Source organism: Anoplolepis gracilipes, chromosome 9 (assembly GCF_047496725.1).
Source record: "Anoplolepis gracilipes chromosome 9, ASM4749672v1, whole genome shotgun sequence".
In the NCBI taxonomy this organism is placed as follows: Eukaryota; Metazoa; Arthropoda; class Insecta; order Hymenoptera; family Formicidae; genus Anoplolepis; species Anoplolepis gracilipes.
The window spans coordinates 5711207-5783295 of record NC_132978.1 but is presented as its reverse complement, the minus strand read 5'-3'; the positions used below and the strand labels follow the sequence as shown (position 1 = coordinate 5783295).

Sequence of the window (72089 nt, the reverse complement as noted above, 5' to 3'; positions counted from 1 at the left end):
ATGCTTGGGTACTTCTGATGGGCTCATAGATAAAGATGGCCTGGTAGAAATAAAATGTCCTCTATCAGCTGAATATTTAACAGTGGAAGAGGCTATAAAGACGCTGCCTTAATTTAAAAAGCGTTTTTGATAAGAAAAATCCAGCTAAGATGAATCCAAAACATCGATTTTTCTATCAAGTTCAAGACCAGTTAAGTATAACGCAGCGAGAATATTGTATTTTCACTGTGTGGATGCCAAGAAGCTTAGAAATAGTACGTGTTAAAAAAAGACAATGTATTTTGGAATACTTAAATGGTGCCCTTTTTAACACATTTCTATTATGATTGCATGCTGCCCGAAATCTTGGATAGTCGACATAATAGACATGTCTATTAGAAATCCTAAATATATAATAGAAGCTCAAGAAGCAGCCAAAAAATTTAGTGGTCGAAAAAGTCGTCGATAATATAATATAGACGAAAATATTATCAAAAAAAGTCAATTGCGAATCCAATATTTTACCAATGGAAGCAACTAATATTACTGTTACTGTTCTGACAAATGCATGGAACAAGATGACGATTGCATCATTGTTAGTTATTCACAAAATAAAGAAGAACTAACTGAAGATGATATAGCGAGACATGAAAAATTTCTCGATAAACAAGTTTGTCGTAACCCGAGACACTTACCTGGAAAGGAAAAGTAAATACATAAAATTAAGAAATAAGAAATTAAAATCAAGCAAGCAAAGCAAAGTATTAAAAGAATTAAACAAGAAAATTAAATAAGAATTAAATAGAAAGATTAAGAAAGAAAAATAAGACGTGACCAAAAAGAAAGCAAGTCACGGTCAAGCTGAATAAGCATTACGACACCCGAGCACGGAACACGTCCCGCGCTCCGACCCGGAAAACCTCATCCTTCCACCCCCGAAATTAAAGCGATATATAAACCGATCGCGAGACCCATCGCGGTCGCTCGTAAGAAAGTAGCTAATAAGAGAGCCGCGCGTAAATAAGTTATCGACCTATCGACACGGTTCGTCTACACGATGACCGAATACGCGAGTTAACAGTAGTGTGAGAATAGTGTAACAGTACGACCGAAATATATTCTTTTACTAAACAAGTACGGAGTGCGTTTACTTGCTGCCTGAGTTCCAACTTTTTGGGCGGATATCCCGAAAAACCCTATCCTCACGGCACGGGCACAACAGGTTATTTCTTTTATAACCCAGTAAAATGGCTCGATATTTCACGATTTAGAAAAAATAATTGAACAAATGCTGCAATTTTGTAGAGAAGTGTGTTTTGGGATGCTTTTTGACATATCAAAAGTCTCCATGTGTGGAAGCTACGGAAAACTCACAGAGGTGATAAAAAAGTCCAAAAAACCGGTTTTTCGTAAATAATTCAAAAAGTATCAAGTTTACGAGCAAAAACATGAATATCAAAATTGTAGCTAATAAAATTCTGCACAATTTGGTTTTTTATAGAACTCCGTACGACCAATAGAAGCCGAGATAGAATTTTTTTAAATATGGATCATTTTGCGACGCGACGAAAACGCGCCTGCGCGTCGCAAAATAGGACCTAAATTGTAGGAAATTTTGTTATCTTCAATTTAGGTCCTGTGCATTTTTCTTCGTAAAGTTGCCAGAAATGAAGATATAGACAAAAAAAGGAATAAAAATGCAATTTTGGCCTAAATTTATCCGAAAACAGCACTTTTCCAATGCCGGTTTTTTTTAGTAAAAAACACATCTCGTGATGGACTTACGCAGCTGGACTATTTTCATATGTATATGAACTAATAAAAATAAGTTGAAACTAATTTTTATAAAATTGTTACGCATACGTTTTTGCACTATAACTGTAATTTTTAATCAAAATGTATATTGGCCTTTATTTTTAAACACCTATAACTCATAAACGATTTATCGTAGAAGGGTCTGCTACAGTTCATTTTAAAAATAATTTAATTGTCTTTAATTAATGTATATGTTATTATCGCCTACAGCCAACCGAGAGCTATTTTGCAAAATACCTTTCAAAATTCAAAGTTTGCAACTTTATTGCCTTTATCTCATACACTTATTACCAAAAGAATTCAAATATACATGAAAAGTTTCAAAATTTTATTCCCTATTACTTTCATAATACATGCTATATGCGTACGATCAATACTTTCTAAGTTATAATCGACTTTTTTACACGAAAATTGTAGTTTTAGCCACTAACAGCGCACTCAAAAAATTTTTAAATATTCGTATCTCCGCAAATATCCTCTTCTAAAAATGCGGAAGAGCGCTGATTGGCTGTTCGAATCACGTATCCTCTGTCCCGCACGCTGATTCCCGTACCATGTGATTTCACCATAATAGCGTTTTCGAGTGAGGTGGATTTTGATCGTTCCGGGAGCGATTAATGACGTCATTGACCAACAGCTTTCCATTCTTCTGAGGAATTGCAGAGACTGATCAATGACGTCATGAATCGCTCCCGGAGCGATCAAAACCCGTCTCACTCAAAAACGCTATAAAATGCTTTGTTTTCAAGAAAATTACGTTGATTGATTAAAATAATTAAGTCCCTGTATATTATGTGCACATACGTGTGTGTGTGCGCGCGCGCGCGCGCGCGTGTGTGTGTGTGTGCATGCGTGTATGTGTCTGTATAAGAAAACGTATATTAGCAAATATTAAATAATACTCACATGTCATACTTTGCTTTTATCGCAGGTGGTTTGTTTTCATCAATAGCATTTATATACCGATCATTATCATTTTTCTTTATTAGCTCATTAGCAGCAGGCAGGTTTTCCTCATTTTTTTATTTGTTGATTGACCTTCTTCTTTAATATCTCTTTTACTACTCATTTTTACTTATGTACTTATTTATATATCTAAATTGAAAAAATAATAAGTATAAATAATATGAATAATAAAAGGGATAAACCAGGATAAACACGTACACGTGCTGCGCAGAACATTTTGCGCAACACATATGTTACGTGATCATTTGTAGTTCTGGTTGTGGTCGAAATGCCGCTCTGAATGCTTCGATCATTCTATCTTTTATGTTCATGGAATGTAGAACAAAGATAGAATGATCAATGTTTAAAGCATTCAAAGCGGCATTCCGACCGCACCCTATATGTTACTTGCCTCTTTTTATTCTGGGCAGTCTATAGCCAATCAAAACTTTTCCCGCGTAGCAAAGCATTGTCGCGCCTCGCGCCTTTTCAGTTCTTCTGAATAACGACTGTGACTACCACAAAGTGACTGCCGCAGAGAATATTATTCTAGATTTTCTGAGAAAATTTTGAAGCGAGTTATATATACATATAACCATCGTGAGATTGCTGCAAGAATATTGTAGATTTTTGCGAGTTTCAAGGTGAGTTCTTCCGAATACTTTCAACCTTTCAACGTGACTGTCGCAAGGTTAGGTCATCGTTCTTCTTGTCGTGCGCCACCTTGCCGTGGTGAGGAGGCTTAACCCTGAAACCCCATGGAACACCCACACGGCTTCGGCCAAGTTGGGTGAACCTCCGGGGTAGAAAGGGAACTGAGAGCGCACAGTATCCTTTATAAGGGTATAAGAGGAGACCCAGCGACTCCCTTAGGGATGACGTTCACCCTTCGGGATGGTTTAAAGTGTCATCCCAATCGCTGGTAGAGGTTGGCAGCTCCGACTTCAATTGCCCGGTGACGAGGCACCGTTGGGGGAGGATTACTCCCCGCCCGCGATATGGCTGGATGCTCCCGGCCCCATGAGGGTGCTGCGTGTGTGGGTGCTCCCGCCGCGCAGCGTCCCTCCGGGGAGACGTAGGTGCCGGCTTCGGCCGGTGTCCCACAGTGGGGGAGTTTTCTCTGGACAAGCGGCTCAGGAGTGGTTTACCCTTGAGTGCGCGACGGGGAGCCGTGCGGGTCGATGGTGTCCCGGAACTTCCGGGCTCATCGGGCCGGGCGTGCTGTACGGGTTGGTTCCAGAACTTCCGGATCTACCCGGCTGGGCCGTTCCGGGCCGCTCGGACTTATTCCGAGGTTGGGGCTGGGATGGCAGAGGGGCAGACGCGGGTCGTGAACGGACACAGTTAATGTGTGAGCCGTTCCCACGAGTGGGAAAGGCCCGTGCTACCTCGCCCTTTCAGGCATACGCCACATTTTTACATCCACTGTCTATCGGAACCGTCCCGAGACGGGCGATGGAAAAATCCAGTAGCGCCTGCTGGTTCGTGTGTGCAGGATGGACAGTTTGGCCACGACGAATAAGCCCATCCTTCCTTCCTTAGGGTGACATAAACTCCGCCGGCTGGCATTCGCCACTATCCGACTCCTTCACCCCGCTATCTTATCCGTCGTGCCCACGGGGACCACGGGGAGGCCTGTCCATTTGCATCCCGACCTGGATGAACGCTTCTGACCCTGTCGGGCGAAGGGAATAGTGGGATAGGTGGGCGTAATAAGGTAAATGGAGTCCTACCTAATTTCCTCTAACGCGACGCGAACGCTGCTCGAGAGCGTGGTTGTCCCGAGAAGATTACGAGGTCACAACCCCATACCCGAAGGCTCCGACCTCTTCGGTTGAACAACAGACCTACCTAATATATAATCTACGATTTACGATTCGTATCCCTTCAGCCAGAGGGATTCTCGGCAAAAGTCGGTGAATACGGAAAGGGCCTCTGGGTTTGACGAAGAAGCGTGCCACATCCGGCTACTGCCATTCACCTTCCGGTACGACGCTTCGCAGTATCTCTCTCTGCGCGTCAAAGAGGGGACATTCCAGCAAGAAGTGCTGGACTAAATCAATTCCACCTCCGCAAATGCACACGTCACTTTCCACGAGACCTAACGACGCGAGTCTTTCCCTAAAATCTCCGTGTCCGGTGAGAACCTGTGTGCTTCAATGATTTATTTTTAGCGAACGCGCAGCTAGTCTATCACGCACGTCCCTAAAGAAGGCGAACGTGGTACGACCCTTGTTTGAAGAGTTCCATCGGGTCTGCCACATATTTATCGCCTCGTTTTTAATCCCTACAATCGCGGTTTTTCTTTCGGTTCCGGCGGGGATCTCAATATTACCGATCTTGGCGTCTTTTCCCGACCTAATATTATAACGCGCGGTGCCTTCGCGAAGAACTATATCTACAGGAGTCGCTCCTCCGACAACGCAAAATGACTCCCACGAGGCCGTGCGGTATGCGCCAGTCATTGAAATTAGGACTCGACGCTGCAAGGCTCTCAGAATTCTAATATCTCTCTCCGTACACAGGTCGGCCCACCCCGTAGCGGCATAAGCCACTGTCGGTGCGAACACGCCCCGGTAAATTGTGGAGAGTGTCCTAAAACGCAGGCCCCAATGGGCTCTCGCTACTCTACCTAACTTCTCGAACAGCGGCCCGACTTTGCTGTTTAAATATTCGCAGTGCGATCTGACCTTTAAATTTCTATCTAAATAGACGCCAAGATACCTAACCGTTCGCTTAAACCCTATTTTTGTTTCTCCGATTTTAATAATTGGCGGTCTATTCTCGAAGTCGACGGTTTTCTTATTTGTTTTTCGCTTCCTATCCGGTCGTGCTCCTCCCCGTCTACCTATCGGGTTTCTCGCGATCGCGTCGGATTTCAGAATGATGGCTTCAGTTTTACGCTCGGAAATCTGAAGTTTCGCGGACCTACACCATTCTGTTATTATGTTAACTACACGTTGGCCTTCTGTCTCGAGTTCCCTTCGCGAGTTTCCGTTTATGACGACCACAAGGTCGTCCGCGTACGCGGCGAATCTATCTGGAATTACGTCTTTCAGTACTCTCAATAGGCCATCAAACATGAGGTTCCAGCAGGCCGGACCTAGAACGGAACCCTGAGGGCACCCCCTCTCGGCCCGCTTGGACACTTCCGCGGAACTAAGAGAAATTTTTACACTTCGTTTGCTGAGATAACTCCGGAGTACTTCGAAGATATTACGCGGACAATCTCGTTTCTTAAGACTATCTAGCACAAGGGGCCATCAGACATTGTCAAAAGCCCCGGAAATGTCGAAGAGAAGCGCAACGGCGTACCTCCTTTCGGAGGCAGAGACCATCCGTCGCAACTCCACGACAGCTTCCTCCGTCGACCTTCCGGGCATGAACCCGAATTGTCGATCGGAGACCCTCCCCGGTGCCAGTGACGTGTCTAGCAGACGAGCTTTTATAAGCTTCTCGAAAAGTTTTCCTACTACGGAGAGGAGACAAATGGGTCTGTAGGATTTCGGGTCTCTCTCGTCCTTGTCTTCGCCTTTCAGCAGGATTCGGAGTGAACCCTCCTTCCAGACAGAAGGAAAGACGCCCCACTGGAGACACCCGTTAAAAAGCCTAATTAACTGACCGGGGATTATTTTACAGGCCGCCTTGAGTACGGCGACCTCGACTAGATCTAAACTCGATGCTTTATTGTTTTTAAAAGTTTTCTTCGCGCGAGCCATTTCCGCCTCCGTGAAGAGAGAGGCGTCGGCTGTATCGGGAGCGACCCTGCATGCGTTTCTAATTTCACGCTGTTCGAGCGTGTCTTCTATCTCCCGGTCATCTGGGATGTGCACATCCAGGAGGTAACTAGCGGTCTCCCCTAGTGACTTTGTGGAATATTCACCACACCGGAGTGTGCTTAGCACCCTCTCAACCTGGAGTTTGCTTGCCTGTTGCTTGTAAACGAAGCCCCAGGGCTCCCGGTTGCCGTGCGATGTGACGAACTTCCGCCAGCTAGCGAGTTTCGCCCGCTTCACCTCCCTACAGTACTGCCTTCGTGAAGAACGATACTCCAGCAGTACCCGGAGGTAAGTAGGGTCCTCTCGCCCTCCCTGAAGGGCACGACGCAACCTATATACCTGTTTCTTAACTATCGTTAGTTTTTTAGTCCACCACGGGTTGGACTTCCTAAATTTGCGCTTTCTGAGCATTGACGCAGCACAGGTCTCCGTGAGCACCACTGTGAGCGTTTCTGCCATTTTCTCTACTTCTATTGCGGAGCACAGATCGATAGCCTCCAGTTGCGATCTTGAAAGATCTGTCAGGGTGACAGAGAACCGTTCCCAGTCGGCCCGACTTGTGTCGAACCTCGTGTTCCTAGCGCCCTGATCGGCACCTGACTCTTTCGGCAATCTCAATCTTATGTCCACAGCCCTGTGGTCACTGGTGGTCCAGTCACACTTTACCTTCCAGTCACAGATGAACTTGTTCATGGAGGGCGACGTCAGAGTTACGTCGATGAATGACGAACCCTTTGTCGTCCAAAAGGTGGGCGGCTGTCCAGCATCGTTGACCACTGACAAGCCAAATGCCCTGATGAGGTTCTCGAATCTGGCACCTCTATCGTCTGTCTCTTGGAGACCCCAGAGTGACGATCGAGCATTGGCGTCTACTCCTATAATAAGTTTCTCCCCCCTCAGTGAACGAAGCACCGTTTCGAGGTGGCTGAGGTGCTTCTCAATCTCGTCGCTGTATTGGAAGTAGCACGAGACAACGTAAAAGGAGAAGCTGGGGGCCCGCACTTCCACGCAGACACAATGCGTAGTGCTAAGCTGCGAGACGAAAACCGTATCTAAATTGGGATTGCAGATTACCACTGCTGCCCACGGACGTTGTGAGCGCACTGCGGCAACCCTCATCCCTATGCCTAATCCTACGACTTTGTAACCCGAACCTTGTTTCCCGACGTGTGGTTCCTGCAATACTAACACGTCAAGTCGCTTTTCGATTACGAGTTGACGTACCTCACCCGTTACTACAGCCGAACGTCGCATGTTCAGCTGCAGCATCCTAACACCCGTGGACGCACTACCTAAACTAGAGCTTATCCTACCTAATTCCCGTGGCGCCGGGCCACTCGCTGTGTAGGGTGGGGTTGGGTCCGCGAATCTAACCGTTTTACGCACCGTTGTCGCAATATTCGCGGATCTAGTCGCGGGCTTCTCTATTTCGCGCGCTATTTGTTTGGCGCCTGTTCCCGATTCTCGCGCTAAATTATATGACGCCGACCTAATCGTAGTAATAAAACAACGCTCTAATGCGACGTACGCGGATCTAATCCCGGTTGCTTCGCGATTCACTAACGCGGTTCTAGCGGCAGGAAGGCCGCAATCTCGGGGCTGTGCGCCATCGCGTATTGTGTCACGGGCCCGCCCGCGCACAGCTCGGTGAGGCGCTCTCAAGGAGGCGGAGGCCGCCACCGAGCACGCGGTCGAGCAGACCCGCGACTCAACGACGGAGACACCCCGCGCTTCCCTACTCGCGGCCGCGCCAGACCGGAAGCGGTCGGCCAGGCGGGCACTCCTCCTCACCACGTCGAAAATTTTATTTTTAAACGCCATTCTGTTCCCACGAGTACGGTGGAAGGGGTGATCGAGCGACGTAGAGCCACTTTTACTCCGCCAAGCCTAGATACTCCGGGAGGACGGCAGGTATCCCGGGACGGACCGTTCGCGACCGCGACATTTTGCGTCTACGCGATCATGCAGACCCTAAGCACGGTTCCTAACACCTTAGTCTTTAGACGTTAACCCGATAGTACCTGAAAATAAAATTTCCTGAAAATAACGAAAGAATTAATAAACACGCTCACACACACACACACACTCACACGTGGGAGTCACTGGGATCGGGGTGGTCCCCGCCTCTGGCCCGGCGGGTGACTGAGTCACCCATCCAGTCCTTCGGGCGAGGGTCCCGACCGGCTCCCACTTTTCCCCACTGAGGGACGCTTCACGGCAGGAGCACCCACCGCTCCGCACCCTCATCCCGCGGGAGCACCCGCATGAAATTGGGAGGAAAAGAAAAAAAAAGAAAAAAAAAAAAAAAAAAAAAAGGGGGGGGGGGACGGTCTTCGACCGTCTAAACAACGCACGAAGTGCGCTTGCCACATAGGAGCCATTCGTTCAGCAAGCTGACACCGGCTCGTGACAATGCTGTCTGGGAACGTTGGCTTCACCTTTCGGTTACTAGAGCCCCCTCACCACGTCAAGGTGTGCCCACGAGGGGGCGTGAACGGAAACAGCCCAGCAACGTCGAGTCGGTCCAGCTGCCAGGGCCGCTTGGACTTATTCCAAGGTCTGAACCTTGGCAACGGTTGTTGGGTGCCGCCGGCGGTGCATCGTGTCACGTCCAGCGCCTCCGCTTGACACCAGTCGCCGTCCGTTGACTCCATACGTCACCTGTTAAGTAGACATAGTAAGTGTTAAGCACCTATAAAATTCTTTTATTTTCTTTTTTCTTTTTATATATATATATATATAGTTGTTATCAAAAATAGATTAAGCCGATAAATACCTTTTATTATGTTTCCGGCTAGAACATCCTTTTTTTTTCTCTTTCTCTTCTTTTTCTTCTCTTTTCTTGTTTTATCCCCATCACTGGTTCTCCCCTATCACCTACCTAAAAATGAAGGAAAATAATTAATTAGTTGTCCAATGAAAATTCTTGCCTATTTTCCGGCCACCCGGTATATCACCTTCTGGTCCGCCTCCTCAACACCTGAAAAAGGGAAGAGAAACGACCAAGTCGGTCGAACATCTTAATTTTATTATAATTACCCATTTAATTCTGTCACTCTAGTCACAGTACCTGAAAAATAAAAAGGAAACATAATATTAAGTACGCGTCGATAGAATAACGTAAATTAAATAATAGCGATAATATAAACCAATGTTCACTCCACCTCGTCGTCATCACTCTTACTAAAAACAAACATACACGTACACATCACCATAGACACACGCGTCGAGAATTAACCACCACCCGGTATAACAAAAATATAAAGTAAATCTATATAACAAGTAAAAATCACGCAAGAAAAGAGATCGTAACTGCGAATAAGCGGAAATACAACTCCCGATACATGTTCACCTTAATAAATTGACACCCGGTATATAAACTAACATTGTCATATTATCCAAACATTAGTATAAAATAGTGTTTAACAACCGACCGATTCATTTGGTTAAATTCCATAAGCTTCATATAATAAACTCCGATCGGTACTTTCGGGACACCCTGTATATGAACTTTCATTAATTATTAAAACTGAGCAAGCCAAGTAACTCGTATGTGCAATTGCAACTTCCTATGCACAGTCTAAATCACTTTTCTCAATATATCAAAAGTTGTCGCAACATCGAAAAGCACCCAATTTTTAACGATTTAAACATCACATAAAAAACCCTCTCAGTGACCTTAATTAAATATTTTCTGGCGTCTTGACTAATAAGGAACCAAAAAAGGTAGCAACTTATAGGGCCACAGCCCCGCCATAAAAAGTTAAGCGCACATTGTTATAGATCCATTTTACTTCAGGAACACCTCATATTTTCAACTTTAATAATTTATTTATTTTAATCCGCACCTCCAATATATAATTATGCCTTCACTATTAAATGCAGTTTTATATCCCAAAGCCGAATTAATACCACAATAACGTACATGTCTAACGATTCTGTCACCCAAATATAATAACTTGTCAATTTTACTCATATTCCACCGTAGCGCAGTGATTTCAGTAAATTCAAATTTTAACAATAATAAAAGATTCGATCAAACCCATCATCTGCATAATAATTCCTTACCATGAATCCAATTTGGTTTGCCAATAAAAATCCGGTCAGCTATCATTTATAATTATTTCATATATCAACCATGGAGATAACTTGGTGCATGCACATATACATATATATATATATATATGCGACTCGCTGCAGAAGTCATGATCCACAGATGTTTTAAAGGCAAACTATAATGACCTGACAAGAACTCCTCGAAGCTCAGACAATATTTAAGTGATCAAGTAAAACCAATAATAATTAAAATGAACTACACAAGATAAATATATATATATACATATTATAGTGAAAACAATATAAATATCCCATAAAGAGTTTAAAACGAATAAAGCTCTGGAAGATAACTAAAGTTAAATAGTCACACTCAAATATATACAATTACTTAATTAACTCTTACTTATACAAGGTGTCTGAAATAACTTGAACGTGATAATATTCCCAAAACTTCTTTATCATTTTATTGAGGATGAATGATAATTACAATATACATATGTATAATAAACAAAATGACCATAACTATATATATGGTGATACGATAATACACACATCATACACTACATAAACCAAGTATAAACGCATAATGAACACCCAGAAATAATTACATAGATACACGCTCCTTAACAAACACACCATAAAATTATATAACAATAGTTACCTAATATACCCTGTGATACAAAAGTACGCGCGTCATAAACTTATCATCTACACAATGTTTAATCAGTATCTGACTATTATAGACATATTATCCACCCAGTAACACGCAAATACACACACCCTATAAATAATTTATATACATAGTGACGCATTAGTACGCACAAATGAAGCACTCTCAATAAACCTATTATAAACTTATTACAGGCATATTCATATATTAACATACACATAATCAATGTATCGTATACATGGTAACGCAATAGTTTCGGATCTTATAGCTAATTCATACATATTCCATGCGTATCATTTAAATTACACACTCAACCTCTCACAATATAAACTTGTCTTAAATTTATGCATTTGTACACACTTACACACTCCTCATCCATTCATTGTAAATATATCATGGCATATTACATGTGCATTTATACCATTATTACTTATATATATATATATAAATATATAAACCTTTTACTACTAGTTATAATGATATACATACATACATATAGTTATATAATAGCGAGCTTAACGTCTGTAGACTAATTTACACCTTGTAATCCACGAATAACATTATGCGACATCATAGATAATTGTTAATTAATAAGTTAATTAGCGAAATGCTCTCGTATCCCTACGATTATTTAAGTACAACGCTATAATACAATGCGGCGATAAGTAATTAATCAGATAAGTTATCGTAACGCTAGTAATAATTGCGGTATATCTAGAAATAACGATATAGATATTATATTATAATGCTAGTCCCGAAGCTTCTAGAACATTCAGGAACCGCCGGATCACGTGAAAATTTCAGACAAACACCGTGACCGCTTACTATTGCCCGGCGCGTGATACCCGTGACAAACAAGCATGACCAGGATCGGACCACGTTGCGCGCGCTATAATTCAGAAGGTGGGAGCCCTCAGCGACCACGGGTATATAAACGGGAGCACCGTGTGCTCAAGATACAGAGTATTCAGTTCTCGCCCAGACAGTTCAGATCATTAGACAGTTCGGATCATATTGAGTATTCGGCATTCGCCCGACAGTAAAATCTGTTGTACGGTTCGTTTCGACCATTCAGTTTTCGCATAATCAGTATTCGATCAGCAGTCAATACTCGATTCATACAGTACCCAGTAAATTCATTGTACGTACAGACAGTCATTCATACGACTTAATAATCGGTTATCCTTATAACATTCGATCATACATACGCTCTCGCAAATTTTCGCACGGTGTAATTAATATTGTATCTTCGAATCAGTGTTTTCTAGTTCATTACTCGGTATTATTCACACGAAATCATTAACTCAGAGAGACTTCGAGACTAGCATATCGCGAACACTATTAATTAGCCTTCAGTTTCTTACGTTTACCGTCGTATAAATTTATTCTTGATTAATTGTATCCACTGTCACTATTATACTTCCTTTCTCTTTTTCGATTTCCACGGCGCTCACAATACATATCGATTTCTATCTATCACTCTTAAAGACATTTTATCTTAATTTTCACTCGCAGTAAATTATTCCTATCAACTATATAAGTGTTATATCTTTTCCTCTCCAAGCAATTATTAATGCCGCCTATCTATAATATCGTTTACGCGTCCGGAACCAGTCTGCGCGCGAAATCATAGTCAAAGGAAAGTTCTATTAACTAATGTTGTAATACTAATATTGTAGATCCACATTTTCGTGTACACCCGCGGGACAGTGTGTTCCCCAGTGGTTCCTGTAACACATAACAATTTAGTGAAGTGAGTACGTAGTCGTAATTATTAAGATATATTCGTGTAATCATTAATCATATTGTCTACGTGTAATTACTCGAAATATACATACTTGTGTCAGTTCGCGGCCCCTGTCCATTCCGGGCGTCGGTCATCTTTTCGGTGTCAATTTTTCTCTCCGTTAACCTCTCGAGTCCGTACCTGTAAATATAAAGACAAGCTTTCTATTCTAATTTTAATATTGAAATTATCGGGCAAATTAGTGCTACTTATCTGACGAGGTCATCCTTCCTTCAAGCCTACGTCGGGCTCTCTCTTTCATCCTGCGGCGACGCGCGCCTCCTCCAGGGCGTTCTTGTATTCCTTATAGCTTCTCCTTTTATTTTTTTTTCTTTCTTTCTTTTTTTTCTTTTCTTTTTCCTTATCCGCTCACCAGTGGCAAGGTCCGCGACGTCCGCCTTGACATACCCAGAGCCTCAGATATCTGTAACTTATAATCGAAGAGATTAATATATTATTCGGACGTCTTCATAGGGAATGTCATTAGACAGAGAGCGATAACCATTCTTACCTACACCGTAGGGCGCCTCCTCCAGGGCGACCTACATCCTTCCTACGTAGTGTGCCTCTTTCAGAGCGATTCTACGTCCCTTCTAGCAGTGCGCCTCTTCCAGGACGGCTCTGCCTTCATCCTTCGTAGTGCGCCTCCTTCAGAGCCGGACTACCCCTATCTACGTCGCACACCTCTCTCAGGGCGAACGACTCTCTTCTCCGAGGAGCGCCTCTTTCAGGGCATTCCGCCTCCTAGCGTGCAGCGCGTCTCTGTCAGGGCGATCTGCCTCCTCTCAGTCCACGAACCGCGCCTCTCTCAGGGCGTCTCTCACAATTCCTCCGATCGCTCTTCTTGATCTAAAATATAGAGTAAATATTAAATTAAAATAAACTCATTAAGGCTCACCCTGTCCCCGCAACCCGTCAGATAAGGTAAAGTCAACTCGTTTAGCAATTTACTTTAACGCATATGTTTTCTTTTTCTCTTTTCTTTTTCTTTTTCCCTTTTCATCACTCGCGTTACTATTGCTAACCCCAGTCTATACCTCTCCGCGTATTCAATTATGGCGTTGATTATGATTTCGCTTACCTTCTTAGCTGCGTCATGGGTCGGTCACGTCGAGCAGGGCGTGCTCACCAATTGAAGCGCCTCATCCGGTCACTATACCAAGGCGGCTCCTACCTGACGGTCCGAACAGCTGCGTCGCCACCAGGTAGTCAGAGCCCAGCATCCGTCGGGTATTTCACTTACCCTCCACCGGGAACCCATACATCGGAGTCATCAACCCCTGACCAGCTACACGACGCCGTCACTCCACCGGCATCCAGTAGCGGGGTCGCCGCTTCCTCACATAGGCCCTTACCACCCATCGAATACCGTCCGTGGCTCGTGCCCCCGCCGTTGATAGACTTCGGGATTACGCAACCGAGGATCATTTCCTCCCAGGCTTTCTTCGGGCGAGTATGCATCTTGTCGTCCGCGGAAGCACCTATCAATTCGCCTCCCGATAACCGTCCGTGAATTAGTTGTCTAATCGTCGAAAAATATAATTTAACTGTACATATATGTTTAATATAAAATAATGATAAATACATAAAAATTAGTATACGTAAACAATCTGTACTCATTGTCTACTCACTTCACATCCTCCCTATTATCCATTACGTCCCGACCTCTAGTTTCCGGTGCACCGCTACGCTGATCGTGACAGGTTTACCGCTCGGTCACCGCGATCCGCGTACACCAACCACCGTAACCGCACCTCACTCACGAACGCTCAGGACGTAACAATCGCGACCGTTTTCCCTTCCAAAGCGGTGCACCGTCGGTGCCCCCTCCGAGGACTTTGGCTTCGGAGGGAGCGATAATACGGTACGCTGGCTGCCATGGAGGGCAAGTCTGGGCCGGGGAGCGGCGACCCAGTCCCAACCGTCCGTGGAACCCCCGGTTGGCACCACCCGCTACAGTACCTGCGAGGTCGGAGGCGCAGGATCCCTGAAAGCCCATGGAGGCGTAAAAACCTCCATGGGTTAGTAGGGGGCTGGGGACCAGTGCCTGGATGCCTATTCCCCGGCCTGTGTCGTATGCCATCCCCCCGGGGGAACTTGGGGCTCCGTCGTGGAGTGTTGCCGATCATGTTTCGGGACACTTTGCGGCGGGTGAGGGTACACCCTGGGTGACGAAGCCGCAGCGGGGCATGGGATTAATTCAAAAATGGATTTTGATTACGTTTCTAAATTGTCGGTGGCGGTAGAAGACGAGAAAACTCGTCTCTCTGAGGAGATAGGGGGAGCTGTTGACCTCGACGGGCAGGTCCTTGTCAAAAGGACCCCTCCTAAAGTCACTGGTGTGGTGACGATTAATCGTCAGGGGGAAGCAAAGGTCGCCTCAGGAACGATGGCAAAGGGGAGGCTCTCCTTGGGAGAGGCTCTGGTAGTGCTCTCCAGGCTTGGCGGCCAGAACACTGCCGGGACCAACAACCCGGCAGTGAAGAAAGAAGGGGAGACCCGAGGTAAACCGGATCCGGCATCGTCAAAAACGAGGTTAAAAGACGGAGCCGGGGGGGTCCAATAAGAACCTGTGTGGAAAGCCCTACTCCAACCCCCTATGCACTGCCAATTGACAGTAGCAAAGGTAGCCGGAGGAACTCTAGTTCCAGAAGGTCCTCCAGGATCGCGTCACCGACCGGTTCGAGCGCGTCGCGCCGATCCCGATCGCGAACATCCTTCGCTTCGGAGGGTGAGGAGACGGCGCTGCTCACTGACGAGGAGCAGTTTGATCTGGAGGCTCCTGAGAAAAAGGGACGAGGTAGGCCGCCGACAACGGAGCAATACTACCTCAAACAGGAAACGGACAGGCTCGCCCGAGGGAGGGTCAAAGCCAACAAAACCAGGCGTATCTTGGACACGTTCGTCCTGGTTGAGGACAAGGGAGGGAGAGTCGCCAGGTTGGTGGACACCTTTAGGGAATAGTTCAGCCAGGCCCCGGAGGACATTTTTGGTCGCCTTCTTATTGGGGCCAACTCCATCCTGAAGGTTGCCCGGCTCTCGGGGATCCTGCAGGAACCGCTCCAGGATCTCCTCAGAAACACGGCAGCGGAGATAAGAACCGCTTCATGCGCTCTCAACGAGCGCATCGCGAGGAAAAGGCACTCTGCCGGAGATGACCTCCGGAAAGATGTCTCCTTTTTCAGGAGAGAGCATGAACAGAGCTAGAAAGAAATCGAAACCCTTAGAGAGAGGTCCTGCTCTGTTGCTGCTGCGGCCCCTGCCCCTGCCCACCCAGGTTATTAATGTGGAAAAGGTCCACCTGGACGTTCATGGCTTGAGGAGTGGAAGAGTCCCTCCCCAAAGAGATGAGGTCTCCCACTCCACGGGCCAGGAAGAACCGATGGAAACGGAGCCCTCCCCGTACTCCTCGTATCCCCGATCTCGAGCGCCCAGTGCTTGAGCACCCCCCCGGGAGTGCTGACAAGCATGCTCGTCGCCAGATTGGGGGCCTGAAGAAGGACGTGGAGAAGATCAAGACCCTCCTGAGGAACTTGATCTCCTCCCGCAAAGGCCCTAAGGAGCCTTCGGATGAAGCTCCTAAGCCGAGGAAGAAAGAGGTTGCCGGAGCAAAGGAGAGGTCATCTCTCCCTCAGACCCCAAAGCCCCAAAGCGCAAGAAAGTACCCGAGGCGAGTGGGAGACAAGCCCCAGCCTCGGGTAGGAAGAAAAAGAGTAATAAAAAGAGGGAGGTGGATCCAACCTCCGCCGCCAACACCGCTCATACCCCCACCCCTCCCGCTGCAGCCCCTGGGCCCAGCGGGCTGAGGAGGCAGACCGGTGCCAATGTCCCATCCTCGGCAAGCGGCAGGTGGAGACTTGGGCCACTGTGGTCGGGAGAAAGAAGAGACGAAAAGGCGGAAGCACGACCGCTCCCCCCTCTGCATCCCTTCCTTCCTCGAAGGTGAGGGACACTGCCCCCCAAACCCCAACGTCTGGAGCGAAAAGGAAGACCCCGGGGAAAACCACTGCAGCCAATAAACCAGTTGCTAGGAAGCAGCCACGGTCGGCTGCGGTGGTGGTCACCTGTGCTAAGGGGGATTATTGCGACACTATGCGCCTTGCGCGCAGCAAGGTCCTCCTGGCGGGGCTAGGCATAAACGCTATCAGGACGAGGAAAGCCATCACTGGTGCCTTCGTCCTGGAGATCCCCGGGGTCGAAAGCGGGGAGAGGGCCGCTAAATTGGCCTGTGCCCTGCAAGAGGCCCTCGAGGAAAGAGAGGGAGTTAAAGTTTTGCGCCCTGTCAAGACGGTGGAAATTAAAATCCGCCGCCTTAATAAATCTATTGCGATGGAGCTGGCCGTGGAAGTAGCGCTGGTTGGCAGATGCGGGGCGGCCGACATCAAAGTTGGCCGCTTCACACAGGCAGCTGATGGCTTTAGGGCCGTCATAGTTACATGCCCCGTCCCGGCGGCAAACAAACTTGCCAAAGCTGGGACGATCCAGATTGGGTGGAGTAGAGGGACGGTCGAGCTACTGCCCGTCCGCCCTCTACAATGTTACTGTTGCCACGCGCGTGGCCACGTGCAGACTGTATGCATTGCGGCGGACAGGAACCAGCAGTGCTACCGCTGCGGCGAGACCGGGCATGCTGTCTCGGACTGCACCAACTGCCTGGTCTGTAAGGAGACGGGGCTCCCGGCGGGCCACAAAGCCGGGGAACCGGCATGCTCTCTTCCCCCTAAAAAGAAGAAGGTGAAAACAACTTCTCCCATTCTCCCTTCAGGTGGAGAGGAGATGGCCCTGCTCTCCACCTCTCCCGAGGTGATCCCGGCGCCACACAAGGGGGAGTCGAGCAAGGCTCAAAAGAAGAGATTGGGGGAGCAGGAACTTGCTCCCCAGATGTCACAGTCCGACACTATTGCTGTGGGAAAGAGGAAGCGTTTCCGAGAAGTTATCGGAGACGCCTCCAACGAGAATGAGATAGAGGTGGTGCAGGTCACACCTAACACCCTCACCTCTGTCATGGAAGCAGAAGCGAGTGGCGGCAACTTAACCGCCGAATGCGGGAAGGGAGATCTCACTCACAATGAGTAGAGTTCCCTCCTTCCCAATTCTGCAGGCGAACCATAATTACTTCTACCAAGCCCGCGACTTATTCGCACAATTCATGGTAGAGAGTGGTTGTAGCTTGGAAGTAGTCGCCGATCCCATACGGGTCCCACCTGATGACGACCACTGGGTGGGTGATACCTTGGGATCGGTAGCTATTATAGCCGGACCCGCTGCAGGTGCCTCTTTCCCCGTTTTGCGCGCCCGGGGGCAGGGATTTATAGCGGCGGACTGGGGGCCCAACACGGTGGTGTGGTTGTACCTCCCCCCCAGCCTGTCCGTTCGGGAATACGGCGGCCGTCTAGACGAGCTGGCCGCCTGCCTTCGCGGCCTGGCACCGCGCCCGGCCGTCATCGCAGGGGACTTCAACGCCCACTCTCTTATGTGGAGTTCCCCGCGAACGAATCCCAATGAAAGGCTGGTGGAGACTTGGGCCGCTGTCGAGGACCTTCGGATCTTCAACCAGGGCAGCGGCAACACATTCGTGGGGCACCGGGGCGGTTCCATCGTGGATCTCACGTGGGCTAGCCCCGCTGCCCTGCGAAGGGTATCGGAGTGGCGCGTGCTGGACTACGTAGAAACCGGATCAGATCACTTATACGTCTGGTTCTTGGTAGTCCTCACGCGCGATGGCACCATACCCCCGCCAACAACGGCGTCTCCGAGGAGGTTAAGATGGTCTCTCAAAAAGCTGGATGAGGACAAACTCCTGGCCTGCATCCATACGGCCTGCTGGCCCGACAAAGGCAAAACGAATGATATCATCGACCCCAATGCTAAGGCAGATCGCTTCATGTCTGGGGTCATCGACGCGTGCGCCGCGTCAACGCTCCTTGTCCCGGAAGTGTCAGTAAGAAAAAGGACCTACTGGTGGGCACCGGGGATCGCTTCCTTACGATCTGAATGCGCCCACCAGGGTCGTCGTCTTTGCCGGGCCACAAAGACGATTAGGACCGGACCACCCAGACACGCGGAACGAACGCCTAAAACTATGGCGTGATGAGGACTTGCCTTGGCGCCGAGATAAAAGGCGCCAAGCGTCTGAGAATCCCTGGGAGCGCCCGTACAAAACCATCTTCAGGAAACTGAAGAAGTCGGGCGCCCTAGTGATAGACTCCCTGGACCCCCATTATCTTGACGATATCGTTGAAACTCTGTTCCCGGCGACCCGTTAGAGCCAACCGGCGCGTTGGCCTTAATGCCCGCGACTGGAGCGATCCCTGCCGGGTGGACAGAGGAAATGGGGGTCACAGGGAGGGAGATAGAAGGGATTCTCGAGAGGCTACGGGGGAGCAATGTCCCCGGGCCTGACGGAGTTCATCGAAGAATATAGAGGCTGAACTTCGATGAACTCGTGAGTGTCCTCAGTAGGATGTTTTCCGCGTGTCTGAAGAGGGGGGTGTTCCCGCAGCGATGGAAGAGGGCCAATCTGGTCCTTCTCCCAAAAGCGGGAAAAAACTTCCTCAGTTCTGGGGCATATCGGCCCATATGCCTGTTAGACGAGGCCGGCAAAATGCTGGAACGCATCATAGCCGGCCGTATAGTCAGGCATATGAAGGAGGTAGGACCCGACCTAAATGACCGACAGTTTGGCTTCCGCGAGGGGAGATCTACGATCGACGCAATCTTGCGTCTGAGATCCCTCGCAGGTCAAAGTGAGAGAGGCGGGGTGTCAATTGCGGTGTCTCTGGACATCGCAAATGCATTCCACACCCTGTCCTGGGAGCGTATTCGAGAGGCCCTGAGAGATTTTGGAGTCCCCGATTATCTCCAGAGGATGGTCGGGGATTATCTCCGAGGCCGATATCTCCTTGCCCCGGGGCGGGACGGTCCGATGCAGGCCAGGCCTGTCACTAGGGGTATTCCGCAGGGGTCAGTACTGGGCCCCCTGCTATGGAACATCGACTACAACAGGGTCCTCACCGGCCGGCTTCTCCTAGGCTGCGACCTGGTGTGCTACGCGGACGACACTTGGTCGTGGCTGGGAGGGGGCCAATTAGATGGAGGCGCGCAACACGACGAGGCTGGCGGTGACAGAGGTGGTGCGCCGAATAGAGGCAGTCGGGCTGAAGGTCGCGCTTCAAAAAACCGAGGCCGTGTTCATGCACGACGGCTCTCATGGGACGCCACCGGAAACCCGACTGCCTCTGGGAAGAGACACCTTGGTATCTGTGGGGCCGAGTTTTAAATATCTCGGCCTTCAGATAGACGGCACCTGGAGGTTCAGGGAGCACTTTGCTCTCCTGACCCCCAAAGTGGCCAAGGCCTCCGCGGCGTTGGGCAATCTCCTGCCCAACCTCGGTGGGCCTGGAGACGTCGTCAGACGCTTCTGGTGCGGAACGGTCCAGGCCATGACCCTATATGGGGCTCCGGTTTAGGCCGAGAGGGTCATGGGAGATCGCGTATTGCGCGAAACGCTTAGAAGAATTCAGCATTCCCATGACCCTACAGGCGGCGCGGGCATACCGCACCGTCTCGCACAGAGCGGCCACAATCCTGGCCGGCCTGTCCCCATGGGAGCTGGTGGCACGTTCCTACGCCGAAGTATATCGGCGGGTGCGCTAGCTTTGGGAGGCAGGAAACAACATCCCCATTACAGCCGGGATCAAGCAACAATTAAGGTGATCAGGCTCCTTCTGGTGAGGTGGAGACGCCACCTCACCGTCGAAGAGACCCATGTGGGTCGAAGGACCGTCGAGGCCATAGCTCCCTTAGTTTATCGGAATGGTTGACGGGGAGCCAGGGTGTCTCTTTCAGGATGACGCAGGTACTCACTGAACACGGCTGCTTCGGTGAGTACCTGCACAGAATTGGAAAAGAGGGCACCACCTCTTGCCACAACTGCGAGGATGAGAGAGACGGCGCAGCACACGTTGGACAATTGTCCGGCGTGGGCAAATGAGCGCCGTGCTCTCACCGCAGTCATCGGTTTTGACCTCTTCCCCAGGGCGGTAGTCGCCGCAATGCTGGAAGGGGAGGTCAAATGGAGGGCGGTGGCCTCCTTCTGCGAGACGGTTATGTCGCGGAAGGAGGCTGCCGAGAAAGAGAGAGAGAGAGGGAGCGGCACGTTGTGCGACAGCCTCGCCGACGTCGTCGTCTCCCTGCGGGGCAGCCCGCTGTCCACCGGGTTGCCGGCGGAAGGGCTATTTTACCGCCGCCACCCCCACCTCCACCGCCTCGGAAAGGAAACGGATGACGGCAAGGGGGAGAAACGTAGCCTGGTGAAAAATTCACCGGGGTGCGAGTGCGTTTCCCCCCCTTACCACCTGCTGTCATCTGTTCAGGCGAAGGATGGACGGCCCCTCATGGATAGAGGGGCCGTATGACCTTGTCTCTCCTTGGTAAGGAGATAGGGAGAGTTCCGGGACCTAGACCCGGGACTAGAGGGACCGGAGATCGGAATAGGGACCTGATCTTCGGGCCTCGCACCCCCCCCCATCTGGGAGGGAGGCGAGCTACGTGGAGAGGTTGTGTTCCTCCCGTAGCCCGAAATAATTAACATCACACGGCCGGAAGTCGGAGAGCACAGTCAGCTCTCCGACTAAGCGGTGTCGGCCCTCACCTGGCCGGCACCGCGAGGAAGACATAAATGTCGAGGGGGGGGGAGCGTGGAAGATAATGCCCACGCTTTCCCCGTCAATCGACCAGGCCGGATACCCGCAGGGGTTTTAGTGGTTTAAAGTCCCACATAACCCGCCGACACTCCCTCCCACGTGGGATCGGCGGGTATGTATCATGCATTTCCCCTGTGTTAACAAAAAAAAAAAGATTAGGTCATCGTAGAGATTTTCAGAAGATTTTTGAGACACACTTTTAAAGTGAGTATGAAACCATTTACAAATTCTATTTTGCGTAAAAATTTGCACCGGTTGTCTGCAAGACAACGAAGGCGGATTATTTCCAAAATTAGAAATACTTTGTGTTTAAATGTTTCACAAAATTCGGTTACATATCAAGAATTAAATAATATTGCTTCATCTTATGTTCACGTTGCTGATCCTTCTCGAACAGACGAAGTTCCTTTTAACGATATTGCAAACGATATTTCGGATATTACAGATATCAATGTAGATAATGATTTGTCTCTTAATTATGACAGTGAAAATTCTACTTCCTCATCTCTCATCAGTAGTACTTTTTTCATTGAACAATCATTTCAAGATTGTTTGGCCACGTGTTTTGTTAATAATAATTTAACCCATGTGCAGTGCAATAATATATTTTTTGTTCTTCGAACACACACGTTTTTCTTCATTACCAAAAGATATTAGAACTCTTTTAAAAACTCCACGAACACCTGCTGTTGTATCCAAAGTAGATCCAGGAAATTATATTCATTTCTCTCTCGAGGTAGAAATTATTAAAACATCACATGTTTCTTCTTTATCTGTACCGCATGAATTAGAAATAGATTTTAATACAGATGGATGTAATTTAGACAGGTCAGGAAATATTCACATCTGGCCAATCCAATGTCGACTTGCAAATGTAAAATACACAAAGCCAATTATAATTGAAATATATAGTGGTGCTGAGAAACCACATGATTCTAATTTATTTTTTGAAAAATTTGTTGCTGATATTAATCATGTAATAAGAAATGGTATACTTTCAATGGCAATAAAATAGCAATACGGTTAAGGTGTTTCCTATGCACCAGCTCGAGCCTTTATTTTTAATCATAAAGGCCATACATCAAGAAATCCATGTTCAAAATGTAAAATTTCAGGTATACGATGTGAAGACAGGTTAACATTTGGCGGTATTAATCATTCTCTTCGAACTGACGAAGAATATTCCAGGTATATAGATGAGGATCATCATAAAGAAAATGGCAAAAGTCCGTTGTCTATGTTACCTCCCCCTCGTGGGCACACCTTGACGTGGTGAGGGGGCTCTAGTAACCGAAAGGTGAAGCCAACGTGCCCAGACAGCATTGCCACGAGTCGGTGTCAGCTTGCTGAACAAATGGCTTCTATGTAGCGAGCGCATTTCGTGCGTTGTTTGGACGGTCGACGGCCGTCCCCCCTCCCCTTTTTTTTTTTTCCCTCCCTCCTAATTTTTATGCGGGTGCTCCCGCGGGATGAGGGTGCGGAGCGGTGGGTGCTCCTGCCGTGAAACGTCTTTCAGTGGGGAAAAGTGGGAGCCGGTCGGGACCCTCGCCCGAAGGACTGGATGGGTGACTCAGTCACCCGCCGGGCCAGAGGCGGGGACCACCCCGATCCCAGTGACTCCCACGTGTGAGTGTGTGTGTGTGTGATTGTGTGTGCGCGTGATTAATTCTCCATTTATTTTCAGGAACTTTATTTTCAGGTACAATCGGGTTTTAGATGTTGCCGTCTGTGGCTTCGTCGGCTTGGGCGGTCGTTAGGTCGTCGTTGTCGTCGCGGTCGCTTTTGTCGAGGTCGGGCCCGCGTAACGTCTAAAGGCTAAGGTGTTAGGAACCGTGCTTAGGGTCTGCATGATCGCGTAGACGCAAAATGTCGCGGTCGCGAACGGTCCGTCCCGGGATACCTGCCGTCCTCCCGGAGTATCTAGGCTTGGCGGCGTAAAGGTGGCTCTACGTCGTTCGACCACCCCTTCCACCGTACTCGTGGGAATTATTATGAAGTTTGCAAATAAAATCTTTGACGTGGTGAGGAGGAGTGCCCGTCTGGCCGACCGCTTCCGGTCTGGCGCGGCCGCGAGTAGGGAAGCGCAGTGTGTCTCCGTCGTTGAGTCGCGGGTCTGTTCGACTGTGTGCTCGGTGGCGGCCTCCGCCTCCTCGAGAACGCCTCACTGAGCTGTGCGTGACACATTACGCGACGGCACACAACCCTGGGATTGCGGCCTTCCTGCCGCTAGAACCGCGTTAGTAAATCGCGATACAACCGTGACTAGAACCGCGTCGTTTTGGAACGTTGCTTGATTACTTCGATTAGGTCGACGTCATATAATTTAGCGCGAGAATCGGGAACAGGCACCGAACAAATAGCGCGCGAAATAAATAAGCCCGCGATTAGATCCGCGCCTAGATCCGCGAACATTGCGACAACGGTGCGAAAGACGGTTAGATTCGCGGACCCAATCCCACCCCACACAGCGAGTGGCCCGGTGCCACAGGAATTAGATAGGATAAGCTCTAACTTAGGTAGTGCGTCCACGGGTGTTAGGATGCTGCAGCTGAACATGCGACGTTCGGCTGTAGTAACGGGCGAAGTACATCAGCTCGTAGTCGAAAAGCGACTTGACATCTTGTTATTGCAGGAACTACACGTCGAGAAGCAGGGTTCGGATTACACAGTTGTAGGATTAGGCATAGGAATGAAGGTTACCGCAGTGCGCTCACAACGTCCGTGGGCAGCAGTGGCGATCTGTAATCCCAATTTCGATACGGTTTTCGTCTCGCAGCTTAGCACTACGCACTGTGTCTGTGTGGAAGTGCAGGCCCCCAGCTTCTCCTTCTACGTTGTCTCGTGCTACTTCCAGTACAGTGACGAGATTGAGAAGCACCTCAGCCACCTCGAAACGGTGCTTCGTTCACTGAGGGGGGAGAGAATTATTATAGGTGTAGACGCCAATGCTCGATCGTCACTCTGGGGTCCCCAAGAGACAGACGATAGAGGTGCCAGATTTGAAGACCTCATCAGGGCATTTGGCATGTCAGTGGTCAACGATGCTGGACAGCCGCCCACCTTTTGGACGACAAGGGGTTCGTCATTCATCGACGTAACCCTGACGTCGCCCTCCATGAACAAATTCATCTGACACTGGAAGGTAAGGTGTGACTGGACCACCAGTGACCACAGGGCTGTGGACATAAGATTGAGATTGCTGAAAGAGTCAGGTGCCGATCGGGGCGCTGGGAACACGAGGTTTGACACAAGTCGGGCCGACTGGGAACGGTTCTCTGTCACCCTGACAGATCTTTCAAGATCGCAACTGGAGGCTATCGATCTGTGCTCCACAATAGAAGTAGAGAAAATGGCAGAAACGCTCACAGTGGTGCTCACAGAGACCTGTGTCGCGTCAATGCCTAGGAAGCGCAAATTTAGGAAGTCCAACCCGTGGTGGACAAAAAAATTAACTATAGTTAAGAAACAGGTATATAGGTTGCGTCGTGCCCTTCAGGGAGGGCGAGAGGACCCTACTTACCTCCGGGTACTGCTTGGAGTATCATTCTTCACGAAGGCAGGGGTGAAACGGGCGAAACTCGCAAGCTGGCGGAAGTTCGTTACATCGCACGGCAACCAGGAGCCCTGGGGCTTCGTTTACAAGCAACAGGCGAGCAAACTCCAAGTTGAGAGGGTGCTAAGCACACTCCGGCGTGGCGAATATTCCACAAAGTCACTAGGGGAGACCGCTAGTTACCTCCTGGATGTGCACATCCCAGATGACCGGGAGATAGAAAACACGCTTGAACAGCGTGAAATTAGAAACGCGTGTAGAGTTGCCCCCGATACAGCCGACGCCTCTCTCTTCACGGAGACGGAAATGGCCCGCGCGGTAAAAACTTTTAAAAATAATAAAGCTCCGGGTTTAGACTTAGTCGAGGTCGCCGTACTCAAGGCGGCTTGTAAAGTAATCCCCGGTCAGTTAGTTAAGCTCTTCAACGGGTCTCCAGTGGGGCGTCTTTCCTTCTGTCTGGAAGGAGGGTTCACTCCGAATTCTCCTGAAAGGCGAAGACAAGGATGAGAGAGACCCGAAATCCTACAGACCCATTTGTCTCCTCTCCGTAGTAGGAAAACTTTTCGAAAAGCTTATAAAAGCTCGTCTGCTAGACACGTCACTGGCACCGGGGAAGGTCTCCGGTCGACAATTCGGGTTCATGCCCGGAAGGTCGACGGAGAAAGCTGTCGTGGAGTTGCGGCGGATGGTCTCTGCCTCCGAAAGGAGGTACGCCGTTGCGCTTCTCTTTGACATTACCGGGGCTTTTGACAATGTCTGGTGGCCCTTTGTGTTAGAGAGTCTTAAAAAACGGGATTGTCCGCGTAATATCTTCGAAGTACTCCGGAGTTATCTCAGCAAACGAAGTGTAAAAATTTCTCTTAGTTCCGCGGAAGTGTCCAAGCGGGCCGAGAGGGGGTGCCCTCAGGGTTCCGTTCTAGGTCCGGCCTGCTGGAACCTCATGTTTGATGGCCTATTGAGAGTACTGAAAGACGTAATTCCAGATAGATTCGCCGCGTACGCGGACGACCTTGTGGTCGTCATAAACGGAAACTCGCGAAGGGAACTCGAGACAGAAGGCCAACGTGTAGTTAACATAATAACAGAATGGTGTAGGTCTGCGAAACTTCAGATTTCCGAGCGTAAAACTGAAGCCATCATTCTGAAATCCGACGGGAACGTGAGAAACCCGATAGGTAGACGGAGAGGAGCACGACCGGATAGGAAGCGAAAAACAAGCAAGAAAACCGTCGACTTCGAGAACAGACCGCCAATTATTAAAATCGGTGAAACGAAAATAGGGTTTAAGCGAACGGTTAGGTATCTTGGCGTCTATTTGGATAGAAATTTAAAGGTCAGAACGCACTGCGAATATTTAAACAGCAAAGTCGGGCAGCTGTTCGAGAAATTAGGTAGAGTAGCGAGAGCCCAGTGAGGCTTGCGTTTTAGGACACTCTCCACAATCTACCGGGGCGTGTTCGCACCGACAGTGGCTTATGCCGCTGCGGGGTGGGCCGACCTGTGTACGGAGAGAGATATTAGAATTCTGAAAGCCTTGCAGCGTCGAGTCTTAATTTCAATGACTGGCGCATACCGCACGGCCTCGTGGGAATCACTTTGCGTTGTCGGAAGAGCGACTCCTGTAGATATACTTCTTCGCGAAAGTGCCGCGCGTTATAATGTTAGGTCGGGAAAAGACGCCAAGATCGGTAATATTGAGATCCCCGCCGGAACCGAAAGAAAAACCGCGATCGTAGGAATTAAAAACGAGGCGATTAATATGTGTCAGACCCGATGGAACTCTTCAAGTAAGGGTCGTACCACGTTCGCCTTCTTTAGGGACGTGCGAGGTAGACTAGCCGCGCGTTCGTTAGAAATAAATCATTGGAGCACACAGGTCCTCACCGGACACGGAGATTTTAGGGAAAGACTCGCGTCGTTAGGTCTCGTGGAAAGTGACGTGTGCATTTGCGGAGGTGGAGTTGACTCAGTTCAGCACTTCTTGCTGGAATGTCCCCTCTTTGACGCGCAGAGAGAGATACTGCGAAGCGTCGTACCGGAAGGTGAATGGCAGTGGCCGGATGTGGCACGCTTCTTCGTGTCAAACCCAGAGGCCCTTTCCGTATTCACCGACTTTTGCCGAGAATCCCTCTGGCTGAAGGGATACGAATCGTAAATCGTAGATTATATATTAGGTAGGTCCGTTGTTCAACCGAAGAGGTCGGAGCCTTCGGGTATGGGGTTGTGACCTCGTAATCTTCTCGGGACAACCACGCTCTCGAGCAGCGTTCGCGTCGCGTTAGAGGAAATTAGGTAGGACCCCATTTACCTTAATACGCCCACCTATCCCACTACTCCCTTCGCCCGACAGGGTCAGAAGCGTTCATCCAGGTCGGGATGCAAATGGACAGGCCTCCCCGTGGTCCCCGTGGGCACGACGGATAAGATAGCGGGGTGAAGGAGTCGGATAGTGGCGAATGCCAGCCGGCGGAGTCTATGTCACCCTAAGGAAGGAAGAATGGGCTTATTCGTCGTGGCCAAACTGTCCATCCTGCACACACGAACCAGCAGGCGCTACTGGATTTTTCCATCGCCCGTCTCGGGACGGTTCCGATAGACAGTGGATGTAAAAATGTGGCGTATGCCTGAAAGGGCGAGGTAGCACGGGCCTTTCCCACTCGTGGGAACGGCTCACACATTAACTGTCTATGTTACCTATAGGTATGGTCTCACAAATTCCATTTGAATATATGCATCTAGTATGCTTAGGAGTGGTAAAGAAACTTTTATCTGCATGGGTATGCGGTAAATATACACGTTTCTCAAAATTACCGGCAAGATCCATCAATATAATATCTCAAAGATTAGAAATTCTTAAAAAATATTGTCCACCAGAATTTGCAAGGCATCCTAGAGCAATTCATGTATTTTTTAAATATAAGGCAACTGAATTTCGTCAATTTTTATTATATACAGGTCCAGTTGTAACGCACGGTGTCTTAGATCAACAAATATATATTCATTTTTTGTTTTTGCATACTGCCATAAGGATATTGATTTCTTCTTTACCATCAAAAAAATATTTAAACTTTGCTGAACTTGCCTTACAAAAATTTGTTGTTCGTTGTGAAAATCTTTATGGTTTATCATTTATTTCATATAATGTACACGGTCTTCTTCATCTCACAAATGATGTGCGACAGCTAGGTCCTCTTGATTCATTTTCTGCTTTCCCATATGAAAATAATATGTCTGTTATAGCCCCAGAAAAGGCTACAGACTTAATGAATATATATATATATATACATATATATATATATACATATAATTATATTGATGCAGGAATGCATCGCGAGCGAAGCGATAATCGCGCGAGCCGCTGACGCAGCGAGCCACGCGCGCCCGAGACCGAGCGCGAACACGAAACCGGAAAGGTGTCGCCGAATTGCTAAAAGTACAAGCGAGGAAATTCGACTTTGAACTTCCTCGCTTGCACTAAAACGCGAATTCAGCAACATAACCATATTTGGTCATGTTGCTAAGGGACCCCCTCCGAAAAACCATGCAGTTCGGAAGGAAGCTCAGCACCCGCCGCGATGAAGCGACGGGCAGTCGTTGATTAGAACCTAACGAGTAATAATCGTCACGGAGAGTTATTAAATAGAACGAGATACACGAATAACTAAGAGATATACGCGCGCCTGAGATAAGCCGACGCGTATCAGACTACCTGTACGACAGAGTATATGAGAGATACCGTTCTTTCCCTTTAACCGACAATACACACGAGTGTAGATACGTACGCTGGGAGCAGTGATAAAATACCAAACCTTTGATTTCTTTTAAATTGCTATTTATCATAATAAAATGAAGGAAGTAAACAATTAAAAATATTATTAAAATAAAAGGTGGCCACTGCCCGTCGTATCCCCGGCCTTCCCTGAACGGATCCCGAAAAAACCTGTGCCTCCCTCCTGGAGGCACAACAATCTGGTGGCAGCGGTGGGATCCAGGGAACACCCCCGGTGGATGTCAAGGAGTTGGCACCTCGACCGTCGTGCAAGACCTGCAATAAAATACAAAGTGCGTAAACAGGCAGGCACGTCAGAAAGTTAGCAAACACTGACGGACATCAAGAAACCAAGAAAAAACTACATGCAGAGCAGACGACTACGGACTACGAGATAAACAGAGCATCGCAGGATTGGGGCAAGGACGCGAGCCGCCAAGCCGCCCGACCTACGACAATTCCATCGACGACGCATCGCCGCTGGAACGCGACCGCCAGCCTTATCAGCCGCGAAGGACGCAACGTCAGCGAAAACCGAGACAGCGAGCGAATATGCGAGCGATACTACTACTGTAAGTCCGAACCAAATTAATTTTAATTAAATTTGCGTGAATGTCGGAAGGAAGAAACGTACCGAAACCGATAGCAAATAAGTCGTGGTTGCTTAGCGAACGAGCAAATCGAGCTATAAAATATTGCGAATTAAGTTCCGCGAGTGTAGCCGTAGAAGCGCTCCGAGACATACGCGACAGTGTCCGACGGAACCTCGAAACTCGATACTCGAGTGATAGCGACACAGAGCTACCGAGCAATGTTATAACAGAACGCGAATTTCCATTTACGAGTTTCGACGCGAATCTTGTTGAAAATAATCCGACTGACCCCACTGACGATTTACACGACTCAACCAGACGAACGAGACCGTATCTTAGTCGAACTCCAAGCCAGGTATCACTCCGGCGAGAATTTTCATTGACATCTTACGAGAGCGAGATTTTTGATCCCGAAGAAATCTACGCACGAACGCGCGAGATGGCAGAAGCTCAAAATCCCCGCGCGTCTACGTCCGCAAACGTGTCTAATGACGCGGTAGACGACGAGATCGCACGATTGCGACGAACAATTAATCAACCGATACAACCGCGAGAAGAATCGACAAACGACTCTACGTCCACAATGTTAAGAGAAATGCGCTACGCAATACAATTCTTAACAGAGCAAGTAGCTCAACTACAGCAACGCGATCAAAATACAAGCCGTCGAGAAGAACTTTCCGAAAGCATATATTACGGACGGACCGATCGCGACGTTAAAAACCGACGTAGTATGGCACCCAATTTCCTGACGTTAAAGGAAGCGAGACAAATGATTCCGGAATTTGACGGAATGTCGCGACACAAGTTGCAAGATTTCTTGAATTCATGCACATACGCAATACAAAATACAAACCCGGCAGACGAAGAATCTCTTATGCAGGCGATATTATATACAAAGTTACGCGGAAGAGCGCGACAAGATTTTGAAACGCGCGATATACGCACTTTCGATGAATTTCGGACGCAACTCGAAGCTTGTTATCAAACGAAACAAAGCACGACACACTTGCAAGTCGAATTTAATTCATTAAAGCAAAAAACAAGCGAAACCGCCTACGCGTTTGGACAGCGAGTCGATCTAGTAGCTATGAAATTATATGACCAAAGGAAAAAAGCATACTCTAGAACAAAAACGCATGATTCAGCAAACTATCAAAGACCAAGCGTTAATTAATTATCAAATCGGACTACGCGACGACTTGAAAGTACTCGTACGGTCACAACGCTTCTCGACATTGCAAGAGGCGATAAACGGCGCGAGCTCGGAAGAAAAACTTATCAAGCCGATGGGAGCGAGAACAAACAGTTATCAAAATAAAAATAAACTCGACTCGAATTACTCGCGACCGCCTCGAGATACTAATGTAATATGTTTTAAATGCGGCAAGATAGGACATTATGGACGAGATTGTCGAATGAGCAGATACGCTCTGCCGAAACCCGAAAGACCACGCGTCAATGTGGTAGAAAAATTTTGCAAGTATTGTAAAAAGCGCGGACATAATCGCGATGAGTGTTGGTCTTTAAACGACCGACCGCAAGGAAAACCACAGGATCGAAAAAACCCGAATAACGCGAATAAATCGAGCGATATTCAAAATAATTCAAAAGGAACGCGTTATAAGACGCGAGGAAAGATTTCCGACTCCGAGCGTAGTAACGACGAAGAAGAAAGAAGCAATAGCAAGGCAAAGCGCGCGCTGGAATATCAGGTGACACACGTACGACAGACGCGAGATAAACAAGGACTCGACGTCGTAACGATGCCCATACGCGAAACGAAGACAGGGCGCATAAACATGCTATACGATTCCGGTGCGACGATATCACTAATAAAAGTAAAGCATTTAAAAGGCGAATTTGATATACAATAAAAAATTAGCGTTAATAGGAATAACCGGACACAAAGTATATACAATAGGGAAGATGCATGCAACAATTAATCTAACCGGACAAGACATTAAACATGCAATTTACGTAGTAAAAGACGACTTCCCCATGGAATACGACGGGATACTAAAAATCGATTTCCTAAGGAAGCAAAAGGTATCCTGCGATTACAAAAATAAAGAGTTAAAAATCGGTACGGATGACTCAAGATGCAACCATATAATAAAATTATCTTGAAACCACGCAGTGAAACCATCGTGCAAGCCGCGACTAATCGAAACGAAACGGGAATAGTACGCGCGAAAGAAACAGCCCCTGGAATATATATAGGAAGATGTCTGGTAGAACCGAAAAACTTTCTCTGTCCAATCAGCATTATCAACACAACAGACGAGACTATTGAGATACGTACACCTGTTGTAACTATAGACGACATCGATAAAGATAACCCGCACCGTATCTATACAATAGCCGTGGGGACGGACGATAAAAATACCCCACGTAACGAGCGCATCTGACAATTGTTGCGAACACAGCATCTCAACTCTGAAGAACGACAGGCACTCTCAAGGATATGTGATGAATATAGCGACATATTTCACCTGAACGGAGAACCACTGTCGTGCACTGCGACGGTAGCACACGAGATAAATACGCGCATAGACGCCTCAACGGTAAATGTAAGACCGTATCGCCTTCCGGAGAAACATAAGACGGAAGTAAATAAACAAGTGCAACAAATGTTGGAAGACGGAATAATTCGTACCAGCGCGAGTCAATGGAATGCTCCGCTATTAGTAGTACCAAAAAAGACCGACGTATCAGGTAAACCGAAACTTCGAATAGTTATAGACTTTCGAAAGCTTGACGATTGGCGATTCCTTCCCTCTGCCTAATATTACGGATATACTGGACCAGCTGGGAAACGCAAAATACTTCACAACATTAGATCTAGCATCTGGATATCATCAAATACCAATGGTCGAAGAGGACAAGCCTAAAACTGCCTTTTCAACTCCGTATGGACATTACGAGTTCAACCGAATGCCCTTTGGATTGAAAAACGCACCGGCGACATTTCAGAGATTAATGAACTCTGTATTGACAGGAATACAAGGACTCAAATGCCTGGTCTATCTAGACGACATCGTCATTTACGGAGCAAGCCTCGAAGATCATAACAAGCGACTCAAGGAAGTGCTGCAACGACTTCGAACTAATAATTTAAAATTACAGCCGGATAAATGCGAATTCCTACGCAAAGAAGTAATGTACCTGGGCCATATAATATCGGAACATGGAATATCTCCTGACCCGTCTAAACTAACAGCGGTAAGAGATTTCCCGACGCCAAAAAAGGTGAAAGATATCCAATCATTTATAGGTCTAGCCGGTTATTATCGAAGATTCATAGAAGATTTCTCGAAAATAGCTAAACCATTAACGAAATTGACAAAGAAAACCGAAAAATTTGTGTGGACCGCAGAGCAACAAAATGCTTTCGAAGTACTTAAAAATAAATTAATAACGGCACCCGTATTAAAATATCCAGATTTCGCTGAACAATTTAATATAACTACAGACGCATCCGACTACGCGATCGGAGCGGTCTTATCGCAAGGAAAGATAGGCAGCGACCGACCGATAGCTTACACCAGCCGAGTACTGAACCGCGCGGAACAGAACTATAGCACTACCGAAAAGGAACTATTAGCTATTGTATGGGCTGTAAAGCATTTCAGACCCTACGTGTACGGAACACAATTTAAGGTCATTACAGATCACAAACCTCTAATATATAAATATAATTATTTAACGTGAACGATCCAAGATCACGATTAATTTGATGGCGAATAAAATTAGAAGAGTACGATTATGAGATAATACATAAAGCCGGACGTGCGAACGCGAACGCCGATGCGCTAAGCCGCAACGTAACGCGAGACGACGACGAGCAAGAGAGAGAAAAGATCCTCACCGCCGAAGACGAAGAGATGGATGATATCAGCAGCGAAAAAAGAGATAAAGAAGAGGACGAGAAAGATAGCAACGATGCGACACGTGCCTATAGCGCAAATGAAAAGAAACAAATATTATATGAATATCATGATGCACCCACAGGAGGACACCAAGGTATCGAGAGGACGATAAACAGAATTCGCCTCACGCACAATTGGACCGGGTTAACGAAAGACGTCAAACGATACATTAAAAAATGTATCACTTGCCAAAAAAATAAATTATCGCGACGATTTAAAGCACCTCTCGTTATCACCGATACACCGAGTAAACCGTTCGAAAAATGTGCATTAGATATAGTCGGTCCATTAACGATAACTAATACTGGAAATAAATACTTACTAACTTTTCAAGATAGTTTGACAAAATTTAGTAAAGCAATACCGATACCAAATCAAGAAACGAACACCGTGAGTAAAGAATTTACCACGAAAATAATTTTAGAATACGGAATACCGGAAAAAATTTTAACCGATCAAGGCACAAATTTTTTAAGCGAAATATTTAAAAATACGTGTAAATTATTAAAAATAAATAAAATTCAGACGACCGCATATCATCCTGAAAGTAACGGCGCGTTAGAACGATCGCACAGAACATTAACAGAATATCTACGACATTATATTAATAATGATCAGACTGACTGGGACGAATGGATTCCGTTCGCGATGTTCACCTACAACACTACGCCACATACAACTACAGAATACACGCCTTTCGAGCTAGTATACGGACACCAAGCCGAAATACCGACAGCATTAACGAAATCACCACAACCGACATACAACTATGACGATTACGCGCAAGAGCTAAAAGAAAGACTACGCGCCACGAATCAAGTTGCAAAAGATAATCTCACAGAGAAAAAACTGAAATCGAAGGAACACTACGATCGAACCGCAAAAGAAACAAAGTTCAAAATCGGCGATAAAGTACTCATTTACGATGAAACGCTACGACGCGGAAGATCGAAAAAACTCGAATCTCTATGGATCGGACCGTACATAATAATCGAAAAGCATTCGAATATCAACTACACGGTAAAGAAAGGAAAAAAAAACACCCGCTTACACGTAAACAAGCTTAAGCCATATATAGAAAACTAATACTCACCTTCTTCAAGGATCCGTGTCCTAGTCCTCCTCCTCCTCCCCCCGGCGACATCTCAACTCGAAAAAGTCGAACTGGTCGTGGACCTTCCTCAGCTCCACGCGGACGGGATGCATTAAGTCCAGGGCGGGCACCACTGCCCGCACAAACCTCACACCAGGCACCGAGAACGTAACGCGGAGGGACAAAGTACCCCCCGCGACCCGGGAACTTCGGAGAACGGCGCTCCGCGCCCGCACTACGGGGTCCACCGGAGGCGGTAGACCCACAACCGGTAGGCGACCCCTAAAACAATCGCGGCAGATATCGGGATGAATACCATCCCGATATCCATCGCACTGGCGATAAATCGGCAGGCTCCATTGGAGCAAGAATCGCAGCATCTTAATGATCTGCCTCAAACAAAAGTCGTTAAGAGACTAAACCAACATTATAATATCACCGGTGTATCACCCGCTGGATTAGCGCGAACCCCGCAAAGTCAGAGAAGGCGAGCGACACCCAAGAGATAAAATATAATAAAATGAAATATAATATGATATTACAGGACATTCGCCTGCTGGATCAGCAAAGGTCACACGAAAGACGACGAAACGAATCTCTCATACCAGATACAAGAATTTAAATATAACCCAGGGTTATTCTTCGAAGAAATCGGACAAATCCACTACGCAAAAGAAAACTGGAAACTAGTAATAAAATTAGACTTATCAAACTTAGACGAAAGATACGAGCAAATAAACGAATATTTAAAACAGACCGAAAGATTATGCAAAACTATAAAATTTCACACTCATTATTTTCGAGATACATGTGTGAACCTAGACATTCTAACAAAAAGAGAAGCAAAATATTTAAAAAATGCCATAATACAAATTAAAACAATATACAAAAAACAGACAAATAAACGACGAGGACTTATAAACGGAATAGGTTCCTCATCAAAGTCTTTATTTGGCACAATGGACGTTAACGACGAGAAACGAATTAACGAACAACTTAACATATTAGAAAACAGTCAAAAAACAATACAGCATGCCGTACAAAATCAAATTAAAATAATAAATACGACTATCGGGCATATTGATAAAATCGAAAATACAATACAACGTAACGAATACCTCTTACAGAAACGAGTAAATAAATATATAGAACGCAGCGAGATAAACGAACACTTTACCATAATTACCGCTGTAATAGCAGATTTAATACGCGACGCGGATAACATTATAGAATATCTAACATATACAAAAAACGGAGCAATGCATCCGAGATTAACACCAATAGATAGCATAATAACACATTTAAAGGAAGCAACACAGCAGTTGCCACAAGGACTGTACTTCCCTTTTCAAGTACACACCGAAGATTGGCTTACTATAGAAAAATACGCGAAAATAAGCGCATTCAGCGATAAAGCAATTATTTATACCATTCTAATCTTCCCATTAATTGCGCAACCGAGCTATACCATAATGAATGTAATTGCGTTACCTGTATTTAGTTATAACAATATATTCGCAGTAACAGAAATTAACCATAAAATAATTGCGGTAGACAAAGAAAAACTAACATACGTTATAGTAACAGAAAAAGATTTAAAAGATTGTATTAACATTAACTCACAATACACATGTGAGCATGCGACACCGACATATAGAGTAAATTTAAATGCACCATGCGAAATACAAATTTATACACAGCAGCGTCAACGTAACTGTAAGACGAAATACATTATATCAATGCGTACCACATGGATCGCATTACAACAGCCACAAACATGGCTCTACTCGACTGCTACCGAGCAACAATTAACTAAAATACAATACGACAAACGACAGGAATACAAAACAGTGATTAAAAACACTGGGAAAATTACGCTGAAGGGAAAATGCAAATTAATAACTCCAGACATGACTATACAGACGAAGCAGACAATCTATGAAACGGATATAGAAACGTACCTGCCTGAATATAACTTGACACTGGTACGAGAACGCAACACGATAACACACGATAATGACACGATACAAGACATAGGTCAACACCGAATGGAACTGACAAAATTAAAATTACAACTAGAAGAAATAGACAACAATTTAAAAAGTAACGAACAAAATTTCTTCGCGAAAAAACAATTCGTATATCCAATGGCGACAAGCGGAACAATCACGATAACAATAATAATAATATTAATTGTACTTTACATAGTCATACGAAACAAAAATAAAAGAAGGAAGCGACCATTAATTAGGATATACGACGAAGAGTGATCCGAACCGATCGATCGACTCCCGAAACCAATATTAAAACGTAGCCTAAGCACGCGATTTCAGATAAGAAAAACGATTATATTTAAATATTGTAAACGCGAAAACAAACAAAATTGTAAACTAGAATAAGAAAATAATATAAAAGAAAACATATAGTATATATATATCGGGAAACTTAAAACTTAAGAAAAAGAAATAAATTCCCTAAAACAGAAAACGTTGTACCTCCGTTTTCTTTTCCAACGGGAGAGGGGTGTTATAGCCCCAGAAAAGGCTACAGACTTAATGAATATATATATATATATATATATATATATATATATATATACATATAATTATATTGATGCAGGAATGCATCGCGAGCGAAGCGATAATCGCGCGAGCCGCTGACGCAGCGAGCCACGCGCGCCTGAGACCGAGCGCGAACACGAAACCGGAAAGGTGTCGCCGAATTGCTCAAAGTACAAGCGAGGAAATTCGACTTTGAACTTCCTCGCCTGCACTAAAACGCGAATTCAGCAACATAACCATATTTGGTCATGTTGCTAAGGAACCCCCTCCGAAAAACCATGCAGTTCGGAGGGAAGCTCAGCACCCGCCGCGATGAAGCAACGGGCAGTCGTTGATTAGAACCTAACGAGTAATAATCGTCACGGAGAGTTATTAAATAGAACGAGATATACGAATAATTAAGAGATATACGCGCGCCTGAGATAAACCGACGCGTATCAGACTACCTGTACGACAGAGTATATGAGAGATACCGCTCTCTCCCTTTAACCGACAATACACACGAGTGTAGATACGTACGCTGGGAGCAGTGATAAAATACCAAACCTTTGATTTCTTTTAAACTGCTATTTATCACAATAAAATGAAGGAAGTAAACAATTAAAAATAATATTAAAATAAAAGGTGGCCACTGCCCGTCGTATCCCCGGCCTTCCCTGAACGGATCCCGAAAAATCCTGTGCCCCCCTCCTGGAGGCACAACAATGTCACTTTTTAGAAAATACTGTAGGAAACCTAATTTTCCTCTTCAACAGTTTGCAAATAGAATGGTAGATGAATGGTCGTGAAACAAATTTACATCGTGGCCAAACTCATTTTTTGTCTACGCAAGTATTTACAGCGTATAATGGAGGTCTTCTTCCACCTAATGTTAATCCTAACAGTTGTCAGTATCGTAAATTGATATTCAACGAAATTTTGTTAAGTTTGGATATAAGAAATAATTGCTGTATTTTACACGACGGATCAATTTACTTCATTGTCAATATCTTGAACAATGGACAAAACCACATATTATCTGATTGTGAAGAAATTTCAAAAAGTAGATTCATTCTACGATGTTAGTATTTCATCCTCAGAAGTTCAGATATTTAAATGTTCCGCATTAAGTAATGAAATTTTTTGTGTCCAACCAAATGAAGTTCGTGTTAAATGTTACAAAATGCCTTATTGGAGTTCATCAATAAATGATAATAATAGTGGCAATGATGAGCCCAAAGTTAGTGAATATGTAGTTGCCGCGATTATACATACAGATTTATAAAATAAGAAAGCTGCATTTAGCTATTTCTTTAGATATAATTTATAAAAAAAAAGAATCCAGGATAAATACAGGTTGGAATATTATTTGTATCATTTTTTCAGTTAGCTTAATAAAATGACAATCATAATTAAATTTTCTTAAAATATTTTAGATGCTATCGCATTTCTACTTTTTTCAAAGTAGGAATTATTCTTAAAAAATAAAATATGTATATATATATATATATATATGAATATATGTGTAGTATGTGATATTTATAATTTATTTTCTCTCTGGTTTAATTTGCTATTTTCAAAAAAGTCACTATAAGGAGTTCTTAAGACAATAAATTTGATTATTTTCTCACAACAATAATTCAAATTTATTGTCTTAAGAACTCCTTATAGTGACTTTTTTGAACTGTCTATATGCTTTAATCAATTGGTTTCTCTTCTTTAACACTAATATTTTAATATACAGGGTGTCCCATTTTAACTTGGACAGTAAAATATCTCGAAAACTGAGCCCAGCAGACAAAAATGTTTCAGACAAAAATTATATGGTTTCGAGGGGGCCGTAAGATGGTACCATTGGTTTGATCTTGAAAAGTCATTTGAAGGTCACGTGAAGGTCACTTCAAGTTTTTTAAATGAAACACCCTATATATTTTTACATATTCTTGTAGCTCATCTCGAGAGCTTTCCAAAACACTTATGACAAAGTATTTTTCATTAAATATTTTTTGAGTTATAAGGCTTCAAAATTACAGTATTTTGACATAAAATAGAAGATATCTCGTAAAATATTCATTTTTTGATTATCTTACTCTAATACTTTTATGCACAGAATAATGAGACAAATCAATTGGTGTAAAGAAAACACATAATTATGTTAAAGTAAAAATGTGTAACTGTTAGTTGCAAATTCAGATTTTTACTTTAACATAATTATGTGTTTTAATTATGTCAATTGATTCGTCTCGTTATTCTGTGCATAAAAGTATTAAAGTAAGATAATAAAAAAATGAATATTTTATGAGATATCTTGTATTTTATGTCAAAATACTGCAACTTTGAAGCCTTATAACTCAAAAATTACTTAATGAAAAATACTTTGTCATAAATGTTTTGGAAAGCTCTCGAGATGAGCTACAAGAGTATGTAAAAATATATAGGGTGTTCCATTTAAAAAACTTGAAGTGACCTTTACGTGACCTTCAAATGACTTTTCAAATGGTACCATCTTATGGCCCCCTCGAAACCGTACGACTTTTGTCTGAAACATTTTTCTCTCCCAGGCTTGGTTTTTGAGATATTCGACTGGATGGATTAAAATAGTCCACCCTGTATATGTATATAATTTATATATATCTTTTGAGATATTGTAATTACTGCTGTGCGTGCGTGCGTGCGTGCGTGCGTGCGTGTGTGTAGATTTATATTTATATGTTTATATAATATGTATATATTTATAGGAAAGATTATGGATATCAATGTCGATCGTCCCAAACGTACTAACATCCATCACGAGGATATCAAACAACATCTTCGGAAGAAGGGGAAGTGGAAAAAAAATTGAGAAATAAAACACGGATGGAGCAGAACAGCCAATTAGAAGACGATATCGCTGAGTTACGGGAAGTGTTACAGAATGATTCTGATACAGATAATATGCCTGTTTATCCTGAGCAATCATTCACTCACACAATCTTCAGCTAACAACTATAAAGAACATATTAGTAACACACACCAGTGACATAACCATACTCAGTTTGCACACAACCTTTAACTCAGACAACACGAACATTCAGTCCCAGTTTCACATCACACCCATCAACATACACACAATCATTTTGTCCCAGTATCACGTCACATTCACCAACTTATACACAATTATTAAATGTCAATCACGGGACACAAGCACATTCTATGCATAATAATAACATACAACCATTAACTTACACACCACAAAATTATCATACAGTACATACATTCACACATGAATCATATCCATCTATATACAAAATATCCGTAGCGGATTAAATACACCATATGATACTCAGTTACAGGCTCCAAACACCTGGCCAAATAAAAGTCATCGCCAAAATTCATCTGTACCGTCATCATCGCGAGCTCCAGGAGATATTTACAATGTTAGGCCGGAAATTCAGTAAGATGATAGAATTGAACAAAATTTTTTTATAATTGAAATGTACACTATACTCATATACGCAAATAAATGTTCCCAGAGCAATAAATGGAAAAATAGATCACTTAGCTTTGGAAATGAAGTAAGTTTTTGAATACATATATACATGTATACACAGAAAAATTAAATCTTATTTTTTTATAAATAAATATGTAATGTTATTTATATGTATTATGTGTACATTTATATATAATTATTATATACAGGGTGTCCCCGAATTAGCGGATCAACTTTCGTGGATAGATAGAACGTGTTAAACTGAAGAGAAAAGTCTGATATCATTTTGCTAAATTCGCAATAATTAATGAGATATAAAATAATAAAGATCGGCCAATCCGTGTCAGTATAAGCGCGCGGCGCAAAGAACTCCTTCCACTTGTTACTTGATACTAAGCCCGCGGCGAGACAGTGCGCCTACCGTCTCTTTGGCCGATCTTTATTATTTTATATCTCATTAATTATTGCGAATTTAGCAAAATGATATGAGACTTTTCTCTTCAGTTTAACACGCTCTATCTATCCACGAGAGTTGATCCGCTAATTCGAGAACACCCTATATATCATATATATTATTATGTTATTATATTATTTATATATATTATAATATATTTACAGAAAAATACACCAGAAATTGGACAAAATTTTACAACAGACGACCAATAACCGAAGGCATATACCTGAGAAGCCAGCATTTTTACCGATATTATCAGTAGCAGATGTTAAAATTTTGAAACTGTCGATGATGAAGAATACATGAAATTGGTATGTAAAACAAAGTTTATCATGCATATTCATGTATATTTCTTTAGTAAATTTGACGCAAATATTCATAAATAAAAATATAAATGCTACATTTTGTTAAATGGATGAATTACTTAATTTTTATTCGTGGTTTCAATGCCAAAGACAGCATTAATTTATGCGTGAAGGAAGTTTTTTAAGACATCTTGATGACTTCCTATACTTGGTTCGGTTGTGATGAAAATCAACGGCCATTGTTCAATACCTGTTTAGTGAAAGCTATTTACGGTATGATATTATTACACATGATACTTAAGTTATCAATGATATTACCATTTTAATACAATGTGTTTGCAGATGCTATCTGTGAAAATAAAAATTTTGAAAAACCGATACGAACTGCATTTCAAACCTACATGAGAGACGCTGTGCGAACCGCCAAACAAAGACATAGGAATAAAGCCCGCAACAACTTGGGTCGTTTGGAAAGAGGCAATCAAAATAGAAGAGCACGCAATCTATGGAGCGACGGACACGATGAACACGAAGACGAGAGAGTACAATCAGAAACAAGAAAATTAGGTCAGTTTTGTAGAAATATACATATATTTTTTATAACATTTTATGTAAGCTCGTTAATTTAGTAACTCTTTCTATCTTTTTATAAATCCTAACTCTTAAATAATGCTCTTTGATTCTATTATTTTTTTATATTTCTAATTTTAAATTCTGCATTAAGTTTCCTAATTTATATATATATATATATATATGTATATATATAAAGTATTTTTTTATTTAAAATTAATTGTTTTGTTTATTTTAATTGTTACAATGTTTCTCTGCTTTGGCGAATATAACTTAGGGCGCATTAAGGCCTTGGCAGAAAAGCGGTAGCTAAACGAAACTCGTGTTAGTAGTAAGTAGTACAGAAAACTTTTCTGTTGTACTTACTACCAGTGCGAGTTTTCGTCTTCTCCTCTCTTTTCTTCCTTTCTTTCCTTTTCTTTCCCTTGTCTTTTTTTCACCTTTCTTTTTCTCTCTTCCTTTTCTTCCCTCTTTTCTTCCTTATTCCTCTCACTTTCTCTCTATCATATGCAATTATTTATTTCATATGATAAGAACTGTATAGTAATATATGTTACCGTATGTAATATGTCACTAAGCACTTAATTTATTAATAAAAAAAATATACGTTACACATTAATACACATAATAGTATATATACTAATTTATTTTCTTACTTTGCATTATTAAATACGTCACATTATTTAAAAAGTACCGAGACAGAAAACGTAATAACAGAAGAAAATGTAATAATAAATATTAATTCTAGATAAAAATTTCTTTTTTATTTATAAGTAAACATGTGATGTATTTAGTGTATCCAAATGAAAGAAATATAAGTCACAAAGTGCGATAATATAAAAATATTTTTTTTATTTTCGTATCATTTTATTCCATATTATTTAAAGCTTGGCCTTTAAAATTACAATATCTTAACTTTTTTTGTTATGCTATCTTTCATAGCTCGTACTTATTTTTATAGTATCATTTATGTCTTTATTATATTTTTTATTTGCTTATATATATGCTATATATATATATATATATATATGACAATTTTAAAAGCCAAGCTTTAAATAATATGGAATAAAATGATACGAAAATAAAAAAAATATTTTTATATTATCGCACTTTGTGACTTATATTTCTCTCATTTGGATACACTAAATACATCACATGTTTACTTATAAATAAAAAAGAAATTTTTATCTAGAATTAATATTTATTATTACATTTTCTTCTGTTATTACGTTTTCTGTCTCGGTACTTTTTGAATAATGTGACGTATTTAATAATGCAAAGTAAGAAAAAATTAATAAAATAAATTAGTATATATACTATTATGTGTATTAATGTGTAACGTATATTTTTTTTATTAATAAATTAAGTGCTTAGTAACATATTACATACGGTAACATATATTACTATACAGTTCTTATCATATAAAATAAATAATTGCATATGATAGAGAGAAAGTGAGAGGAATAAGGAAGAAAAGAGGGAAAAAAAGAAGGAGAGAAAAAGAAAGGTGAAGAAAAGACAAGGGAAAGAAAAGGAAAGAAAGGAAGGAAAGAGAGGAGAAGAAAGAGAGGAAAAAAAGAGAGACAAAAGAGAGAGAAAGGTTTAGATTAGGAATATAAAAGAGTAGAGAAATGAAAGGTTTATTATTAAAAGAGTTTTAAAAACATTTGGAAGCAAATGGAGAGTTGTAAACTTCATATTTTGGCCATGTTTGTTATAAAATATTGTTCACTCATGCGACATTAGTTCCATTTTTTTATTCCATTCCATTTTATTCCATTTTGCTTAGAGTTTTTATATGTATAAGATATATGTTACATATTTTACATAAATTTGCTAGAAAATTGGAACAAATTATTGTCGGGCAGTGTTCATCGTTTAATTAATCTTCTACGATCTGCAATATTGAGAACTGATTTACTTTATTAACTGTTACAGACTTTATAGGAAAGGCGTACATTGCACAGTGTTGCTGGACGGGCCGGATTTTTCTGCGCATACATATATGTAGAAATACGCGTCCAGCAACACTGACATTGCATGATGAAAAGAGGAAGCGGATCAGAAGAAGCCACATCAAAAAACCAATCGGCACTTTTCAGTGTCAATTAACACTTTTCATTGGCTTTTAAATAAGCACTGAAAAGTGCCATTTTAAATATTAACGATAGAATACCACTTGATTCGCTTTATATCGGCACTTTTCAGAGTCACTAACAGGAAAATTACTTTTGTTTATATCGACACTTTTTAAAGCCATGACTAAAAAATGCATTATATATATATATATATATATATATATATATATGTATATACAGGGTGCGGCGCCAAAATCCGGACAAAATTCAATTTGAATTTCCCGTTATTCTGTACCACTCGTAGAGATCGCGATTGGCGTACAAATAGCTTGACGCATGTACTAAACAGTCATAATCTCGAAACAGTCGTAATGTTGAAACCAGTGCGGAGTATAACCGAAGAGCCGCGATTATCGAAAGTGTTCGCGCTGGGCGCTCAGCGACAGAAGTACAAATGTCTTTGTTAAAGCAAATATATATTAAAATAAAATAATTATGCTATATGACATATAAAAGATATATCTTTTATATATATTAAAATAAAATAATTATGCTATATGACATATAAAAGCTATATCTTTTATATGTCATATAGCATAATTATTTTATTTTAATATATATTTGCTTTAACAAAGACATTTGTAAAAAAAAATTTATTTTATTATATTCTCGTAAAACATTAATTATACAGGGTGTCCCATAATTCGCGAACCACCCGTTACGTGCAGGTAGAGTAGGTTAAACTGAGTAGAAAAGTTATGTGCCATTTTGAAATTTTCGCAATAGTTAATAAGATATTAATTATAAGAGATCAGCCAATCGACGCCCGGCAAGAGCGCGCCGGCGAAGCGGGCACGAAGAAGCCTCCCACTGTTACTCGATACTAGGCGCGCCGGCGAAGCGGGAGGCGGAACGCTCTGCATTGACAATCTGAAGAGTCACACACATAGTGCGCGCTTCGTTTAATGGCGTCTGACTTTTTCAGTTGTCAGTATGTACGAGCGGCGTGCAAAAATGTTAGAAATAAATAAATAATAAATAATAAAATAATATTAGAGCAATAGAAATTATTTTAAAATAATAAAATCGAAAAGACTTTGTTATACAAATACAAATTCGAAATATGAAAGGCTATTAATAAAAGTTTGAAAGCCCTTTATACCCGAATTTGTATTTGTATATCAGAGTCTTTCCAATTATTATTATAAAATAATTCTTAATTATAATATTTAACATTTATTCCTAGTTTTCTCTATTGTGCTCAGAGACTAACGCTGAAGTTTTGCATCGAAAAATTATTTTCTCTCTCTCTCTCTCTCTCTCTCTTCCTTTCTCTCTTCCCCTCTCTCTTCCCCTCTCTCTCTCGTACGTGCGCACGCAGCAAATTAATAAAAATATAAATAAATTAAATAAATAAATAAAAAATGTGCTATCGTTTCCTCACCACCTTGCGGTAGATGCAAGGCGCATTTTTTTTATAATGGTATCCCCAATAGGTCTAATCCACTCATTATTTAAAGCTAAAATTGTTCGAAGTGCCTTCCTCGTTCTCGTACACAGAGTTCAGCCCTTCGAATAATATTGCGCGTCGCGCGATACGCCATATCCGGCGTGATGGTATTAAAAGCTGCGAGAATTGCTTCTCGCATTTCCGCTTCTGTACCATTACGCTGGTGTTCGACCAAATCTTTGATATATCCCCATACAAAATAATCTAATACATTTAGATCTGGCGATCGCGGCGGCCAGATGATTGGGCCACCTCGACCCATCCACCTGTCCGGATAATTCGCGTTTAAAAATTCGCGTGCCTGTCGCGAAAAATGAGCAGGTGCCCCGTCGTGCTGGAAAATTAGTTGCGCTCTTGCGCGGAGGGGAATATTTTCCAAAAGTACAGGCAATTGATTTTGGGGGAAATTTGTATATGCTTCTCCATTTAAACGAGGTGGTAGAAAGTAAGGACCAATCTGAAAATTGCCGAAATAAATAATTTAGTGAAGCTGCAAGAAAAAATTTTTTTAGATTACTCTGTAAATTTATTACTTACGATTTCGTTCGCCGTTATTCCTGCCCATACATTAATTGCCCAACGATATTGAAAAGCGTGTTCTCGAATGGCGTGCGGATTTTCTTCCGCCCATAATAAAAAATTACGTCTATTAAAAATACCGTTGGGCGTGAAGGTGGCCTCATCGGTCCATAGAATGCGGTCGGGAAAAGAATCATCCCGCCGACATTGTGCAAGAAACCCTGTGCATGTTTCGCCGACTATTAATATTTATTAAAAATAACAGGAAAATACATTAAATAAATAAATAAAAATACCTTCACAAAAATAGATGCGTGGTTCTCGGTCTCTCGGCAAAAGTTGCTGTACTCGTTGAAAATGAAATGGATGTAATCCATTTTGGCGCAAGATACGATACACTATGTTTCGCGAGAGACCAAGCATCCTAGCCAAACAGCGCACACTAATCTGAGGATTATCCTCCACTGCTCCGAGAACCCTCTCCTCATCATTTACACCATACTGCATTGGTGCACCAGCAGTTTGGCGATTTGCTACCAAAACTCCCGTGTCTTTCACATCTAAGGAATACCGCCGCGCGATACATAAAGATAAGCCGCCGCGCGGCACCAACGTTTGAAGCAAATAGAAAACAAAATTCAACATTCAATTTTTCGATTTATTCGTTACTCTACATTAGTAGTTGCTCAGTCTCCTACGTGTACGTTTCGCAAGAAATATTGTCGTACGAAAATGAGTTATACTGCCGTGGAATATACGGATATGATTATCACGTACGGAATGGCCGGGAAAAATGCACGTGCCGCGGCGCGTTTGTACGCGGAGCAATTTCCCGAGCGTGAACGACATCCCAATCATTTAGTGATTTTAAGGTGTATACAACGCGCACGAGAAACGGGAGTTTTGGTAGCAAATCGCCAAACTGCTGGTGCACCAATGCAGTATGGTGTAAATGATGAGGAGAGGGTTCTCGGAGCAGTGGAGGATAATCCTCAGATTAGTGTGCGCTGTTTGGCTAGGATGCTTGGTCTCTCGCGAAACATAGTGCATCGTATCTTGCGCCAAAATGGATTACATCCATTTCATTTTCAACGAGTACAGCAACTTTTGCCGAGAGACCGAGAACCACGCATCTATTTTTGTGAAGGTATTTTTATTTATTTATTTAATGTATTTTCCTGTTATTTTTAATAAATATTAATAGTCGGCGAAACATGCACAGGGTTTCTTGCACAATGTCGGCGGGATGATTCTTTTCCCGACCGCATTCTATGGACCGATGAGGCCACCTTCACGCCCAACGGTATTTTTAATAGACGTAATTTTTTATTATGGGCGGAAGAAAATCCGCACGCCATTCGAGAACACGCTTTTCAATATCGTTGGGCAATTAATGTATGGGCAGGAATAACGGCGAACGAAATCGTAAGTAATAAATTTACAGAGTAATCTAAAAAAATTTTTTCTTGCAGCTTCACTAAATTATTTATTTCGGCAATTTTCAGATTAGTCCTTACTTTCTACCACCTCGTTTAAATGGAGAAGCATATACAAATTTCCTCCAAAATCAATTGCCTGTACTTTTGGAAAATATTCCCCTCCGCGCAAGAGCGCAACTAATTTTCCAGCACGACGGGGCACCTGCACATTTTTCGCGACAGGCACGCGAATTTTTAAACGCGCATTATCCGGACAGGTGGATGGGTCGAGGTGGCCCAATCATCTGGCCGCCGCGATCGCCAGATCTAAATGTATTAGATTATTTTGTATGGGGATATATCAAAGATTTGGTCGAACACCGGCGTAATGGTACAGAAGCGGAAATGCGAGAAGCAATTCTCGCAGCTTTTAATACCATCACGCCGGATATGGCGTATCGCGCGACGCGCAATATTATTCGAAGGGCTGAACTCTATGTACGAGAACGAGGAAGGCACTTCGAACAATTTTAGCTTTAAATAATGAGTGGATTAGACCTATTGGGGATACCACTATAAAAAAAATGCGCCTTGCTATCTACCGCAAGGTGGTGAGGAAACGATAGCACATTTTTTATTTATTTATTTAATTTATTTATATTTTTATTAATTTGCTGCGTGCGCACGTACGAGAGAGAGAGGGGAAGAGAGAGGGGAAGAGAGAGAGAGAGAGAGAGAGAAAATAATTTTTCGATGCAAAACTTCAGCGTTAGTCTTTGAGCACAATAGAGAAAACTAGGAATAAATGTTAAATATTATAATTAAGAATTATTTTATAATAATAATTGGAAAGACTCTGATATACAAATACAAATTCGGGTATAAAGGGCTTTCAAACTTTTATTAATAGCCTTTCATATTTCGAATTTGTATTTGTATAACAAAGTCTTTTCGATTTTATTATTTTAAAATAATTTCTATTGCTCTAATATTCATTATTTCATTATTTATTATTTATTTATTTCTAACATTTTTGCACGCCGCTCGTACATACTGACAACTGAAAAAGTCAGACGCCATTAAACGAAGCGCGCACTATGTGTGTGACTCTTCAGATTGTCAATGCAGAGCGTTCCGCCTCCCGCTTCGCCGGCGCGCCTAGTATCGAGTAACAGTGGGAGGCTTCTTCGTGCCCGCTTCGCCGGCGCGCTCTTGCCGGGCGTCGATTGGCTGATCTCTTATAATTAATATGTTATTAACTATTGCGAAAATTTCAAAATGGCACATAACTTTTCTACTCAGTTTAACCTACTCTACCTGCACGTAACGGGTGGTTCGCGAATTATGGGACACCCAAGGACGGGGGTTCAAGCGGGAGACTCGAACCCTCATCCCGGGGAACCACCATTCTTCCCCCTGAGGTTGCGGCGTGGGGGCGTGACTCTTCTGCACCGCAGAACAAGCACGCCTGCGAAAAGGCCGCCTCTGCCAGCCACTAAGGGAGAGGTTATGGGGTCGCATCCAATACGCCAACTTTGAAGGCGGCCCCGCGGGCAAGATCAAGCAGGGGGCCCTCCGGAAGTAATGCAATTACTCGTCCCCGGAAAGTCCCGAGCAAGCCCGAGCCAGGTCACCGTAGAGGTTTTAATGGGTTAGGGGCGCGACAACATCTCAGCGTCTCTAAAACCCACATAACTCGATGCTCCGCTCCCGCGGACATGGGTATCTCCTTGGAGATTTCTTCTGCATTAACAAAAAAAAGGACACCACCATAATATATGTCAAAATAAACATCGCCTATACATACACTGCACAACAATGATTTGATCTGTGACCGCTCCCGCAGGGCAACATATACATATATAACCGGCCGTTTGGTCTTATTTTAAATAAATATTAATGACATTTTTCTACATTCCTCTTTGCCCGCGGGAGGGGTCACGAAACAAATTATTGTTGTGCACCGTGCGACTGGCGGCATCCCGCGAGCATTCTCGACTCGATAAGAAGAAGAGGCGTTCGTCAAGCCGGGAGTCTTCTGCATCGCGAGGAGAAGGTGCGCGACATCCCCAGCCTAGTGTTCAGTTAAAACGATTGTGACACGTACGTCGTCACGCAGACGACGTAGCAACGGTCGCTAAGGCGACTAATCGTTTTTTGTTAGTCCTGTGTTGACTCTTTTTCTGTTTATTTTATTTTATTGACGCGCGTTGTTTTCAGGGCTGTTGACGCAAAATTTTGATATATTATTACATTTTATAACTCATATAGTTTATACTAAAATATATAGATAGATAGATAAATTGTTTATTTGAATCCCCTTGGGGTTATCAACTCTTACAATTATCTCTTAAAACTGACTTAACCTATCTTAACTAACTTATCCTAATCCTATCTCTTGAAGGGGCTGCGACCGTGAGTAACCCTCCTGGCTCCCCACGCTCGCACCCCTTACACACACACACACATCTCCCTCCGCCGGACTTCCACTTCCTCTTGCTCATTTCTGCCATCTTTTCTTTACTACTCCAATCCCCTCGATTCCTTCTCTCCTTTCCTTTTACCATTCACTCTCATTTTCTCCCCCTCTTTCACTCTCTCTCATTCCACTATCCTCCCTCTCCTTTTCTACTTGCCTCATCCACTCCTCTCCCTCTTTTTCCTCTCCCAAAACCCATCTCACATTATCCTGTCAACTTTCCTCTCCCACCTTCCACTCCCTGCATCCCTCCCATACATGCTCCCATGTCTCCATCTCCCCTCCACATATTCTACACAGTCTTTTATCCTCCTCCTCCCAATACCTACTCTCCTTCATCTCGCTTTCCAATCTAAACCTCGCCACTCTTCTCCAGCTGTTCTCCCCCATTCCTTCTTCATATACCCCGGTATCCCTTCCTCCATCACTTCCCTATACCATCTATTAAATCTTGCCTCCTCCATCTTTGCCCTTTTTTCCATCCTATCCTCTATCCCCTTATACCAGTCTTCTCCCATCTCCTCTTTCTCCTTCATCTCCTCCACTCTCATCCCTTTATCTTTGAAAAAACTTTCTCTTTCCTCCTTCCACTTTGAATCCACCTTCCCTGTTTTGCTCCTATCCCTCATCTCCTCCATGCACCTTCTCGCCAGTTCTCCTCCCTTTCCTTCCCTCAACCTCTTCTCAAAACCCCATGCTCTTCTTCCCGCTCTTACCCATAGTTTCTCCCTCTGTAACTCTTCCCTCAACATATACCGCGGTGTCCTGCTATCCACTCCCAGTACCCATCTTAAATATGTCTCCTCTATTCTCTCCATCTCCTCCCTCTCTTTCCATCCTCATATCTCCATCCCGTACCCTAACATTGTCTATATCAACCTATCAAAAGGCCATATCCTCCTTCCCCAGTTACCTCTTCTTTCCTATTCCCCATACCTGTCCCATTATCGCTGCTGCCCTCTTAACTCTATCCCTCACCTGTGCGTCCTGCCCATCATTTCTCTGTAACGTATACCCTAAATACTTAATACTCCTCCACCTCCTCCACTTCCTTCCCTTTCCATCTCCAGCTTTTTTGTCATCCTTCCCCCTCCCTCTCCTGAACCTCATAATTTTCGTCTTCCCTATGTTCACTTCCAACCTCTTGCTATCCATGTATCTTTCCAGCCTATCCATCATGCCTCTCATTCCTATCTCTTCTTTCGCAATTAGCACCAAATCGTCTGCATACGCTAAGATATACACCCTTCTTCCCCCTAACATTACTCCTCCCCACTTTACTTTCCCCATTTCCTCCTCCAAGTCCGCAATCTGAATATTAAATAACATTGAATTCAGAGGACATCCCTGTCTTACCCCCTTCCCTGTCCAAAAACTCTCCCCCATTTCCTGTCCCATTGTTACCCTGCTCTTTGTCTCTTCCATTATCTTCTCTATTCGTCTAACCAGTCCCTCCCTGACCCCTCGTTCTCTCATCGACTCCAACACCTCCCTATCCACCAAATCGAACGCCGCCCTTAAATCTACAAACAGTGCCACCATCCCTCTTTTCCTCCCTTCCAGTTGTCTTCCTATCAAGTAATTTAACACACACATTATCCATCATTCCCATCTCCTTCCTAAACCCCGTCTGATTTGGTGGCACTATTCCTTTCCCCTCCACCTCTTCCCTTAGCCTCTCCGCCAAAACTGTCGCATATACTTTATACAGTGTTGGCATCAAAGTCACCCCCCTATAGTTCCCCACCCTTTTTCCCTCCTCCTTTTTTATTATTGGTACCACTACCCCCTTTTTCCATCCCTCTGGCTATCCCTTCCCTCCCCACAATTTATTACAGAATCCCCATGCCCACTTCTCTAACTCCCTTCCCCCATACTTCCACACTTCCTCTGGAATCCCATCTATCCCCGCCGCTTTTCCGTTCTTTATTCTCCCTATCACTTCTCTAATCTCTTCTATCCCAATCCTTTCCTCATCCTTCTCCCCCCTCCTGTCCCTATACTCCCTGATCCTTTGCTCTCTACTCCTCCTTGTAACATCATAAAGTATTCTCTCTATTCCTCTATCCCGATCTCCTCATTCACTCTCCTCTTTCCCTTCTTCCTCTCCATATTTACTAGCTCCCACACCTTCCCCTCCTTAACGTCCCTTGCCTTCTTTTCCCATCTTTCACTCTGTTTCCTCTTTTTCCTCTTACACAACTCTTTATACTGCCCCTTCTTTCTTTTGTACTTTTCCTCCTCCCCTCTTTCCCTACTTTACGCCACTCCCTTAACTCTTTCCTCACCTCTTTTCCACTCCTAACATTCCTCGTCCTATCCTTTCTGCTTTCTTTCCCTTTTTTCTCTTCCCTTCTCCGTTCTTTTATCGCCTCCTTTATTCTCCCTTCTATTTTCTCCCATCTCTCTCCCTTCTCCTCCTTGTTCCTTTTTTTTACGACAGGAAATGCTTTACGCATTCCTCTGGGAGCAGGGACTCTCAGACAATATGTGGGACTCTCCCGGCCAATTATTTATGGCCGGGCATACCCACTCAAATCTGTCGGTGGTCCACGCTGCGGTTATGGACGGGCTCCTCGCTTTCGCATTCGACCGGCACCCGTCCCGGCTGAGTCCTCCGTTCTTCGGCTCCGTCGAAGGAGGAAGGACTCGCTTCCGTGTGGGCGGCATCGGGCGCCCGGGACGCTCAACGCTGCACTGGTGGCGGCGTTGCGGGACCACCACGCAACGTCGTCTCTGCACTGGTGCGCAGGTGTTCGCCGCACCTGCGCCCTTGCACTCCTAGAGAAAAGACTACTTAGCGGGGTTAGAGAATGCGGGCATTATACCCCCGCATTCTCGCTCCTTTTTCGAGAGAGGGAGAAGCATTCGACTCCGCCTCTCTCTTTCGGCCGCCTCCTTCCGGGACATAACGTCCCCGCAGGAGGCGGTCGCCCTCCACTGGTCCTCCCCGTCTACCATGGCTCGCACCATGGCAGACAGGGAGACCTCATCCTCTATGACGCCCCGGAGGGCACGGCGTTGGTTTTCCCACGCCTGACATTCAGCCAGGGTGTGCTCTGCCATGTCCACCGGGGCGCCACATGATGGCCGTTCCCTTCCTATTCGGTGCAGGTACTTCCTGAAGCAACCATGCCCGGTGAGCACTTGCACCATCCTAAAATCGAAGGCGCCGTGTTGTCGGTCTATCCCGTCAATCAAGACTGGGTGGATAGCCTCGACGGCGCGTAGTCCTGTCCTTACACTGGACAGGCCCTCTTCCCATTCGGCTAGCTTGCGCCGCCGAACCTGGAGCCTGAACCTCGCCATGACTCTTGGTGGCAGGAGTCTGCTGACCTCGGGGTCCAGGTCCTCCCGGCCACGCGCATCCGATACATATCGGCATACGCGCCCGCCATGAGGATCCAGGGCATGATCTCCGCCAGCACGTACGCCGCCTCAAAGGCGACGGTTCTGTACCCCTAAATGACGCGGATGGCCAGCCTCTGCATCCCCCGGAGGGTCTGCAGATTCTTTCTGCTAACCATAACCGCGTTGTGCCATAGGAGGCTCCGTACAACGCTACGGATTGGTCCGCCGTCATGTACAGACGGCGCGCTCGGTCCCCCGGCCCTCCGAGATTGGGCATAAGCCTGCCAAGACTGGCAGCCACTGCTTGCACTCGGGGAGCCAGTTTTGTCAAGTGAGGCTCCACCGACTGTCGAGGACGAGGCCCAGGTATTTCAACTAGGTCCCGACCTCGACCACGACTCCCTCGATTTCAATTTTGGCTTTGTTTCGAGGCGGCCCCCTTCTTCCGACAGGGGCGAACCAAATTGCCTCCGTCTTCTGTAAGGCCACCTCAAGACCCATCCTTTGGATACGGCCGGCCACGTGCCTCGTCCCTTCCCCAGCGAGACGGATGGCACCGCTCCAATCTTCCTCCCAGGACAGGACCAGCGTGTCGTCTGCGTAACAGACCAGCTCCTGTCCCGGGAGGAGGACCCCACGTAGGACCCAGTCATACCCTAGGTTCCACAGGAGTAGTCCTAAGACCGACTCCTGTGGAACCCCACGGTGGAGCTGCCTCTCGATGTTTCTGTTGTTTACCGCCCCGGGTACGCGATTTTCCGGTCCCGGAAATAGTCCCGAATAACATCCCGGATGTACGCGGAAACTGTGATAATTCAGGGCCCCATGCACACCCTCTCAGGGGAAGGTGTTAAATGCATTGACGATGTCTAGCGACACCGCCACTGCTACCCTCCCCCTGGCCGTAGCCTGTTCCGTGAGGGTCTTTACACGCATTATTGCGTCAATTGTCGAAAACCTTCACGGAACCCAAACTGGCGTTCTGTCAAATTGGGATCATTCCGGGACAGATGCCTCCTCAGGCGGACAGCTATGATGCGCTCAAATAGCTTGCCCGCTTTGTCGAGGAGGCAAATGGGGCGGTACACGGAGGAAGATCCTGCCAGCTACCCCTCTTTGGGGAGCAGTACCATCCGTGCCCGCTTCCATTGGTCCGGGAACTTCCTGGAGCTCAGGCACTCATTGAAGAGACCCGACACTATTTCTTTCATGACTTCTGCGGTCAAGGCCAGCGCCTTTGCGGGGATCCCATCTAGTCTCGGAGCGGTCTTTTTGCCCCGGATTTTTCAGATCTCCCGCATGGGCTCATCCTCCGTGGCCCGCAGGTCTTCTGTTCAGGGGACGCGGCCGACATCCGGATATCGTCTGAACGGCCCGCGTGCCCCGGGAAGAAGATGGAGACCACCCCTCCAGGACCTGCGGGTCCAATCCCTCGGTGACCGGTGGGCCGCTCGCACTGAGCTTTTTCCGCACAATCTTGTACGGGCGTCTCCACGGGTCACCATCTATCGTTAGGATGAGCTCATCCCATCCCCGGCCTTGGCCACTTTGATGGCCCGCTGGAGGGATTTTTTATCGTTACGGTACGCTTCCCTCAGCGGTGCCGCCATCTGGGCTCCGTCCCGTCGCCTCATTTGACGCGTGTACCGGCGGCGCCTCCTATTGCATGCCGAGCGAAGCTCGGCAAGCTCAGGCAACCACTAGTACACACTCCTTTTAGGGGGAGCGACCCTCCTCCAGGGCATTGATGTGTCACACAACTCTGTGAGCATCTCCCGGAGTCGGGCCGCCCTCTCATTCACGTCCTCGACGGGACGGGCCATTTCCTCAGTTGCCGCTTTGGCGACGGCGGCAGCCATCAAGAGGTCTGTGTCGAGCCTCTTCAAGCACCATCCTTTTTGTGGGGGTGTACCCCTCCTTCCGGTGGTCCTCCCCGGCATGGCACCCATGGACGGGTCGAAGACGCTGAACCTTATATATCTGTGATCAGACATTGTCTCCGCCCAGTTCACAACATGCCATCCGGAGACCATGCGCGCGACACGAGGGCATCCAAACGATACATCTATGATGGATTCCCCGTTGTTGCGAACGCATGTGAAAACCCGGCCCTGGTTTAATATCACCAGACCGAGCTTCTCGGCCCACTCGTCAAGGGTCGTGCCCCTCGCATCGGTCACCGAGGAGCCCCACGCACGTGATTTGGCGTTGAGGTCCCCGGCAACCAAAACAGGATGAGGCAAGAACCGTGTCCTACCCCGCCTAGCACTCTCTCTAAGTCGGTACGATCTCTATTCGGTAAAGCGTACACCCCCACCACTAACACTTCTCCTCACGTGGCGGCCACAAAGCTCCTTTCCCTCGCTACTGGTGCGAAGGGGAGGGAACCCAGCCCACCATTGGATATTATGACGACCGAGCCGCACTCGTCCCCCGCTCAAAGCGTTTTATTCGGGGCAACTGAGTACGGGTCGGTCGCCACCAACTAGTCTATTGACCACTCCGCCGCGTGCTGGCATAACAAATCCTGCGCCGCAACGGAGTGGTTCAAGTTGGTCTGGAGGAAGCTTCTTTTTTTTGTTTTTTAGAGAAAAAGGAAGTGGGGCTTTGACTTCGCCCTCTGACTTCTTCGCCTTTTGGACATTAGGTCTTTTGGGCTTATCTCCCTTCTTTTCCTTTTGTCGCTTGGTCTTGGGTTGTTGCCCTGCCACACCTTCCTTCTTTTTCTTCTTACTGGTTTTTGCCTCTTTCCCTTTCTTGTATTTGTACATAGAGGAGAGAGGGCAAGCTGATCCACTCATTCTGTGCCCCGTTATTTTGCTCTTGTCTTTAGCATGGCATGATAAGCATTTCAGGACTTTTTCGCAACCTGTCGATTTGTGCCCTGTAAGACCACACTTGTAGCAATTGCCACTTCGGTCTTCCAGGACAGTGCATGTGGGCCTTGACGTGGCCAAATTCCAAACAGCGGTGGCACTGAAGTGGTCTTGGCTCCAGTGCCACTACCTTGGCCATCGACCATCCGACTTTTATCCTTTCTGTCTTTGTTATCTTTTGGGCCACCGTTTTTATGCACTTATCCCAGGTCATCCTGGGTCAAGTTATGGCCTGTTGGGGCCTTTTTTAAGATGCCCACTCGAATTCCTTCCGTGGGGGATCCACCTGCTTCTGCAACTGCCGCTGCTACTCTTTCAACAGTGGCTGCATCATCCAGGCCCGTAATGCGGAATTCCGCCATTGTTATTGGCCTGGCAATGCGCATTTCTGGTTTATCTCTTAGGGCTTCTGCTATTTTCTTGACAAGATTGTCTGCCTTATGGGCGCTATTTTCTCCTGGGATCTCTAGGACAAGTCTTCCAGTTTTGGTCCTTCTTGGTCTCATGTATTTGATCCCAGCATCCTTCAGTTTAACCTTCCTAGTAATCTCCTCCATAACCTGGGCAATGGAAATGTTCCCTTCTGCTGCCCCAGTTTGAGAAAGAACATTAACAGTGATTGCTGCATCCCGTTTTTGTTCTTTCTTCTTTTGTTCCTTTTCTTGGATGCGACCCCCTCCTCTCTCGGACTAAGCCCACTACCTATTTTGGGGGTGGATGAGGCCCTTGCAGAAGGGGAAGGGAGCCACCCTTTTTAGATGGCTCCTTTTTCTCTTTCACTTTTTTCTTTCCTTTCCCCTCCTTACTCTTTATCTCTTTCCATATTTCTGAGGTTTTTGGGGGACTTAGGCTTCCGATTTTGTCGCGTTTGTTAATGTATTCGCGACTTTTGCTTTACCCTCTCCCTTCTTTTTCTCTTTGTTTTGCAGCGGCGGCTTTATGGTTTTTTTAGAAAGGGAGGGTTTAGGGCCCATTTCTTCCTTGCCCTCATTGGGCTTAGCTTTCATGGTTTTCCCAGGTTTTGCGGTAGATACTAGGGCATCTGTTTTCTTTTTTAGATTCCTAAACTTGTTTTTTTTCCGGTGGTATTCTTTCTTACTTCGAAGCGAGCAGATATCATCTGCCCTGTCTGCTGGAGGATGTTACTTTCCATTTTTTGAAACATCTCCATGTATTCGGGACTCATGTTAGTATGTTTTCCCGTTTCCACGGTGGAGCCCGTTTCCCTTGCAGTCCCTTCCATCTCCATCCTGAAGGGGTCTGGAAGTGGCCTTTTCTGAGGTTGGTGGCTTGGCATAGTTTGTGTACCTAGTCTTTTCACCTCCTCTTTGACCTTATTTAATTCATTCATTAGTAGGTCAATTCTTCTACGGAGGACGCAATCCATTTCCAGGGCCCTCACTTCGTCTGTTGCGATGAGTTCACTTAATTTACTGGAGATTTCCTTCATATTTCTTGCTGCGTTGTTTAGCATCTTTACAAAAGTCCCCTTAAGGTTTTTGAATGACTTACAAGGGGAGTATACTACGTGTTGATCACTGATTCAAACGAGGATTTTTTTATGTGTATTACTTAATTAGAAACAAGTTCTGTTAAAGCGAGAGAACGCGCTTCTCAAGCATTCGTCTAAAAAAAATGTTGAAGATTTGCCAGCATTTCTTAAGACGTTGTGATGAAGCATTATTGAAGCGCCCCGGTAGCTCGGTTGGTAGCGTTCTTCTTTTGTAACCGCGAGATCCCTGGATCGAATCTCGCGGTGTGTAACCATTTTTGTTCTTTTATTTTTGTTTAATTTATTTTTTTTGTTCCTTGGAATATTTTAAACATTAATAAATAAGTATTACAGTTTTTTTTAATAATTGACATTTAATTTTTAACATTTTGTTCCATATATTAAAAGAAAATTCGAATGCTTTCTGTCAAAAATATAATATAAGGAAATGTTTAATATACGAGAAATATATTACTACTTATAAAATAAATAAGTAAATTACAATAATTATTTTTTTTCGTTAGCATATTAGCATTAATTGTAAATAATATATAAAGGTCAAAATATATAAAAAACGAAAATAAATCAAACAAATTTGTATAGCATACATTTTTTATTTTTACAACAAACGTTACAAATTACAAAATTGTTATATTAATTAGCGGAATCAGTAGTGCCTTTGCAAGATGATATTGATCATAAAAACAATAAAAACTTAAATTTATGGCACATCTAATAAATGCTGCATTTTTGCATGTACAGGGCATTTTCAAAACGTCTATGGAAAAGCAAACTTCATTTACATTTAAAAAAATGTTTCTTTCATCACAAAGTTTCGAAGCAAACCATGCATATTGTAACATATCAACAAATATTGGCGACAACAATTGGTGATGAACAATAGAGTGAATTTTAATACAATCGTCTCTAGATGATATTTCGCGATTCTGTTCAAGTACGAACAGTTTGAAGACGCTTGATTAAATTTTTAACTTGTCGATAAAAATAGACGTCACATGGTTGGCATATAGGTGTACATTTTGGGGGAATAACTTTAATAGTGCAAGTTCTCCTATATTCCTTATCGTCTTTGAAAATTTCATCGTATATGTATCACCGGATTTGTTTGTCCTCCCAAAGAATCAATCAACAGTAGAAATTTGTTCTCTTTAACGTATGGTAAAATAATATTTGTTAAAAATGTTTTGTATAGTTGGGTCGTTAACTTTCTGGACTTTGAACTTGTAACGACGATATTTTTATATTTTGTTACAAGTTCAACAGATTTTTGAACTCTGGGCCCAAAATTACCCGTCAATTCTTGTAAGCACATAAATACTTGAGGAATCAATTCTCCGGACAATGTGATTGCATATTGGGCCGTGTATGAATGCGTTGATCCATTTAAATGTTGTTTCTTCACGAAGACAGTTTTTGATCCTTGTTCGGCAAGACTTCTGTCAAACGTAGACTGGTACTGACAACCTGTAATATAATTAGAAAATGTATTGTAAAAAATTAATATATAAAGTAAATAATGAGGAAAAAATATAATATTGCATACAAACTATTTTCAAATATTTACAATTTGTGAAATTTAATTTTTTAAAATTACCTGTTTGATCAGTATTGATGATGAATTCTTTTTGAAAGTTTGGAATTATGTGCCGTACTTGAATTCGAAATTCTTCTGCAGAAGCCAAAATTTCAGGCATCGTGAAAGTCTCTCTTTCACTCACATATCTCGTAATTTTTTGTTGTCGAATTCTGTGATTTCGTTTGAATTTGTTTACTCAAGGAAGAGAACCTTTGAAATTAAAGTTTTCAAATTGACTTGCAGCAGCCAAAGCCCACTGTTGCAAGTTTCTTGTTGTAACTTGATGTAAATTTTCTCGAGCCTCTATAAATTGATCATATGTCCAAGAGTAGTATATTTATCCATAATTGTTCCGCCCTTTTTAATGTCCTCTTCCCATTTCTTCAAATGATGCATGTATTTTAAACGGCTACATCCTTTTTCTGAAGGTTCTTCAAGCTCCAATTAGGATGTTGTTTCGCAATATTTACAACTTTTACTTTGTAATTAAGTGGAATGTATTCTACTTGTTTCGCTTTCTTTTCATCCGGATGATATTCATCAGAATCTTCAGAGTCATTATATTCTACTTCCCGGAAAACATGTTGACCCTACGGGGACAACAACACCATCAACCCGCAGACGGGAGGTGGAGGGCGGCTCCCCAATGGCCCTAAAAAGGCGGTCATAGAAATAGACCGCTTCGGTCTTATTGGGAGCCACCCTCAAGCCAATTCGGCTTATGGCCCTTGCGAGGCCTGCCACCCCTTCATTTGCCCTGTTTAGGGCCTCCCCTCAATTGTCCCTCTCGGCTACCAGCAGGGTATCGTCGGCATACCCGACTTGGCAGTCAAGGGGGAGGGCGGTATGGAGGACCCCGTCGTACCCAAGGTTTCACAGTAGTGGGCCCAACACCGAGCCCTGTGGAACCCCGCAGGACCGCGTTCGGAAACTTTACTCGGATGCACACGAGTGTCGTTCTATCTTTGTTTACTTTAGATAATAAACAAAATTAAAACGACACTTGTGTGCACTCGAGTGAAGTTTCCGAACCCGCCCCAGTACATACGACGGGCGTGACCCCGGCCATCTTGGTCCCTGTATTCGAGCCTACGATGATTAAAGTAGGCTCGAATTCCCTTCACGAGGTATTCGGGGACGCAATGGATGTTAAGTGCGTCCCCGATTGCCTTCCACGGGAGAGTGTTAAAGGCGTTGGAAATGTCTAGAGAGACTGCCAACGCCACCTTCCCGCGTTCCACAACTGACTCCGTGAGGGCCCTGACGCGTAAGACGGCATCTACCGTAGATCTGCCTTCACGGAAGCCGTACTGCTCCTCGTGAAGAGAAGGGACCTCATCTCGTGCCAAATGCTGAACGAGTCGGCGAACAAAAATCCTCTCGTATATTTTGCCGACCTCGTCCAGCAGGCATGGCCAAAATCGACCTGGTCAACATCGACCTGGCCAACATCGGTCTAGCCAACATCGGGTTGGTCGCCAGCGACCTGGTCAACATCAGCCTGACTAAGATCGATCCAGTCAACTTGAGGCTTGGCAAACATTGACTGGGAGAATCGGCAGATGGCGCTGACATACAGGATATGAAAAGGGGGTATTTCTTCCCCTATATAAAGCCAGGATGACTGCGTTTAAGGGTCAGTCGGTCCTTAGTCTAAGCTTGGTCTAGCAGTCTGGACCCTGTCCGTAAAAAAAAATTGTCATTGGCTGAAAGTTGTAACAATCTTATATCTTTTAAAGAAAAAGAAATTGTAAAGCAATAAAACAGTACGCGTACTTTTCTATAATTGTTAATCGAGAATTCATAACGTTGAGTTGTAATTGCCTCATGTGGCGTCTCTGAAGTGAAATAAACCATTATTGAAGCTGTAAATCTGGTCTCGAATCGTCGATCCAGCACCTCCTCCTATTCTGCCAGAATTGTTGAAGCTGACTGGAAAACGGCATAGCAAGGGACGCGCCGTTGCGAGAGAGTGAAAGCCTGCTGGTCGCACGAGCCAGTTTGGGTGTCCTAGAAACTGGGAACCTATTATCTTGCCACGGGGAGGTCAAAGTGGCTGACGGCCGTGTTATAACAAGGTAGGAGGACCCGTCTTCGGGCATGGGTGAGCCGGAGATCTTGTTTTCATAGTCTAATATATAGCGACCGTAACACGTGCGGTCACAAGCTAACGGTAGAGGGGCGGGGCGTCTATGAGAGATAATATTTCCAAAGGAAGATAGTGGGGCTCAGTACGGTCAAGGCGGGGGGCCCTTTCTTAGAAAGAACATAAAGTTTGGTATAAATAAAATATATAAACTTTATTATATCGGACGGTTCTGAGAGTCGTGATGAGAACAAAAGAACAAACAAAAATAATAATCAGAAAAGAAAGATACAAAATATGCTACCGGCTTGAACAATCTTCTTGGTTGAAAGGACGTGACACATACGCGTGAGGGGTGCGCGACGACGATACGCGCTGTCACTGCAACGCAAGTAACGCGCAAACCATCGTGAACGCAAAAAGTAAAAACAATACTGTAATAGAAGATATAAAAGTAAAAGATAGAAAAACGACAGGCGAAAGATAATAAAACAATAAGATAGTATAGGCGCGCGCGAACGCCTGTTCACGAGACAGACGCACATGCGATTATAGGAGTGCACAATCGCACGCTCGAAAAATAAAAACACCAGGTTTTCTAGGCGTGCACGCCACAGGGTGACGTCGACAGCTTGCGCCTTCGACAGCCGATCGCTTTTGCGCAGGCGAGTCGCAAGATAAAACGCACGGCGAGACTGGTAGTCGAGAATCGAGGCCATCGTCAAACGCGCGGATCGCGCGGGCGCCCACGATAAATTGAATAATAGTCACCCTTCGTTGTCGGGAAGGGAAGATCGTCCTCCTTCGAGTCATCTCGGTACTCACGCACACGCCAGCAACACAGATCCTCCAAGAAGAGCGACTTTCACACGCACACTTTCACACATGGACACGAACATGTTCGATACCGATACGCTCCGTGGATACTCGCCAAAAGCGGGATCTGTTAGCGCACAGCTCGATAGCACACGGCAAAAACGTTATTCCCGATAGTCTACAACTCTTTAGCATACATCCGGATAACACACAAAGTGAATTGGGTATTTTCCCGATAGCGTACAATAAAAACGCACATTGTCCCGATAGCACACAAAGTAAATCGAGTATTTTCCCAATAGCGCACAATAAAAATGCACATTGTCCCGTTAGCACACAAAGTAAATCGGGTATTTTCCCGATAGTGCACCATGCTGTTGCACGCGACATACACAATCGGTAAACAAACGGAAATGTCCTGTTAGCACACGGTACGATAGCGCACTACCCAATAGCACACGACAAATTTAACGTTATTCCCGATAACCCAAAATTCTTTAGCACACATCCCGATAGCACACCAAGTAAATCGAATATTTCCCAATAGCGCACAAAATAAAAAATGTATCATCTCGATAGCTCACAATAAAAATGAATATTGTCCCGATAGCGCACAGCCCAGACACAGATAGACACGGCAAAAACGTTATTCCCGATAGCCTACAACTCTTTAGCACACATTCCGATAACACACAAAGTAAATTGGGTATTTTTCTGATAGCGCACATCGTCGTGTGTCACTTAGATGGTGCGCTATCGAGAAAAGATGCGTTTTTGTCCCGATAGCGCACATCGTCGTGTGTCACTTGAATAGTGCGCTATCAAGAAAAAATGCGTTTCTGTCCCGAGAGCGCACATCGTCGTGTGTCACTTGGATGGTGCGCTATCGAGAAAAGATGCGTTTCTGTCCCAATAGCGCACATCGTCATGTGCCATTGAGATGGTGCGCTATCGAGAAAAGATGCGTTTTTGTCCCGATAGGGCACATCGTCATGTGCCATTGAGATGGTGCGCTATCGAGAAAAGATGCGTTTCTGTCCCGATAGCGCATAGACATGTAAATGCATGTTTTATGCAAGTTGCGACGCGACGACTCTCGCGTAATTGACGTCGAGGCGAAAGTATATTGACGTACTTAAAAAAATTAATTATTTATTATAATTACACACTGTTTCTAATTATAATAAATAATTATTGGTGAAGACCGCGTCGTATAAAACATGCATTTACATGTCTGTGCGCTATCGGGACAGAAACGTGTCTTTCTCGATAGCGCACCATCCAAGTGACACACGACGATGTGCGCTATCGGAACAGAAACGCATCTTTTCTCGATAGCGCACCATCTCAATGGCACATGACGATGTGCGCTATCGGGACAGAAATGCATTTTTTCTCGATAGCGCATTGTCTAACTGACACACGACGATGTACGCTATCAGGAAAATACCCAATTTACTTTGTCTGTTATCGGGATGTGTGCTAGAGAGTTGTGGGCTATCGGGAATAACGTTAAATTTGTTGTGTGCTATCAGGTAGTGCGCTATCGCACCGTACGCTAACAGGACACTTTCGTTTTTTTCCCGATTGCGTATGTCGTCGCGTGCAACTAGCATGATGCGCTATTGAGAAAATACTCGATTTACTTTGTGTGTTATCGGGATGTATGCTAAAGAATTATAGGCTATGGGGAATAACGTTTTTGCCGTGTGCTATCGGGCTGTGCGCTATCGGGACAATATGCATTTTTATCGTGCGCTATCGGGAAAATATTCGATTTACTTGGTGTTACCGGAATGTGTACTAAATAGTTGTGGGCTATCGGGAATAACGTTAAAGGACCCCGCACTTTTTTAAGGTAAAATGGGTTTTCATAGGAATTGGCTGAAACTGTGGCAAAAGATAGTCCAAAATATGCTGGAGAAAAGCTATCATTGTCAAATCAATCCTATGTATCATTTTCGAGTTATCGGCGCTCAAAAATGAAAGTAACCATGTCATATATTTCACATATTTTTTAACTACTATCCCCACCACGCCACGGGCGTGGTAGGGATAATAATGGGAGTACTTTTACGACAGCCGGACTCCAGCGGTCGTCATAAATCGTAAAGTTACCCCCACCACTACCCCTACCACGCTGCCGGCCTGCTGATCCGTCTGCAATCTGTAATCCCTGATATAGGGCGAAATCAATCTCGCTATCATATCTCTTTTCAAGCAAAACATAAGCCGCGTGTTCCGCACTTTTTGTTACTTGTATTTAGCTGTTCATTATTTATCAACTTACATATTTTCTTTTCACTACTTTATTTTATAAAATCATTTAAGCAATATTTGTTTTTTTCTAAATATTCAACCTTAGTCGGTTAAAAAATGTTCCGATTAAGAATTCGATGTTACATATGCGACAGTGCACCATCGTGGTATGATATCCATAAATGGCGAAAAAATGTTGCTAAGCAAGAAATAGCCATAGTCAGGAGTACTAATGCTGGTAGACATCCCTTATTGATTGACGCTGGTACACCTATTTGTTCCAATTGTAATATTTCCATTATACGAGAAATACAAGAAATAGAACATGATCCGAAGTATCTGAGATTGAATGTCTTAATTTCCAATAACACCACATGTAATTGTTTTCAATGATTGTACATATTTTTTCATTGAAAAAAGTTCATGTTTTAAAGTATTGCGCCAATCATACAGTACACATAAGGGACGTCATCTGATCAAACCTTCCATGCTTCAGATGGGTACATTTTAGATATCCAAGGACCATATTTTTCTAATGCTGCGAATAATGATGCAAATATTGTTATTAATGAATTCAACCGAGATGCTGATATAATGCGTGAATGGTTTCAAGAAGGTGATGTTTTTATAATTGATCGTGGTTACCGTGACGCTATTCCGATGCTATAGAGGTTGAGTATTAATTACAAAATGCCCAGTTTTTGAAACGAGGACAAAGACAGCTGACAACGGAAGATGCTAACGACTCGAGAATAGTAATTAAATTGAGGTAGATTGTAGAAGCACGTAATGGGCATAGAAATTATTATTCAAATTTTTCAAGGATGTCATTGCTACTTCTCATCTTCCAAACATTCACGATTTTCTTCTCATCGCAGGATCTATTATAAACAAATATTGTGAACCGATTATAATGCAAGATGCTACCACAGATTTAGCTGAGAAAATGTTTCAACATGCCCGTCAGCCAAATGTTATTCAAGCGAAAGTTGAACAAGAAACTCTATGTATAAAAAGAGGTCAGTAGATACCACTGACTCAAATTGATCATCCGTTATTCCCTTTCTTGACGTATGAATATCTTCGAGAATTTACAACCGGTATTTTTCAGATCCGATTATCACCATCATATATCCAAGATAACACCTTGAACAAGAGAGAAGCAGAATTCCAGGTAGATATTGAAAATGACCCTGGATTTTTAAGGGTAAGGTTATATTTTCGTTATAGAAACGTTATCCGACATCAGTTGTGGATATCGTTTCTTGAAAGAAATGAGCACAAAGAGGAGGAAAACCCGATTCTAGGTAGCTACTGCACTTGTCAATCCGGAGCAAGGACTTTAGGCACATGTGCTCATGTAATAGCCGTTATATGGTATCTTGGATACGCAAGACATCAAAATAATATCAAGTATCCGTCAACAATGCTCTTAAATACCATATTAAATACACAAGATGAAGCAGAGATAATTGATTTACAAGAGAGTACAATCGAATAAATCCAGTTACTAATAAGGTTGATTGGGAGGTAGGAGGGAGCGTAGGACTATCGACGAAGAACCACTATAAAAAATCTAACACGCCAAGTTTGGAACCTCAGTGGTGGTGGGAAAGTCCAAAGAGTACACTGTATATATGTATTATTTGAAATATAAGACACGTTTACTTTCATTTTTGAGCGCCGATAACTCGAAAATGTTACATAGGATTGATTTGACAATAACAGCTTTTCTCCGGCATATTTTGGACTATCTTTTGCCATAGTTTCAGCCAATTCCTATGAAACCCATTTTACCTTAAAAATGTGCGAGGTCCTTTCCTGTGTGCTATCGAGTAGTGCGCTATCGAGACAATGTGCATTTTTATTATGCGCTATCGGGATGATGCATTTATAATTTTGTGCGCTATCGGGAAAATACTCGATTTACTTAATGTGTTATCGGGATGTGTGCTAAAGAGTTGTGGGCTATCGGGAATAACGTTAAATTTGTCGTGTGTTATCAGGTAGTGAGCTATCGCACCGTGCGCTAATGGGACCCTCCCGTCTAATCGTGCGGTGTCCAATCGTGCATTGTCCAATCGTGCGGTGTCCAATCGTGCGATATCCAATCTGAACGTGTCCAATTGTTTGGTGTAATCCTTCTGTGTCCAAACGGGTGTCACCCATCCATAACTACTGTAGTGTTCCCTTTATCTGCTGGTAGAACAATAATCTTACTGTTTTGTCTTAAATTCTGGAGTGCTAATCGTTCTTCCTTGTTTATATTTTGGCTGGGAGGTTTAGCCTTGTGAAGAATGATAGTAATTCGTTTTCTAATATTGTTGCTTGTTTCCGAGGGAAGATGAAAGATAACCGTACCAACTTGGCTAATGATTTCTTCCGTAAAGATGTTACTGGGGGTGATGGCAAAATTATGTCCTTTGGAAAGGATAAAGATCTCTGAAGAAGAAAGAGTTTAACTACTGAGATTTTTTACTGTATGTGTGGGTGTTGGGGTTTGAGTTTCGGGTTTGATTAAATTATATTTATTCTTCTGATTTCGAGTTCTGGCTTCAGCAGAGTGGATAACTTGTTCGTATGTTACCCTATCAAAGATTTGCCACAATTCATGGTTTAGTGAACTGGAGGAAAGGAGATGTAATTTAAAAAGCTTCTGAGAAGTTTCAGCTATACCTCTTCTGGTTGCTGATATTCTTTCTTTGACTAACCTCAACGATGCTTGTCGGAGAATGGCTTTAGCTTGGTTGGAAGGAGGTAAGGGATTTTTTAGTTGGAAGCCTTTTGGTACCACTTGATGGTCGCGGTATCGTTTCAAAAAAAGCTAAAGAGCATAACTGGATATGTAAGACATTGTTGAAGACAATTGCTTAGTTTCTGATTGATTCCGTAAATCTATGTTTTCAGGTAGATACCTGAATTTTTATTCTCAACATCCGTTGTGTCAAAAGAGGGGCACGATCATTGGCCTCGTTGATAGAGTTTTTACATTGTCACACCCAAATTTCATACAAAAAATTTTGATATTATTAAAATACTCTTTAGATAACAGCTATCCACTTAAACTAATATTTGATGTCATCCATCAACGTATCAAATATTTAATTAATAGACAGGATTCTAATAATAATGAAAAAACGACACTTGAAAATTCTTCCTCATTTTTCACTGTACCGTACTTGCCCAACTTAACTGAGCAATTTAGAAGCATTTTTAAAAATACGGATGTCAAACTATCTTATTGTAGTATGAATAAATTTGATAGATTTATAAAGGTCATAAGAATATTATTCCCAAGTGTTTGAGGCGCGAAATCTTGCGACCGCCAATTGCGAGAAACAAGAGCATCACGTATTATCTAAAATTCGGTGCATCGCAAATTGCAGCTCGAACAATCAATCAATTTCATTATTATTATGCGATCAATGCTTAAGTGTCGATCAATTATGCGCAAAAACAAACACCATTGTAAACATATTTTTGAAATTCAAAGTCGCAAACATCTTTTTTTGGATTCGACGTCACTTAAGCAATCGAGGCAAAACAACAACAATTATCGCCGTAAAAGTTCAAGACGGCTCGTGCGCATAGCTAAAGCGCGCAACGCGCGTCTCTACCTGCCAGCACCCAATCACGCGAGACACGCTGACATCGCTCTAGGCCAAAACCGACTGGCTCGAACTCGCATCCGTATCGGCTATAAAACCGCGTCGCTTAACAATTCGGAGCTTTTTTCTGGCAAGAACCGCAATTAGCATGCTTCGCAGATATCGCTCGCTGCATCGCTTTCTCACTAACAATCGCCGTTGTCGGAAAGTGCATGTACGCCGCTCTCGTTGTATCGCCGTTTTCGCTTTCGCCGCATTCGCTCAGTGCTTTCCGCCGCTATTGTGCAGTGCATACCGCATCGATCGAGAATTCGAATCTTACTGAAACCGTTGTACATTTTTTGTAAATATCTTTTTTTGAGTGTTTTTTGTGTTATTTGTGTGCCAAAAAAACCACATAATAAAAAGCAAAAAAAACTACATATTAAATTGTACCGTCCTTAAAAATACGTATAGTTGATCCTTTCACGACACTCTTGAATACCAAGGATTGCAGAACTAATGTGGTTTATAAAATTAATTGCTCAGATTGTAATGTGGGACAAACGTCAAGAATATTCAAAACTAGAATTTCCGAACATAAATCCCAAATTAATAAAAACGTCCACAATTTTTCGGTGGTTACTAATCACAGACTGCTACATAATCATGAATTCTGTTGGGATGATGTGGAGGTGCTGGACAAAGTGCCCTTTTACAATAAGAGATTGATCTTTGAAATGCTATTTATTAAGAGACAGAAGAACAATTAGAATCTTCAAACAGATAGTTTACCGACTTTATATAACAACTTAATAAACAAACTTCCAAAAATCTAAAGATCAATGATCAATATATATATCACGACTACTTGGTGAAACTTTTGACAGTAACATTCTGATTCTTTAACTGCTCTATTGTCCATCATTTTTGTAAAAAATGTGCCGCTTCATTACATGACTATGTAAATAAATATCTTATCGATTAGATGTTTCATGAATTAATTACACAGGCCTGCAAAATGAAGGTTATTAAAAGCTGAATGAAAACTGTGAGTGATTTCTTACATAATTTAGTGCGCTGAATCCAAATCTGGCGACAGAATTTGCCTATCACGTCAAGTTATCGAAATATTTAAGATTAAAATGCCCAAAAATACCCATTTTTACCTATTTTAGGGCTTTATTGTGTGGGATCCAAATTAATTTCAATATTTTCATCACGGCTAACGTATAGCACTAGCTTTTAGCTTTAAGATAAATGTTCATTTTTTGCTGTACAATTTTTTTCGCTGAGATACAAAGGTCATTTTAATTTACCTGATAAAAGCTAACATTTATGCTTGGTATTTTTTGTTACACTTCACCATGATTGATAAAAAATTTGCTGTCGACTGGCTCTCATACAAAACATAAATTGATTTCTTTATTTCCACACTGTCTTATTTTTCTTTCATGTGATAGATCTCACAGTTGCACGAAATATTCTATATAATGCAAAATATAAATAAGTTTTGATTATAACAAATATTCAAAACCTGTTTCTATGTTTTTTAAGTAATTGAAAATAGCAAGAATTATATATCTATTATTAACAAACAAACAATATATTTCATAAACATTACGTACATGTAATTCTTACTATTTTTCAGTGAATTTCTAAAAATTAATTATTAATCTTTTAGTTACCTATTAGTTCAAACAGTCAAAATGTGATTGTTATGTAACCGCTAATCCAGACTATATGTATATACAGGGTAGGCCAGATAACTTGTTACAAGCTATTATCTCTGAAAATACACATTATAACAAAAAATATTTTAGACAAAAATTGTATGGTTATGAGGGGGTCGTAAGATAATGTCATTGGTTTGACCTTGAATAGTCGTTTAAAGGTCACGTAAAGGTGTAAGGCGCTTCCGGCGGGTGTGGGGAAGGTGTCCCCCGCGACGGAGGTGGCTCGGTGGTGAAGAAGCCCCTTGATGGGGAGGGTGGGGGGACCGATTTGTCAGCCCCCCCTCCTCGAGAGATTCGGAGTCGACTCTCCTTCTAGAGGAAGTCGAGATCATGGAGTGCCCTCACCCAGAGGAAAAGTGATCCAAATGGATGACGGGGTTGTGGGAGAGAAGGAAGGGGTAAAACGTAGTTTTGTCCCCGTCTCCCTCACGGGGCAGTGAACACGGGGGATCATAGACCCCCCTCGCCCCAGCCATGACCGTAAGATCTGGTCATTTAGAGGGGGAAGATGAGAATTATACTCTCACCTCCCTCCCGGGAGCCAAGGGGGGTGAGTGCGGGAACACTCACCTCCCATTGCACCTTGGCCCCAGGGAAGACGGCAGCGCTGCGCTGTGGTCACCGCAACGCCGCCGATGGTGCGTCGTTGAATTCTCTCAACGGCGCACCATGGAAGAAAATCCCCCCGACCATCTGGGGGGATCAGCGGGGGTGGGTCCTGGTTGAATGCGAGAGCGACCCCAGAGCCTACCCATAATCGCTAGGATGTGACCACCGTCAAGTTTTAATGTATATACTCCGTCCATAGGGGGAGAGTCTCACATACCCCCGGGGAGTTCCCGCTCCTCGGGGATGCGTAATGCATTTCCTGACGTAAAAAAAAAAGGTTACGTAAAGGTCACTTTCAATTTTTTAAATGGAACACCCTATTTTTTGTTGTATATTCTTGTAGCTTAGCTCGAGAGCTTTCCAAAACACTATGATAAAGTATTTTATCATTAAAAACTTTTCGAGTTATAAAGTTTGAAAATTACAAACTTTTGACATAAGGTACAAAATATCGTAAAATATTCATTTTTCGATTATCATACCTTTTCTACACAGAATAATAAGATTAATCGATTAGTGTAAAGAAAACAGATAGTTGCTTATACATAAAATATGTAATTTGCAACATGCAGTTGCTAATTTTTTGAAAAGATAACTGTGACACCAATCGATTCATCTTATTATTCTATGCAAAAAAGTATTAAGATATGATAAGCGAAAAATGATTATTTTGCGAGATATTTTATACCTTGTGTCAAAATTTTGTAACTTTCAAACTTTATAACTCAAAAAGTTTTTAATGAAAAAATACTTTATCATAGTGTTTTAGAAAGCTCTTGAGGTAAGCTGTAAAAAAATGCAATAAAAACTGGTTTTCTATTTAAAAATTGAAGGTGACCTTTACATGACCTTCAAATGACTATACAAAGTCAAACCAATAGGGTTTTAACATTTTTTATAAAATACATTTTTTATACGAAATTATAAAAATATATATTATAATAAACATAAAAATGAATTTTTATTAATTTCTACGTCATGTAACTAATTATAATAATTAATCAAATATATGTAAAATTTCAAATTTTAAGCATAAAATGACAATGCGATCTCATTGGTTAATCTCATATGTGACGTCACTCCGTATATTGAGCATGAGTACTGCGCGACAATGATTTGTTCCGTGATCCTTGTCGCGCAGTGAGCATAGTAAAATATTAAATACGTCGACTGCATCGTTTTATTTCGTGAATGTTTTTCGTATTAAAATTATTAAAAAATGGTTGAACCTAATTTTGTGAAGGCAGATTTAAGAAATTTGCCTAAAGTAACTTTCATTACAGTGTGGAAATTTTTACAGACTGATGAAAGATTTTACGTTCCAGAAATAAAAGCAGTCAAAACATTTAAGTAAGTACAAATATAACTATGTAAGAATTTTTTTTGCTTTGAAAACAAAAATCATTAAAAATAATTTTTCTTTTTGCAGATTGGGTCGTGAAGACTATGGTGATGCAGCCATAGGTTATGTTTGCCTCCGAAGAGATGGACCAAATTGCACGGTGAAAGCTCGAGTATGTCCTGAACATAAAGTTAGAAACAAACCGTATACTGTTTCTATTGTAATAAATGAAGAAGAAGAGGAAGTCATTGATTTAATATGTCATGACTGTGCAGCAGCGAAAGGTAATTATTTAGAAAATAAGTATAACAGTTTAGTAAA

At 43.7% G+C, this 72089-nt stretch overlaps 2 protein-coding genes and 1 pseudogene across 2 annotated transcripts; 2 read left to right on the top strand and 1 right to left on the bottom strand.

The window, feature by feature from the left end:
* Positions 1-18179: 18179 nt before the first annotated feature.
* Positions 18180-19121, top strand: LOC140669636 (uncharacterized). Its single transcript, XM_072899643.1, has one exon. It carries the CDS (start codon positions 18180-18182, stop codon positions 19119-19121), a length of 942 nt encoding a protein of 313 aa, XP_072755744.1.
* A 1758-nt stretch (positions 19122-20879) lies between these two features.
* LOC140669635 (uncharacterized) lies at positions 20880-38121 on the top strand. The gene is made up of 4 exons (XM_072899641.1): positions 20880-21015; positions 22782-22965; positions 27969-28522; positions 37948-38121. The coding sequence occupies exons 1-4, from the start codon at positions 20880-20882 to the stop codon at positions 38022-38024; spliced, it is 951 nt and encodes a 316-aa protein (XP_072755742.1). The 3' UTR covers positions 38025-38121.
* Positions 38122-58374: 20253 nt separating this feature from the next.
* LOC140669631 (uncharacterized) lies at positions 58375-60402 on the bottom strand (annotated as a pseudogene).
* Between the last annotated feature and the right edge of the window lie 11687 nt (positions 60403-72089).

Excerpts from the sequence above, each read along its gene's own strand:
- LOC140669635 (XM_072899641.1), top strand. The coding sequence starts at position 20,880 with ATGACGCAGGTACTCACTGAACACGGCTGCTTCGGTGAGTACCTGCAC. Across the intron at positions 21,016-22,781 it reads TGGACAATTGTCCGGCGTGG|CTCGAGCCTTTATTTTTAAT; the intron begins GCAAATGAGCGC and ends CCTATGCACCAG. Across the intron at positions 22,966-27,968 it reads AAAGAAAATGGCAAAAGTCC|ACTGTCTATGTTACCTATAG; the intron begins GTTGTCTATGTT and ends GCTCACACATTA.
- LOC140669636 (XM_072899643.1), top strand. The coding sequence starts at position 18,180 with ATGGTAGAGAGTGGTTGTAGCTTGGAAGTAGTCGCCGATCCCATACGG.